This window comes from Tauraco erythrolophus, chromosome 3, assembly GCF_009769465.1.
Source record: "Tauraco erythrolophus isolate bTauEry1 chromosome 3, bTauEry1.pri, whole genome shotgun sequence".
NCBI classification, from domain to species: domain Eukaryota; kingdom Metazoa; phylum Chordata; class Aves; order Musophagiformes; family Musophagidae; genus Tauraco; species Tauraco erythrolophus.
In genome coordinates, this window is record NC_141467.1 from 75,738,117 (window position 1) to 75,810,205 (window position 72,089).

Genomic DNA, 72,089 nt, shown 5'->3' on the forward strand with positions numbered 1-72,089 from the left:
CTGTTCACTGTAAATAACAACCTTAATTTATTTTATGATTCATGACATTATTCATACCCCTGACATCATATTCTCATCCTCAGACAACAATGAAGTTTCATTATGAGAAGATGATAAATCATCTAATAAAATTTTTCTCGCTGCTGATTCACAGAAAGAGAAGACTATTTGAATGCTACTGCAATTTTTAGATTATTGTCTTTTATTTACCATTGCATTGATAACACTTTCTATCATGCAGCTATTTCTCCATACTAATTAGGTTAACTGAAGCAAGACAAATACACATCGGGCTGTTTTATATAAAACTAACATTTCACACATGAAGATGTTTTTTTCTAAAAGTATATTAAGGTCTTCTGCACCATCTGGCAGATTTTAATAGGCTTGATAAGGGTTTTAGACCTGTTCAAATTTCAAATTTCAAGTTCTATTAGACTCACTCTTTTCTGTAAGTGTGCTGTCATACTTTGCACACTTCATAAAATAGATCCTGAAAAGGAAATAATTCTTGGACTTGATTTTATGTTTTGTCACAACATGATATGAATTCAATTTCTTTCAACTTAATTATGCTCTACTAACAGCACAGTCAGAGATGGAAGAGGAAGACATGCTACAAGTGCTGGAGCAGTGGTTCCCCTACAGCCCCTGGAAGAGATTATGGGGAAGCAGATACTTCCCTGCAGCCTGTGTAGGGGACCATGCCCGTGCAGGTGGATATTAACTGAAGGACACACACTGGAGCTGGTTTATCCTGAAAAACTGCAGTCTTGAAGAAGACTCACACTGGAGCAGGGGAAAAGTGCAAGGAGGAAGAAATGGCATAGAGGAGCTGTTATGGACTGATGCAAACTCCATTCTCCATCTCATTGTGACACTAGGGTTGAGGGACAGTGGGCAGAGGAATCAGGAATGAAGGAAAGAAGTTGAGCCTGTCTTGACCATGATGGTAACTGATAAGTGATTTCCCTGTCTTTATCTCTATCCACTAACTTTTCCATCTTATTTTCTCCCCAGGTGCTCAGGTATTCAGGAGGAGGAGTGAGAGTCGGTGGGTGTCTGGCTGTTGGCCAAGTTTAACCCACCATACATCAAAAATGCTAATCAGACTTTCTTCTGTAAGAACACTTTTTTCCCCTGAAATGTGTTGGGGTTTTTTTGATGGGTGGGTAGTTAGTGTGTTATGACTGCTGATCTTACATTTCTATATTGTGTTTTCTATTTGCTACCTATAACTTTCTGTAAAGTGTAATACTTTACATGCTGTCTGGAGCTCGGTCTTTATATACTGCTTCATTTAGAATTTAGGTGTTAGGATTACATCTTGGTTTTGAACATGCCTAGACTTCATGCCTTAGATTTTATTAGAAACTTTGCATACAGCATAATCATAAAATTTTACTATAAGAAATCTTGTTTTTCACCTGATTTTTTTCAGCCACTGTTCCTTTCTCTGGTTTGAATTAAAAATCAAAATTCATAGCAAAGTACACCAGCAATCTTCTTTTGATATAACATTTGCAATGGGCTGATGATTATTACTCTCTATTTTTTCTTAGCAGGTCAGTTGGGGTTACAATTTTTCAGATACAATGTAAGCAATTGCTAATGCTCTTCGGAGTTTACGTATGCTTTTCTTTTTTCTTGTTGGCTGCAGCTTGAGAGGGGTGGAAACAATGTGATAGCAGAAATAAATAGACTCAATTTTTGTCATCTTCATTTTTTCTCTGAAAATGTATACTTTTACTAAAAGCAGAGGACAAAAAATTGCTCATGATTTTTTTGAAACAGCTTAATAAAAAGCTGTTACACAGCTGAAATGTGGCAGCTGACTACAAGAACACTCCTACTTTTATATAATGAGAGCTAAATCAAATCTACTCAAGGTAGTGAAATTCACTAATCACAAAAAAAAATCAAACTGTACATTTTTAGTTCACTTTTAGATTTAAGGGACAAAACGTTCAGCAATAAATTTTGATTTCTATGATCCCCTTTCTATCAATTTGTTTTGTGTATTCACTTTCATGTTTAATGACTTATTATAAGCATCATTTAGAAACCACCCTTTAATGAAATAGAATCATAGAATCATAGATCATCGAGTCCAACCATTCACCCTGCACTGTCAGGGTCCCTAAACCATGTTGCTCAACACCAAATCCACATGGTTTTTAAACACCTCCAGGGATGAGGACTCCACCACCTCCCTGGGCAGCCTGTTCCAATACTTCACAACCCTCTCTGTTGATATCTAACCTAAATTTCCCCTGGTGTAACTTGAGGCCATTCCTTCTCGTCCTGTCATTCATAACATGGGAGAAGAGACCGACCCGCATCTCCGTACAACTTCCTTTCAGGTAATTGTTGAGAGTGATAAAGTCCCCCCTGAGCCTCCTCTTCTCCAGACTAAACAGTCCCAGCTCCCTCAGCCGCTCCTCATAGAACAAGTTCTCTAAACTCTTCACTAGTTTCACTGCTATCTTGATGTTTTTTTTTAAGATTCATGCAAGTGCTTTGCCTTCATTTAATTCATCATATGAAATTGGTCATGATTTTTTGTTAACCCAATGAATGAGTAAATTAGTAAATACTGTTATTGGAAAGTCATAAAATCCGTAATATGAACAAGCATAACAACAATTTTCAATGGAATGTAAATAAAGAGTGTAGTGTGCTATGGTTGTAGAGACTATATTTGAATATTTAATTAGCTTTTAATTTCAGACAGCATGCTTTAGTGCCATGCTCTTTAATGCCACAAGAACATATTGTTGCACCTATGATAATAAAGCTAAATTAAAACGGTTAGAAAGCTACTATCTAAAATAACATTATGAAGAGCCAAATATGCAAGACAGTGTCACAGTCAAAAGAACAAAACTTTCCTCATGTTTGGAGAAGAAAAGATTAATCTCGGCACCTTTTAATGATGATGTACATATCCCATAGAGTTTGGAAACATACCAGAAACATGGTCCAGTTCCTGCCTCTGCACCTAACACAACACTTTAGAGGATAAGGTGTGCTGTTCTGAGTGAATAGCATTAAGCCGGACATGTTTCTCATGAATCCCTTCACTCTGCCTTTCAAAGTAGTTTGTGGGACAACTCTGCACTAACACGTCTTAGGACCGTGCCTAAATTGTACGGTATCGGTTGCAGATTTATGCCAGTATGGATGCTGGCTTTATGGTTGACAAATCCACTTGATGCACTTCTCTAGAAAATTCGTTTTTCTCAGATAATAACAAATCTAAATCTGATCAGTGTCTTATGTCAAGACACTGGTTTTCTTTGAGAGGAGCTGTAGACCATCAAAGAATTTGAAGCTGATTCTATAGGTGTTTTATTCCTGCTGTCCCTTGGGAACATGGCCAATTCTGTAAGGGATTTTGCTCAAAAGAACATAAAGATTTACTTGGTGTCTGTATTTTTTACTACCTGCAATATCTTGTAGGCCTATCCTTCCAGGAGTTCCAGTGCTCAAAACAAATCTTCATCCTTCTCATTCTCATAACTGACTAATAGTTAAGAAAATGCGGGGTTTTTTTTTCTGTGACTCCAAATTTTCCAGAGCTCAGTGTGAACGTCACCACAAAGGGGAATCTGAAAATGCAACATTGAGCTTCCTGAACTACCAGGTTGCTTTTGAATTTTGAAAAGCAGAAAATCCTCTCAAACTGATGCTCTCAATAGTTCTGAAGTCCCCAGTTCCACAGCAGTTGTCATGGAGGAGTCATCTCAGAGTCATAGATTCTAAAAATCTCTGCTGTCCTGCAATTCACTAGGCAATTTGGCAAGAATACTAGGCAAAGTTTTATTGGATACTTGTCTGTGTTTCGGCAAGCATTAGTTGAAATAGATATTTATATACAACACTTCTATTTCTGAGGCATGCTTCATCTTAAAACTAGTTTGGTTTATTGGCCATGCTACTCCTATTTGAAAGCTGTTACTGAATATTCTGGCTCTGATGATTACCACTTCTAATTTCCAACCCAAATGTATTTATGGCTCATCTAGAAATATTTTTATTAAGTCAACATTGTCGTTTATTTTAAATAGCTTTTCTTCTTCTCTTGTGTTTACCCTTAACCACTCCATCTATTTGAGTAGATCTTATCACATCTCAGTTCATTTTACTAAATTAAACAAGACAAAACCTTTTTGTCTTATTTCATATGGCTTGTAGTACTCTGGAAACCTCATCGTATACATCTTAGAATTGCATTTGTTATTTGATGGACATGTCATGTTATTGTCAACAATAACCCAGCCACTTCACACTATGTTTCTTCTCTTCCAGCTGCTTAGAACAGAACCCACTTTTGTTCCTCCTTAAGTGTATCAGCTATCTTTAGTGTTGTCCACTGCCATATTCTTCTGGCTACTTCTATATTGTTCTGTGGTCTGTTCAATTTGTGTTACTAATAAATTTTATCAGCTATCCTTTACTTTTTGTGCCTGCTTGAAACTTAACGCAATGAAAACATTAACAAGATTTGTACCATGACTAATCCTTGACTAACTCTATTAGTAATTGATCCCAGCTTGATTATTCCCTTCTCAGATATGTCACTTGGCAGCTGTTTTTCAGTCAGTACACTATCCACCACAGAATTCTTGCACTAGCTCTCATGTTCTTCCATTTGTTAATTCCCATAGGTAATCTATCAGATGTTTCACCATATGTCTGATAGAGTAACTATATTGTTATTTCCCCATTTATGTAATGATATGGGCTATAGATATAAGGCTAATCTTTTCAATGATTCTTGGATAAGTTATTTTGGATTTTATCCCATTTGTACTTACTATAGGTCCTGTGTTACTTTCCTAAATAAATGCATTATTTTTTTTAAAATAACTTGGTATTAACCTGTAAATTATGACATCATTACCTTCAGATAAAGAATGAATTTATGTAGAGTAGGGAATTCTAAGGGGCCTGTGGGAGACATATGCTGGAATTCTTTTTCTGTCAGGCTAAAGACTCGACCTATGTTTTCTTAACTCCTAAGTTATGCTATGATATGCTAACCAGTGAATCTCCCATTTCCATCCTTCTGAATCTTCTACCTTTCAGATAAAGTACTTAAATAGTCACAGGAATATGGAATGAGAAAGTGAGAATGAGTCCAGTCTGATGCTCTTTGGAAAGAGGAGGCACCTAGCCTCCTTTCCTAACCATAATGAATATTGAATTATTTATACAAGATAGAACAGACTAGATAGGAGAGATTAAGAAGTCTTCCTCTCCTGTATATGTTTTCCAATGTATTTTTAACCTGTTGGGCCTCTTGGGAAGTGAGAGCTGGGGTTTGAACACTCAGAGGAAAAGAAAAGAATCGAATTTGAGTGCTCTTACTAGTAAGCAATTGATAAAAAGTGCAAAATAACTTTTCATCCTCTCCTGGCAGCTCTGTGAATATGGTCTTGTATTTCTCTCTAAATTTCTCAGAAAAATTGAAAAGAAACATACTGTTGTAGATCTAAAAGAGTTGACAGTTTCACTTAGTTTATATTTGTTTAATGGCGAGGGGAAGTGACAGTGAAGTGAAGGTTTGTTTCTTTTGGCAAAAGATTTATAAATAAATGTGGTTCATTTTCCACAATTGAGAGTAAAGGGAGATGTTTTTATTTTGGCTTGTTTGCTTGTTGAAATGAAAAATTAGTTCATACATGGCTACAAACAACTAATTTCCGGGTTTTTTTGTCCGACTTCTTGGTTTTCGTAGTAATATCTAACGTGCTAAATTGGATTAAATACTTCTTAAACTAAATATCTAGGAAAATACATAAAGAGTAGTTCAGAATTACCATTGATGCAGTCACATCTGTCAGGAGCTGTATGCACTTATGGATTTATATACATTAGTTACACTATATGCACTTGCAAGTGTTATATTGTAGTCATCATTATGTTCTTTTTGAAGTTTAGGATCACCAACAACCTTTTAATGACAAAAGCTAGTTGTATCCATGAATATAATTTAATCGACTAAGCTTTATATATGACTTCATATTCCTGACTTAAAAAAGAAAAAGATGTTTTCAAAAATAGCTAGGGAACAATCTGTTCTTATATATACATCACAAGTTCAATTTATCTATTTATTAACAATACTACTTGTGATGTAAAAAAATCCTTACCTCATGTTAATTTACACTCTGAGAATACTTCCAAACTGTACGTTTTTTTTTCAATATTTAGTTACTACTAGTTGGGGAAAAAATTAAATACAAACAAATTAAGATAATAATAGAAGGGTATAAGGAAATCGTTACATTGTGATAGTGATACAACATTTTAAATGATGTCTTGCCTTTTCTTGATTGTGGAAAATTAAATTCAGAATTTGATATTGTCTTATAATGAACACAATTACCAACTTGTCAAAAAGAATCTGTACTTACCCTTCAGAGAGTAATGACATTGTATTTTTGTATTGGCTTTTCATGTAAGGTGGTAGAAACCACGTACGAAACTGCTGTTTCCTTTATAATAAACTAAATAGACAATTATTAAATATAAGATAATCTGGTTTTTCTCTAGGATGTAATAAACCAACTTTTTCACAACATGTAAAAAAAAAACCTATCTATTTTCAGCCTCTGTTCTTAGAAGAATAACCAGAAAGCTCTGATTGCATGCATGTGACAAAATTAAATCTTTTTTGCTTGTGTTATCACACAATATTGATCTTTAGATACCAGCCACCAAAGCATGCTGCAATTAGGCCTGAGGACTTGCAGATCACCAAAATGTTGCTTATGGCCTTGGATTCCTTACTAATAACTGGCCTTATTTTTATTACTTCATTGAAAGCCATGAATTAACATTGTTTTTTACTGTTTCTTTTCATTACCTTGGAAGAGACAAATTAGACTTTCACAAAACCTCTAATTAGTGTGCTGCATTTTAAGATGGCAGTTTAATTGTTTGAAAAGATATGCAGCATAATTTCAGATTTTTTTTTTATTCCACTACTTTCCTGTTCATTTATTTCAAAGGTTATACTGTAGAGTTAATAGCATTGGGTATGTATTTATGCAACATTTAAAATTGCACAAGGGAGACTGTACAACAGGAAAAGTTTTATGTAAGACCAATATTTCTGCACCTGCAAAAAGGTTGAGGAGTTACATTCTCTTCTGGTGGAGGAATTGCTGAGGAAAATGTGGTAGTTTGGTCAATGAGGAGCAAAGCACTGTAGCTTCCTATGGAAACAACTCCTATCTAGGAGCTGCAACAACTGGAGCCCCACCTCAGAGATGAGATGAGCGTGAAATGTTGCCACCAAGCAAAGCTACATAAAACCCAATGTGAGTTTTAGTCCTTTAAACTGAAGTGATATGTTTTATAAAGAAAACAAAGCAATCTTCCTTCACAATGTAAGTTCCAAATAGTCATCCACTGAAATCAAAAGCTGCCATAATGCCTCCATTGCATAGAGATATAGAAATTTTTTTTTTTTTTCTGTTGCCATCACAGGTGCCAGCATTATTAAGCTGAATAATGATATTGACTGCATAATGCTATTGTAACATTATATGGTTCTGTTGTTCCCTAGCTGTGCAGGTACTCTCTATCTAACTATATGAAATACAAAGATGGGGGGAAAACACACTTTTTGTAATTTCAGGCCATTTGAATGTCGTTTTCAAAAGAGGTACTTAAAAGAAGAGATTATTGTGTACATTTTCATGAAGAAGAGGCTTTCCTTTCTCAGATTCTCAGGAGCTCTCTGGGAAAACAGATTCTGATTTAATATAGCTGCCTTATCCAATGACAAATAGAGGAGCTTTAGTTGTTTTGATAGAAAATTATGTGCCTGTAGGCAGCGCCTGGAAAATGAAGAAACGTTTGCATTTTTCCTAAGGTTCCTGGATAACCTTTTGCCACAGAAAATCCCACAGGTTCCTCAGAGTTTCAAGGAGCAGACAGCCAGGAGACAATGTATTTTTGAAGAAAGTATTTTGCAATTGCCTTTAGTAGATTTTTCTTAACTTTTTGTGCTGCAAGAAGTGAGAATTTGTCCTACACTTGTACATGGAATCGAGCATGCAAATGATGCCTGATAATGTATTCTAAAATTTTATTCAGATTAAAACTGACAATTATACAAAAGGTCTTTATTTTTTATAAGAGATAGGAAATCTGTATTGTGCTTTTTTAAGTTGTCTTTCAGTTTCTAAGCCTTTGCAAGTGTCTAGAGTTTTCAACGATTATTTCAGGAAGGATTAAGTTACATTTACTACATAATTATTAGAAATTTCTATTTTCAGTACAACACTTGTTACATATAAATTATAACTTGGTATATATAAATTTCATATATATTTACAATTCAGTAAAACCATTAAGAATGTTAATACTGTAAGTCAGCAGATTTTTGTTACTCTTTGAACAAAGTAAATGATTATGTAAATTACCAGACAGAAAAGAAGCAAATGACTTTTCCTTTTCATCCTTCCAGCTGCCTATTCCAAAGATGGAGTCAAATATGAGTAATGAATGAATGGTCATTTCACAATTCGTTTTTCTTCAATGTAAAGATACTTTTCTTTTAAAGAAGTCTTCTGCTTTGCAACTTATTGTTTAGATTTCAAAGCTTCATAGCACTCAGCATTTCTCTAAAATTCCTTTGAGGATCCCATATGATAGTTGAGCTCCTCTCAAAATCTACTGTTAAATATCAGACAAGATTTATATGCACACTTGAAATGCATTATTTCAGCAGACAGATCTAAGAAATAAGTTTAGGTGAACTGATCTGGAATGAACCCCAGACAAATGAATGCCTGATGACCTTGGTTTGTTATTGCCAGTTCTTACAGTTACACTGTGGTCAGCACTAGCTCAGCTAAATTGACTGTAAAAATAGATCAAAGATGGATAAGACTATGGACATTACATTCTTTCCTTTTCTCATTCTAACTCAGCTTTTCCATAATTTGTCAAAACTACTGCATGTTTCATGTCTGCTTCTCTTAAGACACTCATAGACTGGTTGTTTTTTCTGCCTTCCCCTTCCTCTTTCTCTCTTCTTCCCCTTCTTCTCCCTCTTCCCTTTTCCTCCTTTCTTTCTTGCTGTCGTTCCTTCTTTCCTTCTTTCTTTCTTTTGCTCTCTCTCCTTTGCTCTTGTCCCAGATATCATACCTTCATCTATGAATTGCTAGCTGCCTAGGCTATTACCTGGTCTGATGTGAGTTACTCCATTCTACATGATGCTTGAAAAGAGAGAAAAAAGCCCCTGTAAAAGATTTTGCCTTGTAAATGACTGTGGTACAAATTCATAGTGAGAAACTTCACTTAGGCTCTGAGCTCCTGCTACCTTACAAAAGGTAGCTGAGTCCCCACAAACTATTGACCAGATATGTCATGCTTCAACCAAAGGTAGTGGGCTGTTAAGGGAGCAATTCCTCCCCTCCTCCCTACACAGCAATGTATGCTGCTTTTCAAAAAATATATAAGGTTTAAGTCAATAAGGTCAGGCTTTCACACAGAAGACAAAATCAGAAACATTTTGAGTTTCAACTTTCATTTTTTTCAAGAAGAATTGAAAAGAATTCAGAAGAAGAATTTTCAAGAAGAATTGAAAGGTGGAAGGGAGTGAACTGTGGCTTTTCAAATATGCAAATGTGGATCCACAAGAATTCTGACTTATATATAAAAACATCTATAAGGGAAGCTTGACCCAAAAGCCATGGACATCAGTAGAAAACATTCTTGGAAATATTCTGGATCCATCCAGTTTATTCTAGTTTCACTTCTCTCAGCCAGCATTACCCACACATTTTTCCAAGACCATTTTTAACACCTTTGGCTCATTTTCAAGACTCTTTTTTAAAACAGACAATTTTCTGTAACCACAAACAATTCATTTTAACTAAATAATTTTTTCACAGGAAAGTAATAATCTAAGCAGTCTCTTTAGGTAGCAGTACCAAGAGGAAAACACAGCTCTACTGGAGGAAATTGTAGAAGGATGTGAATTAACTAATGATGGAAAATATAGCCAGTCTTTTGGAAGGACAAGTTCTATTTGTACTTAGCATCACGTTCAGTACTTGGCAAGTTTAATACCTTTGAAAATATCATCCAGGTAGATAAAACTGGAATATGTGGTCTAATACAAAATAAAGCATTCTATAGATATATCAGGTGAAGCTGGAATAAGTTGTCTGTTCTGGAATAAATGTTTTGTAAGTTATTTAACATCTGTAATATTTTTATGTATGTAAACCCCTCAAATCTTCTCTTCTAGTCAGTAGCTCTTAATCCTAAACATAGAAGATAAGCATGAGAACAGGTTTCTTTCTTCTCAGACAATGAACTTCTGCTGTATTACAATTAACCTTTGACATGGATGGGAATTTTTTGTAGAAACAATTAAATGAAAATTACTTTATTTTACAGGCCATGGCCATTTAACACAAGTTTCCTCTGTCAGCATTTTATTTTTATATTATCTTGTTGAAATTTTTCAGCTTTCTCTGCTTTTTTTTTCTCTTTATGAGAAAATAGACTAATTACAATAGAGAAAAATGCTAACAAACATAATCAAAACATTCTTGAACATTCTTGTGAGAGAGGAACTTCATTTTCACTCAATTTCACTGTAATTTCATCGCCTTCAAACTACAACTTAAGGTGCATCATTTCCATGCATGAAAAATTATTTGGAATAAGGTAAGATGTCAGTTTAAACTGGCTTAACTTATCTTAATTAAGTCTGTCTGCAATTTCTCTGATTCCAGAAAATGTCTTATTCCAGCTATCTCCTTATTCCTGAAACTGAGGGTTTCACACATGAAGTTAATCAAGAAAAACTGCTGAAGAATGTTCCAGAGTAACCTCTCATGTAGGGAAGACTTAACACAATGCTTGAAGGTAATGGGATTGAGCTGGTGGTAATGGACTCAAATTTGTTAAGCTTTAAAATCCAACTCATTCCTTCCAAGATACGTGACTGTAGGTCTAGCTAGGGAACAAAACACTAACAGCTCTTTTTATGATATAAATTGACATGGTTCACTCTGTGTATGCAATAAAAACAGATCTACTCTTTTTATGTAAGCACTTCTTAGGACTCCAGCAGATCAACCTGTTGCCCCAGGGCAACTTATTTCACGTCTCCTGCTCTATAGTAACTGTATTTGTACATGCTCCAGACAGGAAAAAAAAAAAAGTAGCACAAACTAGGTTATTCCCCAGTGACAGCTGAGGTTATAACTTAAATTAGCAGATATCTGATCTTTTTAGACCCATTTCAGCAAGTGCACTGCAGATCAGATGGTACTTCATAACATACCCATCTAAGCCCCCAGAGCAGAACAAAACTGTAAATGATTCAATTTGATTTTTTTACATTAAAAAATATCTTTTTACTTAAAAAAAAGATTTCATTCTCATTTTCCATGTCATCCATTGTGTGTAACCACAGCACTTTAATATTATTGATTTGAGAAAAAAGAGAGAAGTCATACTCAGATAAAGTGTTTTCTAGATCAGTGATCCAAATCTCCACTTTCTCTCTCCATTTTGCTTGAGATAATTTATAATGATTCCTCAAATGGGCAGAGCAATTTATGAAGCAACACTGCAATTTAAGTTACCTCAAGTTTCCAAACTCTGAAATATTGCAGTTTGAATAGAAGTGAATATTTAAATCAAATACACTGGCATCAAAATTCCTGTTGTTGTGAAATTGTTCATTAAATTCGTTCTGTATGTTAGCATTGTAGTTGAGTCAATGTAATGTAAAAAAGCAAACTACAAAAACTCCATCATGAGTAAAGCTAGAAACTTTTCCACAGAACTGTCTACACCTGTAGGGAAAAAAAAATTGTAAAAATCCATGGATAATCTACAACTTGTTCATGTGTATTCCTATTTCCCATTAATTTACATATGGAATCTCATCATTGTTAAAGTGTCTTTTCGATACTGTTCTTGACTGAGGCCATCTTGGCAATTGGCTAATGATAATCCGACCTGTTCTACCAACATCACAGAGGACATAGTCAAAAGCCTTAATAGTGGTGTGTAAAAATAGAGTTTTTCCCTTAATGTGTTACAGCTGAAAGAGTTGGGGCTGTTCAGCCTGGAGAAGAGAAGGCTCCGGAGTGATCTTATTGCAGCCTTCCACTATTTAAAGGGGGACTACAGGAAAGCTGGGGAGGGACTTTTTACAAGGGCGTGTAGCGATAGGACAAGGGGCGATAGCTTTAAACTGAAAGAGAGCAGATTGAGATAAGACATAACGAAGATATTCTTCACTGTGAGGGTGGTGAGGCACTGGAACAGATTGCCCAGAGAAGCTGGAGATGCCCCATCCCTGGAAGTGTACATGGCCAGGTTGAATGAGGCTTTGGGCAACCTGGTGTAGTGGAGGGTTTCCCTGCCCATGGCAGGGGGGTTGGAACTAGATGATCTTTGAGGTCCCTTCCAACCCTAACCATTCTATGATTCTATGATTCTACTTAGCAATGATCATTTGTGCTTCTCCTGGTTTCAGCTGGGATAGAGTAGTTAATCTTCTTCTTAATAGCTAGAATAGTGCTGTATTTTGAATTTAGTATGAGATTTGGTGTGAGAAGAATGTTCATAACACATCAATGTTGTTAGCTGTTGCTAAGACATCAAGGACTTTTCCAACTTCCCATGTTTTTCTAGAGTAGAGGTCCAGAAAAAGCTGGGGGGGGGCGGAGCATTACTAGACCAACGGACCCACAATCACTAGTTTAGGATTTGAGTTTAGGCTTAGGATTGAGACCTAAATTGACCAATGGAATATTCCATATCACGCAACGTTATGCCCAGTAAACAGATGAGGATTGACTAGGAAATTCGCTTTTGCTCTGTCTTTTCCAGAATTGTGGTTTCAGGATTTTGCTTCTTTGGGGTCACTAGGTGGGGATGGGCCAGGCATTGGTCAGCGAGTGGTGAGCAATTGCACTGTGCATCACTCATGTATATTTATATTTATATTTATATTTATATTTATATTTATATTTATATTTATATTTATATTTATAGTATTTATTATCATTATAATTATTATCATTATTACTTTTAATTTTATTTTATTTCAATGCTTAGATTGTTTTTATCTTGACCCATGAGTTGCCTTCCCTTTTTCCCTTTAATTCTTTTCCCCATCCCTCAGTGGTGGAGGAAGGTGAGCGAGCAGCTGTGTGGTGTTTCGATACCAGCTGGGTTAGACAACAACAGTGCTATATAGTAAACTCATAGAATTAGTATATGACAGTTTGTCTACACAGAAAAGAAGAATAATTAGCATCAGATCTAACGGGGAGAAAATTTCAGTTTCACTCAGGAAAAAACGATGATTTAACACCGATCTTTCTGATAGTGAGGTCTTGGCAATGTTGGGGTTCACTTATATGGTCTGTTTATAGGCCTCCCCTGTTTTGCACTGAGGAGGTACCGGTTCTTTTTGGATCTCAAGAAGAAAGATATGGACACCCAAAGCTAATTAGTTTATTGAGCAAAGCATAGACATAGTAGAAAAGGTGATAGCAATAAAATGGTATAAAAGCGATAATAATCTTATGCCGCTTCTGGTGTTAATAGAAGCAATAGAAAAGTTAATAGCAATCCGATGTCCCTGGTGATGCTGAGAGCGCTGGCTGCTGCAGCATCAGATGAGCCCCTCCCTTCATTTTGATCATGGCACACTGCGCAGATCCTGTCCATGGTGTGATGCATCACCATTGCGGTCCTTAAAGATTTACAGGATTTTTTTAGAGGTTATAAAAACTATTCATAATTTCTGCTGTCAGGTAAACAACTGCTACATGCAGGTATGATGCTTAATCTCAGGATAAGACAAGATTTGTAGATGCTGTCATCCACGTGTACTGGTTGGGAGCCACATACAGGCTTCTTCATTACAGTTAATCAGCCAAGTTCATCCAGCAGTCACTGAGGTACACTGAGAGTGGTATGCTCCTATGCATTGCCATGGATAGCAATGAGTCAAAGACAGTCATGGTACAGGTTATATAGTAGTTCTTCATGCTAACATACAGGTCTCTACAATCAAGGTGTGGTTATAATCTGCCCAGATTCTGCTCAAAGACACTGTCTTCTTACAATGTCTTGTGCAGTGGCTCACTACACCCATCAGCACAACAAGGCACATTCTTCCAAGACATGTTCTCCTGATGAGATTATCTTTCCTCCTTTCTTGCAGTCATGCACATCATGTCCTAAAACGATGATAGATTCCCTGATTGATAGTCTTTTGCAGAATGTGTCTGAGAGTGCTTGTGTCAGCAAATTGAAAAGCGCAGCCAGACCTTTCTGGTGATCCAGCAAATATTTTTCTTCGTTCTTTTCTTTCCTTAGGCACTAGAGATGATCGGAATAATAGATCATCTGAGGGGCTGCTGAAGTACATGAAATAACACTGGGGAGAACCAAGTAGAACATGAATAGCTATTACAGTGTAAAGAAAACAGCCACATATTTGAGCAGTTACTGAACTCTAGTAAATTAATTTTATGGAAAAAAAAAAAAAGAAAAATCCAAGGTAACTACTAAGTGCACTGAATTTTCTGGTTTCATAGAAAATGCTAGAAAATATTGAATAGCTTGAGATTCAATATGTAGGCTTTTCTAGATAAGAAATGGGGCTGAGCTTTCTTGATAAAGTGAAAGAAATTTAGATCTTCATAAACCAATATTTGAATAGGAGTTTCTGAACATGAGAGATATCCTTTAAAAATAGACATAGCTAGACAAGGTCAATTTTGAATGGATGCATATCATTCCAAATAAATTATTAATGCGCAATAAACCACTGAAAAACTGAAATATTTGTTTTAGTTACCTGCTTGTCAAAACTAAACTTCATGGTCTTCTGTGAGAATGAAAAAGGCATTCTGTATGAAAATATAGCATATAGAAAGTACTCCTAGGCATATATTCTCCTATAATATAAAAATTCCTCTTCTTTGAATGATGATATACTTCTATAAACAATGAAGTTGCACTGCATTGCATACCAAAGTGCACTGGTACTTTATCAGGATACTTAAAATGCTTAACTAGATTCAGAAATATTATTTTGCAAGATTTTGATAAGTGTGTATATGGTACTGAAGCCTGTCATTTCCCACTGGTCACACTCCTGGCTATTCAGGATCCTTCATGAATGGAAGAGACTTTTCTCTTCTTGTTAACATAAAGGACCTTGTTACTGTTGGGATTTGTTGGAAAGTAGGACAGGAAAAGCAAAGAGAGGGTATTTGTTTGCAGTCTCAGTTTAAACAGTATGTTTTGATCTGGTGATAATAGGTGAATACGGAGAGCGCAGTTGATTTTGCAACTATTACCCGTGTCACCTTTAAAGCTGAAAACCACTAAATGAAGTGTTTAGTCTGGGAACTGCATTATTTTTCTGTTGAGCCCTTTACATGTTTAAGTTGGTATTGCAAAATCCGTATTTTCTTCATACAGCTAGAAAAATAACCCAGAAAAAATCCAGACTGCAGGCAGCAGATAACAGGGCATATGGTTTGATAATTGATTTGAATTTCAAACATGAAAATGTTATGTAGACAATAATGAGAAATAAAGCAGTAAGGATTGTGCTACTGAAATAATTGGAAATGAGAGTAGACTCAGTCATACTAAAGTATCTTGCATATTGACAATGCTTTCCTTGGCTATTGCACATTTTACATTGTTATCAGACATGCTATTGCAATAGTAGTAAGTAAACTACTTGAAAGGAGTCTTGTAATGTACAGATAAAAGGAATTTAATGCATTGCAAAAGATTAAAAACACAGCAGGGAAGATCAATAACAGGTATTAGCTGCAATGGACTGTGTCTGATAAATGCTTACCAAGAGTTAATAGGAAGTGGCCTAAAAGCATTTAGAGACAAGGCTATCAGCAAGTCGGCTAAAGATATTTGATAATGTGTAACTTTATATGAAAATTCTATCATTTTTCTCATTTCATTGCATATGTTGCCCTGTGATTTCACATTGTCCAGTTACTAGTCTTGCAATGTGAAAAGTAATGCAAAGATGAGTGCTGGATTAAAAAATCAAGAAATCTTACTGGTTTGTAACTTCTATGCATTTTAGAAGCCTTTTATAAGTTTGGGGTTTTTTTTTTAGCTTTGTGCAATATATTGTAATACCTAACATCTATTAAATAAAAATCGAGTAAAAAAGCATTAGGAACACTTGCATTCAGTAAGTCTTTTTCAAGTTTGCAACCTATGACAACAGACTTTCAAGAAATCTTGGATAACAAGTTGGAATCCTGCTGCAAAGGATAAACTTTCTTCGATATGTTTCTCATGGTTTAGCCCAGGCAGCAGATGATCCACCACTCAGCCACTGTCTTACTTGTCCCCCTCAGTGAAGTGGAGAGGAGAAAAATGTAACAAAAGGACTGTGGGTTGAGATAAGAAAAGGGAGGGATCACCCACCGACCATGGCTCCGGGCAAAACAGACTTGGCTTGGGGACAAATCAATTCAATTTTTTAACAGTTACTTGAGAGGATAAGAAGAAACCAAGCCAGATCTTAAAAACAACACCTCCTCCCAACCCCTCCCTTCTTCCTCACCCCAACAGCACAAGGGGATGGGGAATGGGGGGTTGCAGGTCAGTTTATCACATGTTTTCTGCTGCTACTTTCTTAAAGGAAGAGTACTCCTCACACTCTTTTCCTCTGCTCCAGTGGATCCTCTCCTCACGAGACAGTTCACAGCCTTCTCCAAGGTGAGTCCTTCCCACAGGATGCAATCCTTACCCATCAGATTGCTCAGGTGCAGGCTTTGTTCATGAAGTCATGGGTTCTTAGGGAACTGCCACCCACTTGGGCATGGGGTCTTCCATTGACTTCAGATTCATGTCTACTTTGTCATCAGCCTCCAGCATTCTACTGAGACAAGTCACCACAACCTCCTTAAGGCACAAGCACCTTTGCTCCACTATGGAGTCCTCCACGGGCTATGGGCGGATCTCTGCTCCACCATTTCTCTCATGGCTACAGGAGTCCACCTGCCATCTCACCACAGGCTGCAGGGGGATCTCAGCTCCAGCACACCTCCTCACATTCCATCTTCCCTGACCTTGGTGTCTGCATAGCCATTTCTCTCAGATCTCAGTCTGTTGCTCACCAGCCTGGGCTGCAGCACCAAGGACACTGTTGCATCTTCCACAGCCAGGAGGAAATGACCTGCCTCTTGTAGGCAGGGTCTGTACCTTGAGTTAATTAGTTAATTAGTTCATTATAGTCAACTCAGTCCAGCTGGGTAATAATGATTGGATGCCATATCAGTCCTCTCTCTGCTGCAGCTGTGCTGGGCTCGAAGAAAGTTGGCAGTCCAGACAGGATAAGCTTTGCTCAGCGGGTGCTACAGGAGCAGGGCACTTCGGAGCTCTCCAAGACATGCTGCCATGGCCATCTCCAGTCAGGTGACAGTGGTCCAGCGCAGGCAACTGCCCTCCTGCAAGCCTGGGGAGGGGGGCGCAGAGCTCCGCCTCCCCTTGTCGTCAGTGCAGGGCTGAGCCCCGATTTGGGCTCCTTTCTCCTCATCTTAAATAAAACATTTGCAGAGGTGCTGACAGGCCCAGCCCTGGCCTGAGGGGGATGGCAGGTCTGACCTGGCCAGAGACCAGTCCAGCTGATTTTGGAGCTGAAGAAGCTTTTCACAGCTACTTACAAGGGCTATGTCTGTGGCCTCTCTCATGCTACCAAAATCCCATCATGTAAACCCAGCACAGCGTTCAATTATTCATATTGCTTAAAAGAACTGGAATTATAAATAGACCATTGAAAACAAAAACCAGTAACCAATCACTAAAATGAACTTTGGTTTCCAAAACAGATAGGATTATTTTACAATCGTATTAGCAGTGATGTGTTCATCAGGCAGAGATTAGCATACAATGGAGATAGTTTCCAAAAGGGGGGAAATTCAGAAGTAAAAGTCACAGCACCCTTTAGCCCCTGTGCTTACACAAGCCTATGAAACTGATGAAGTCACTGGCCTTCTGAACCCATTGAGAGTACCGTCATTGGTTTTGGAAGACAATACTTCACCTTGTAACTTTTTATATGAGGACAACAGGTTTGTCAATGAATATAGTATATATCAGGTCAATATTTCTCAGTTTTTCTAATATTGAGATAAGAACTAAATATATATATTTTTTTTTTTACTTCTTTTGTGTGTTTTCTACTGAAAATATCTACAAGATTAAGTGTCAGACCCTAATCTTATGAAGTGTTTTTTAGGTAATCCGTCTGCAAAGAGACCCTTTTATTTGCAAAATCTCTGAAACTTAAGGCGGAAGAGTGCTAACAAATGCAAGAAACCACCTTTTCTAATAATATAATGCTCTTTCCATGGCTTTTCAGGGCTGCAGTGCAGCTACTTTTGAATTGGGTTGAGTGACTGTTTGTAACTCAGGATGACATCCTTCCATCAGTGGACATTAGTTGATGCTTTCTGAAGAAGAAATTACATACATCAGTGGAGAAAAGGAAATATCCTCATTGCCAGCTGTTTTTTTTTAAAGGTGATTAGAAGTAACCAGAGTTTGGATTATTTTAATAAATCCCTCATGAAACTTTAGCGAGCAAGAACAATCTAAGAATGCATGATGAATTCCTTTTGCTCATAGTATTTCATCAATGCATGTCCATCCTGCAGAGGCAGTGGTGATACGCAGACAGAAAGTATCAATAACAAACACTCTGAAAGGCAGCATTAAAGTCATTAAAACTGTAGTGTAAGACTACCAAGGATATTGCAGATAACATAAAAGCAGGCATTTAAGGGCATACTTTCAAAACTTCACTGTAGCAGTACTTGTATCTTTGAAACCAAATGGCATTTTTATATGCAAAAATATGTTTCATTTAAGAACTATTCAAAACAATATGGGAGGGTATAAAACCACGATGGATTTTTACATTTTTTTTCCCTTTGCTTGTCTATACTAAATTGCTCCATTATTACTACTACTTTTTATTTTCTCCCATATAAGATGCCGCAATATAAGTGATACTTATTTTGCAAATATTTTTTGATGGACTGGATTATGATCTCTTTCCTCTTGTAACTAAGTTGATTATATCCTGAGTCCTGTAAACTACTGGTGCTGTATTTTTTGTATTGAGATTATTTCTACCATAATTTCAGGTTAAATAAAAGCAGCTGACATCACCTTCAAGGAATAATCTTTAGTTCTCAAGTCATATTCTTTCCTTTTTATGGTTACGGTACTTTTGTGGTTCACTCAATTATCTGAAGCTCTTGGTCTTGCATAATTTAAACAATTGGAGTTTGTCGACTTCTAAAGATAGGAAGCAGATTCTTTCATCCTTCTGCAGTTTCATTAAAATTAGTATTGATAAGTAGGATTTGGTAGAGTGCTTTTGTCTTTTAACAGCTAAATATTTACTCAGTGAAAAAGGTCTATTCAACAACATCAGGATTTGTTTTGGTTTTGAAGTGTTCATACTAATTATAGTTAGTAATTCTTTTGCCATTTGAAAAACAGGGGTACTTCTTTAAGGACTTGTTTTTTACTTTCACGTCTGGATGAATTCCTAAAAAGCATTTAATATTTTTCAGTTGACTGACAGTGGGTATTTTATAAACATGCCAGTTACTGTTCTTCCTTGTTTAGGTTCTTTTCTAGTATTAACAATTAATCTATGAACTTAATAATTTTGTGTTGCATGCTTTAGGACCCTTTTCTGCCTTTTTGTAGAAGGGAAATGATGTTTATATGTTCTGAATTAAATTTTCTTCTTTGTTTTGTGCTATTTAATTGTTGAGAGCTTGTTAAATGGAGTTTGTTCTGACGACTGAAGAAAAGGGGTTGAAGTCTGCAATAGTTTCTGGATTTTTCTGAGGGTTTTTCTCCATGCTGCTAAATATTTGTCATTTGCACAAAATAGCTTTACTCCTGAAATTAATAAAGATTATCACAGTCGTTACTGTTACTCGAAATAAGCTTTTTGCCACAGTTTAGTAAAGCTTTTAAATATTTTTTTTAATGGTGTGTTATTTTAGTCAGTGAGGTTAAATTTTGATTCATTAAATGCTGTTCACTGTATGAGTGAAGGGAAATCAAAAGTGTAGTTCTTACTTGTCAGTAACCATTTCTTGAGGAAAACAAACCATCTTGTCAGAAGTATAATTAAAGGAAAGAGTACACTCAAGCATCATTACAAACAGATAAGAAAATGATACAGTAGGTGTGAAAAGGAAGACTGTGAGGTTAACCAGAGCTCAGCATTTAGTCTGCTTCTCCAGGTACAGAATTTGTCATAAAATTGTCAGTGCACTCAAGTGCTTCTTAATGATGGGGTTAGAGCAGCATTACAGCCTCAGAAGAGACAGTCAGCCCTTTTGATCTTAGGCTGACACATGTAAGTTGAGGCAGTGAGTTACAGAGAAAAGCTCGTACTTGCAAAAGAAAGGGTGAAAGCCCTTTGGCCTGATCTGCCTTGAGATAAACATGTTCTTGAAGTCTTTCCCTCTGAGAAATGAAGTGATTCAGGATATGCATCCTGGATGGCAGTGCACCTGCATTGGGGTCTCTGGGTCAACATCATAAAGAAAGGGATTGAGAAGATGCTGGCTTTATCTCACCATTCATATTGCATAGCCTGCTCGTCCTCTGCTCCATCCTCATACTCACCTGTCAGCAGTTCAAACTGGACAGTGCATTCCTATCCCTAGAGGAAAGCAATGATTATCCAATAACCCACATAGCTTTGCTGAAGAACATGACTATTGGTAACCTATAGTTACGCAACAGAGTCACAGAACATCCTGTACATAAACATTTGTAAATCTCTTTGCCAGGAGCAACTAATCTCTTTGTCACCAGGGAGATGACCTCTGCCAGTACGATTGAAAGCCAGAAACCGATTGCTCTGCTCAACAGTTCTTTATTCTCTATTTCACTTCCTTTGTGGCAACGTCTATTCTTAGCTATTCTCTCCTGCATTACAGGGCAAATCAGTCTATTTCAGTGGTTTTGGTTTTACTGCTCCAAGACTTTAGAAGTTATAAGATGAAAGATCCGGTCTTGCAGACGTGCACAGGAGTAAATTAATTTTCTACATGTCATTTCATTTACCACTGTGGGAAAACTAGCTCTCATAAAGCTCTATATGCCTATTCATGTTTGCAGGATCAGGCTCTGAGCAACCTGACAGCTGCTTTGCTGTTAGCTGTCTACTTTATGCACCTAGGACTATAAGTTTGATTTAGCGTGAAGCATTGTAAAGAACAGAGTGAAAAAGCTGAGAAAAGCCTCTGTTACTGTGGAGTTTCTGCCATTTTAAAGGAGTGTGACTTGGACAACATTCCATTTTCAGTCAGCTTTTCTCAGCTTTTTCACTATCTACCTTTTTACCATATAGTTGCCTGCTTATGTGCTTATGTCAGAAGTTATATTAAGAGTTTTACGGGAAAAATTTCAAAGAATTGAAAAAATAAGCGAGGTTTATGTAATCTCCAGATTTAGGGGTAGATATGTCTGCTGTACAAGGGAGAACCAAAACCCCCTTCTACTTTGGAGTAGCCAATGTAGTTGGCTCTACAGACATTCCACTACTGCTTTTCACTGGCCCCTGAAGCGGGTTGTGACAAAGAGTTAGAATTGGCAAGGTAACAGTGTAGGACTGCAATTTGTTGCTGTAATAGGCTAAGAGCAAACAACTGCTAGTTCCCAAACTAAGGAAGAGTCTTTTAGGCTTCATCTTAAGATATAGCCTTATTATGCCCTCATTACACTAAACTGTGTCTCTTGGGCACAGTTTAGCGCTTATTATACTTGAAATTATTTTAAAAGTAAATGTCTTTGTGCAAAAATAAAACAAACAAAAAACATTGTTTACAGGAAATTATTTCAATGAGACAGTAAATTTCAGTATTTGGAGTTCAGAATGGTTAAAATAGACATTAAGAAACATCAGTTTCGGAAACTACTAGACTGGGTTTGTTTTCTTCTTGGCTTTAGATGAGGTGACCTAATGGCTGCTTCTTCAACCAGTTAAGACAATAGTCAGTAATACCACCCAGGTAAGTGAATCTGGAGATTCAATATGAAAGGACATATACTGAGTTCAGTGCAATTACAAGAGTTACTCCAGTTAAGGATTTTTATCAAACTGTTCAAGAGGAAATTAGACTTGAAGAAGGTTATGATGAGAGTATTCATTTTCCTGCATGGCTCATTGCATATTACTACGTTAACAAAGAATACAAAGCAGTGTAATACTCTAAAAATGACTGAAGCAATCAATATTTTTACATTTGTCTGAGAAAAAATAATGCAAAGTGAAGCAGAAAGTGAGTGAGAGCTACTGTGTCAATTCATCCACCTACTAACGTATGCGTGTGGGGATCGCTTGCAGCTATGCTCTGTGACAGCATAAGAATTTACAATAGATTCTCAGAGCTGTCACAAACTAGTCACAACGAAAATACTTAATTTCATTTTTTATAGCATGTAAACATTATCAGAAAAGGCTTGCTTAAAAAGCCACACTAAATTCCTAAAAACATATTCCTTTGCGTCACTGGATGTGAGTATGGGCTATTTCCCTAATACTTTCTTTAAGTTTGTCTGTAGATTGAATCTAATGGACCCAATTTTAGTACATAGGTCTCAGAAATCACTCTGTCAAAGGTACTGACCAGGGAGATCAAGACAAAATTTTTCTTTATATTTTCTTTGAACTTTTCAGCACTCTATTACACTAGATGTTATAAAAAGATAGTGCTAAAATATGATCACTGACCCAAGAGGTCTACAAAATAAATACACAACAAAGAGTATAGAAATTCAGACGGGACAGAAGATGTGAAACATGGGACAGTGTTGGTCAGTGGGATTGACAGTGGCTTCTGTGAGTTTATTTTGTAGCTCTCTTAAGTTTCTCATACGCATCACAGAAAAGATCATCATCAAATTTAAGGTGACTTTAAAAAGAGAGAGCACACTATGTTCTGGGGATCACTTTCCACTACATGGATGGCTGTGGATTGTTTGCCTAGACTTTAGGAAAGCCTTTGACACCATTTCCCACAGCATTCTCCTGGAGAAACTGTCTGCTCGTGGCTTGAACAAGTGCACACTTCACTGGGTAAAAAACTGAGTGGATGGCCAGGGTCAGTGAGTTGTAGTGAATGAGGTTAAATCCAGTTGGCAGCTGGTCATAAACGATGATCCCCAGCGCTCAATATTGGGGCTGATCTGGATGAGGAAAACAAGTGCACCCTCAGTAAGTTTGCAGATGACACCAAGTCAGGTGAGAGTGTTGATCTGCTTGAGAGTAGAAAGGTTCTACAGAGGGCTCTGGACAGGGTGGATAGATAGGCCAAGGCCAATTGTATGTGATTCAACAAGGCTGAGTGTCACACAACCTCATGCAACACTACGGGCTTGGGCAAGAGTGTCTGGAAAGCAGCCTGGCAGAAAAGGACCTGGGAGAGTTGGTTGACAGCCAGCTGAATATGAGCTGGCAGTGTGCCCAGGTGGCCAAGAGTGCCAATAGCATCCTGGCTTGTGTCAGAAATAGTGTGGCCAGCAAGATCAGGGAAGTGATTGTCCCCGTGTACTCAGCACTGGTGAGGCTGTACCTCAAATATTGTGTTCAGTTTTGGGCCCCTCACTACAAGAAATACATTGAGGTGCTGGACCGTGTCCGAAGAAGGGCAACGAAGCTGGTGAAGGGTCTGGAGCACAAGTCTTATGAGGAACAGCTGAGGCAACTGAGGTTGTTTAGTCTGGAGAAAAGGAGGCTGAAGGGAGATCTTATCGCTCTCTACAACTGTCTCAAAGGAGGTTGTAGCAAGGTGGATGTTGGTCTCTTTTCCCAAGTAACAGTTGATAGCATGAGATGAAACGGCCTCAAGTTGCACTAAGGAAGGTTTAGATTAGATATTAGGAACATTTTTTTCACCAAAAGGGTTGTCAAACACTGGACTGGATGCCCAGGGAAGTGTTTGAGTGACTGTCGTGGTTTAGTCTAGTCAGTCACTAAGCTACTATGAGGCCACTCACTCACTTACTCCTCCCCCGCAGTGAGGTGGAGAGGAGAAAAAGATAATGAAAGGTCTGAGGGTTGAAACAAAAACAGGGAGGAATCACCCACTGACCATGGCCTGAGGCAAAACAGACTCAGCTTGGGGACAAAACAATTTAATTTATTAGCAGTTATTTGAGAGGATAAGAAGAAACAAAGACAGATCTTAAAATCAACACCTCCCTCCCATCCTTCCTTTCTTCCTGGCTCTACCTCCGTGCCCCAGTGGCACAGGGGAATGGGGAATTCTTAAAAATGAAGAGGTCATGAACTGCTTGTATTTTGATTGAAATGAGCCAAAGGATAAAGAATAGTTTTAGAAAGACTAAAAAGGAAGAGGATAAGGGTAAGCGCAAGGGAAATTTTGGAAAAGTGATGGCATAAATGAAACAATTACAGGTATTACAGAAGAGCAGAAAAAGAACCTTGCTTACTGATCTAGTTCATGAAACATTCCCATAAAAATTTATGCTATTATGTGGAGTCCAAAAATCTTCCAGGGAGAAAGGGACACCATGAATCAGTACTGTTGTCCCCATATCATGAAACTACAGCCTTAGCTTTAATCATGCAACTTCTTTTTCAGAGCTCAAAGGTTCTAATTCCATCAAATTATAGCTGTAATCTCACCCTATAAACCCTGTAGAAAAATCTGTGTAGATGCTTAATTTAAGAGTTAGAAGATAGCTGAAATTAGCAGGAAAGGGCGCATCTATTGGTTTCCAAAATCCACAAGAGTTGAAGACCCTAGCTGACTAAAATGTTTTTGAGCAATCTTCACCTCTCCTTAGCTACAGCTAACAGTGCATCAGACGTGTGTGGATTTTCCCTGTTCACAGTGTCATAGCCCAGTGTGCTAAAGCAATGCAAACAGTGGTTTCGGCAGCCAGGTTGCCCTACCCTCCCTGTGGAGACAATGGACACATTGCTGCACTTTTAGAGGTCAGTTCAGTCTGTTAAGATTTGAGTAGTGATTCAGTATTTCCTCTATCCAGATTGGTGCTGCATGTCATCAGTATAGAGGCAACCTACAGCAAGGAGGCCTTGCAGTTAGATATTTCAGTTAAGAACTTCAGATTAGACAAATCTGCAGGAAAAAATCATTCGAGTTGTCATTAAAAGTTAGCTATGCAAGGAAAATTTGCAGTATCTACATTTTACTAAAATGCTAGCAACAAAACCCAAAAGTTTTACTACCTAACTGGATATTCAATCTTTTCTCTAAATTCAGGCTAGCACAACTTCTGGAAACATTCTGAGAGACAAGGAGGCTTTTGCTGACTTCACTGAGATGACATACAATACAGTATCGATGTGGTACAACAGTAAGTACAAGTGTTGGACCATGGACATGTGTAAGCTGTAAGGAAGTCAGCTCTCCAAAAAAGGGAGTTTTTTTCCATTCTTTCATTCCCCAAGGCAGGGCCAAAGGTGCTAAGGAGGCCAATTAAGTAGAAATGTCACTCAGATGATACATGCAGCTGGATTGTTGAGTGCTCAGGGGACCAATATCAAGACCTCCTTGATAAAAGACAGTTACTGCAGTTCATCTGCACAATGCAGGATTTTTCCTCTCATTTAGTCTCTTTCTCTATAACTCCTGTCTGCAACACTAGAGTATTTATGTTGAACTCACACAATCAAAGTACTAAGAATCCGTATTTTGTGTGTGATTCTGTCATTTGGCTTAAACTTCACCTTTATGTTTCATATTATTATGTGTGATACTATAATTAGCGATGCAAAATCACTTTGGGAAAAGAATAAGACATCTTTGTTTTCCATTCAAGACCTTGGAATAATTGCAGCAATCTATCTGATAATACCAAAGCTGGACTATGTATCTGTTCTTAAGCCATGTAATTTAGTTCTTTCCTGGTCTGAAACGTAAAGAAATAATTTTGTCAAATTAGTTTACAAAATATGTTGAAAGTAGAAAAGTAATAAGGACATTTAGAAAGACAGCAAATATATTGTCAAGCAGATTCAATCATCAACAGTGGAGTGACAAGGCTTGTGGTTTAACTCTGGTAGACAGATAAGCCCACACAGCCGCTTGTTCACTCCGCTCCTGCTGTGTGCGCAAGCAAAGCAAAACAAGGAATTCATTCACTGCTTCCCATGGGCAGGCAGGTGTTCAGACACCTCCAGGAAAGCAGGGCTCCATCATGTGTAACGGTTACTTGGAAGACAAATGGCATATCCCTTCATTTCTCCCCATCCTCCTTCTTTCCCCTGGATTTTATTGCTGACCATGGACGACAATATGAGATATCCTTTTAGTCAGCTGAGGTCAGCTGTCCCAGCTGTGTCCACTCCCAGATTCTCATGCACCCCCAACCTACTTGCTGGTGGGACTCTGTGAGAAACAGAAAAGGTCTTGACTCTGTGTAAGCACTGCTCTGCCATAGCTAAAACATCAGTGTGCTATTTACACTGCTTTGGACACGAATCCAAAATATAGCCCCATGCAAGCTACTATAAAGAAAATGAACTCTATCCCAGCAAAAACCAGTACACAAGATCATTGTCTTTTAATAAGAGTCAGTGCTCCACTGCCTCGGTTTTCCTATCTATAAAAAGAGGGTGATAATGTTTGCTCCCCTTTATTGTGATGAACTAGTAAGTATGGTTTAAAAACACTTAGAACAAAAACATTTTTACAAAAGTGTAATTTTTAAAAGAGAGATTGGTATATGTGCCCGTTTATGTGTTAAAGAATTTTGCAGGTGGTGAACCAGTTCATGAGATTTTATGTCAGCGAATTCTCCCGTTTGATATATCTGGAAGAACTAAGAGCACAATCAACGCAACTTCTACCAAAGCACTAAATGTTGCCCAAAACTCCCCACATTTTCTAAGCTGATGAAAGAAATGTATACCAAATTTATTCTTATAATCAATTACATCAGAATACACTTACGGATAACGTATTTCCTTTTTTTTTGTTTTTTCTTTGTAGCTTTATAATATTAGCTTTCATATTTGCTAATGATAGCTATTATGAGTTACGCAGAGAAAAAGTTAATTCAAAAATATGTTTGGAAACACGTAGCTTGAATATGGTGTGCCAAAGTAAAGCATGGTCTCATTTTTTTTTAGCCAGTAGAAAAGTTTGCATCGCTGCTTTCAGTACTCGTCCTACACTAGGAACTAACTAATCAACAAAATGGATGTTGTGGTTATAGTTGTGCCACCACAATGCAGTTTGAATATCCAATCCATTTTCTGCAGAAAGCATGCTGATGAAACAAGAACTATCAGAAATACAATGGATTCAAATAAAGTAAGAGAAACTTAATTTGAATATCCAGTTAACTGGAACTTTTCACAGTGATGCCTGATCTTGATTTAAAATCATAATTCTATGTCTTGTGAATTGTTTTGGTTAGATAAGTTAACTTATGGCTGAGGTCACAGCGTACTTAACATATGCTGAATCATGACTGATCTGTAACTCCTTTAAAATATTTGAGAAATTCTTTTGCAGTGTTTTATTGAGTGTTATGAGTGACATGATTCTTGTCAATGAGAAAACTTTTCGTGAGGTAGTCTGAGGTACTCCTCAAAACAGAACCTTGAAAATCTGAAAACCTATATTTTTTTCTTGTTCCATCCAATTCAGCTTTCATTTCTTCTCTTTTCTATGCACACATTTGCTGTGGTTTATGTCCAAAGGAGGTTGTTGCATTTGAAATTGCACTAATATGCAAATAGCAAATGTCAGCAAAAAAGTTAAGTTAGCGGTAAGAAGTTAAGACTGAAATGTTTTCATAGTTTTGGTCACTTAATTGAGAAGTTTTAACAAATGTGCCCAAATTAAGCAGATTCTGCCCATCTTTTTGAAGATACTTTATTGTTTAAAAGGTATTTTTTAAAGTATTTGTCTCAATGGAGGCAAAAAGTATGGTCTAACAATGGCCCCCAAAACAGGATACTTTTTGTATCATATGCCAGTGTTCATACAGAGTGTAGTACAAAATAGGTGACTACTGCACTCCTTCAAATAACAGGTCTTATGATAAGGGTTTTTAGAACTTTTCCATTCAACAGTTAATAGAAATTTACTTCTCTGAAATACCGAACTAGTGAAAAGTACTAAAGTTAACAGGATTGGCAACTACATAAGTTTTTCAGTGGTGCATATTAATACTAGCAAAAGCTTTTAAGAGCAATAGTGTTTACTGGGGACAAACAGATATTAACTGTACTTGTTCGACATTTGAAAATCCTCTCTTAGAGTTAGAAAGCACCATTTGGCAGCAGTATTGTTTTAAGTTATAAATAATATATCTCAAGGTTTTTTGTGATGCACAATGCTACTTTTAAAATACTATACCTGTTACAAGGAAGCGTACAGCATAGAGATTTAGTTCCATTTTGAAATGGAGATTATTTAATGCTAAAAGTTGCACAGCACAGGAAAGTTATTAACAGTTATAGCTATGCTGTTGCTAAAGATTGTTGACATAGGCTTTTTGTCAGCAGAAAATTTTGTATGCATGAGAATTCAGAGCTCATGAAAGATTCTTGATTGACATCCTTAGAGACTAAAGTCTACAGTTGGGAGAATTCGCTTGACCATTACTGTTTTTGTACTTCACTTACATGATGCTGATAAAAAACCCCAACAAAAACCAGCAGAAATATGCAGACATTTATGGTGATAGTTAACCTGTATATTTAGGGGAAAAAAAAAACTTGCTTTTTCACTACACTGCCCTGGACGTAAAAATAAGTCAAGAGGCCACTGAAACTAGGTGGAAGCAAGATCTTAAAAAGTGGTCTAAGCAGGGTGGTTCTTCACCAGTGCCAATTTCTGATCTCTTCAATAATTATATATGGGAAAAGCGGACAGGAAAAGCTACGGCTGGAATATACTGCACAGAAATGCCTGACAAGACAGGCCACAGTCTGATGCAACTTCAACAGCTCAGGGATAACGATAAATTAAGTAGATATAGTTTAACTGCATAACAAAGGAAATTACATTATATTTGCTAGTCTCAGACCAGTGTAGTGGTTACAGATGTCACTATTGATCTAAATATATCAATGTAGACACTGGGTAAGTCATGGCAACACAACATCTATAAGTGAACTGGCAGGAGAACAGGAAGCTGTTGTAAGAGATAAATTCAGATGTAGAGAATTATATTTCAGTTTACCAGAGAAACACTTTTGAGAGGACTCTTTTGGGTATTTGAAAATGGAACAACTTTGTAAGGCTTTTGTTAAGAGCTTTGCATGTGTATTGCATTTTTCTGATTTGAAAAGCCTGATTTACAATTTTTTTTGTCATTCAAATCGACGTTCGTGTTTTCTTTGCACAGTTCAGAGTAGTGAGATGGGATGCCAGGATCTGGATGTTCTGTTGTTTTTTTTTTTAATTCAAAGAACCTCCAGCTCCTCTATGAACTGAAAACTCGATCAGTAGTTTCTTTCTATGTTAAATAAATTTAAAAAGAGAAGATAAGATGCTCATAACCATTCCCACTCCCACACATGTATTATAGAGGTGATGAGTGGAAATAATTTTGCCATCACGTCTAAGTCTGTGTTAACTGAAAGCTATTGTTTTTCAAATTAAACAATTACAGCTGGAAATGACAACATATGTTGGCTCATAGGGATGTGAAAACATCTTCCGTGCTCTTTATAATTCCCCTGAATATCTTATGAAATCATAGGCCTTGTATTTTTTAATCTGCTGCCTCAGTCCAAAAGTTGTTATGAAGTTAAGGAGTTTTATTTTAAATAATGAATTAATAAGATCATACCACTTTGTGTGTTACAATCATTAAACATGGATAAACTAAAATGTCCTGGCCATGGAATTTGACTACCTCATTAGATGTTTTTGTTTCCTACCAGACATTAGTAAAATGGCATATGGAAGTTTACCATGCAGATCTCTTGGAGAAGGGAATATGAAAGTCCCATACATTGCTCTGTAATTATGTAAACGCTGTTTCCTTGAGGATTTTGTTTTGTGAATCATCCAAGAGAAGACACATAAATCTAAACTCTTGGGAAGTTTTATTCATTTTTTTCCCAGAGTCTCTTTTGAAGATACATATCATGTAGTTTTTAACATGATTTTTCATATTCAAAATATAACTGGAGGACATTTTATGGGAATGATTAGGTTAGATCAACCTGGTTTTCTTTTTATTGTTGTACAATGGTTACTCTGGAACATACCAAATATAACTATTTGTTGTCTGCTGGATGATGTCTGTAGAAAGTAGGAAGCTAAGAAAATGAAACTCCACTCCCCAAAAAGCTATTTTTATTTTTCATTCATTTTCATACTAGGAAAAAAAGAAAGCCTTCTGTAAGTGCCAGTCATCAGTGTGAACGTGACAGTTTCGTCCAGGTAAACTTGCCTGAAAGTTCAAGATGCAAATATACAACTGTCATTATATCTAGAATTAGACTTAAGCAATTAAAATCACTTCTGCTACTGATTCAGAACTTCCTTTCTGTAGGTAATCAACAAATGCAGCCTGTTAAAATATACTTCCGTTGATTTATTGCCTGACATGGAAATGTGAATAGCTGTGTACATTTATTAAAGTAAAAAGAACTCTCTGTAATGGTTAAGTGTTATTTTGGTGACTTTCCTAGGTGTTGATGCCGTATTTTATAGTCTTGAAATGTTAGTCAAAAAAAAAATGTTTTTTGAAAGACTAAGTGTTAGTGCTAGAAAATTCAGCATTTCAGGTGGAAAAAACTTGGAAGTAAAATATTATACCATAGCTGGGAATCAGTAAACATTTACTGTTCCCATTTGAGAGTGATTCAAAAGGGATCTTTCCAGACTCTAGAGACAGCAATGAAGCCAAATGCTTTCAGTGTTTCCAGGGACTAAAGGCCTGAACTGTTTATCCTTATATTTGAAGAATAATGTCAAACCCTGTGCTAGGTTCAACTTAGAAGAACTAAGTTCCTGCCTGTTTCATGATACAAATGGTTATTATAATAGTATATTGAGCCAAGTTATTTTTCCCCTCATTTGCAAAGCTGTGGAAAATGGATTCATGAATGTGTTTTTCTTTGAATGATTTGGTTTCTTGTTCTCTTCCACATTAAGAGTAATTACTTTCCCACAACCTGTCCTCTTTCGATGAGGACTACTGTTTTCCAAATGCAAATGGTTATTGATTTGCCAAAAAGCATCTAATTTAGAAGTCTAAGTGTGTTGCACAGCTGGGAAGAAATTGAAAAACTGGCCAAGTCATTCATACTGCACTTGGCAGTCACAAACTCAAAGCAAAGACTGATTTTTGAACTTTTTTTCCAGTGATTTTTATTTTCTTGATTTAGAATGGTTTTAATACCAGATATCAATTAAAAATGTATTTAAAATTTAGGGAATAGATTTGTATTATAATAGTAACTATCCACAGTGCCTTTCATGTTCAAAATCTTACAGCAGAGCATGAGCACCTGTGTTTTTTCAGATTGGTGGACTTGCACATTATTTTATTTTGAGAGAGATTCCCATATTAGTAGCCTCACTGATACCATTACAATTATTTTTGAAGTAAGATTAAAGTACTGCTTTTCAGGAATAAATGAGGCACAGTTTCTTCATCTCTGTTTTTAGATTTAGATGTCTAAATGCAATCACCGTTATACTGAATAGGAATGAACTCTAGGATTAGCACAGTTAGGTCAAAGTAGCTATTTGAAATTTTAGATATTTTCAAGTGATTGATAGTGTCAGAATATGGCCACTGTGGAATTACAAAAATTCTGATCTGTGATTCTGTGATTCTGACCTATTCCAATATATGATCTATGGAATTTTCTCATGTAGTGTTATAGTGTCTATGCATTTTGAAATTGTATAATGATCAAACCATGTAAAATAGAGTATAAGAATATAGTGAATAAAATTATGAAAACATCTGAATCCCACTTTCAAAAATGATTTAGAGGAGGTAATAACTGATCTGTATATAAATGAAGACACCTCAATACGCATTTAGCAGGATATTCAAAAGCATCTTTTCATGTCCTTTCTCTTTCAGAATTTAGCAACTGATTTTGAAAAGTTACATGCCTGATAATGTTTTAAGCATATAATATGCCTGAAATGGAGTCCTTCAAAGCCTCCCTGTGAAAAATCAGTGAACCTAGGATTCCAAAGATAGATTCTTCCTTGCTCTCCATGAGAAATGAATAAAAATACACTTAGACACTGCGTGTGGCATTCATCTTGTTTCTTGGTCTTTTATCCTTCATAGAGGAATCTATAAATCTCATCTTAGGCCTTGAAACCAAGTTCAAAAAGAAACATGGTAATTGTGATGTTCAAGACTGCAAAATCCTCAAATTATGCTGAGTTGGCTTCACTATGGGAAGCTTGGTACCTTAATCTCATGTGGAGGGTATTGATGAGTGCTGGCATGCTGGGCAATGGGAAATGCAAATCAACTGATTAAACTGGGAAACAAAAAAGTTAAATTCTAGTTGTCTTCTGGACCTGTGTTTGTGTTTCTTTGTACAACATAACTGTAACTGCATAGTAGCTCAGTTCCCAGGCAAATAGTCTTAGTCATCAAACAAAAAGATGTTCTTTATTGGAGTGTTTGCTTTCTCTCTTCCTGAAAACGATTTTCATGGCATACAGAAATAAAAGGTTTAGAGGCAAGTGAGAAATCCTAAAACCATAGCTAGAATTTTAGCATGTTCAGCTGGAAAGATGACAACTCCTAGGCTACATATATACTAGTAAATGGAATGGTGCCTGATTATGGTCTCAGATAGATTTAATTATAAATATAGATGTATCTTTGAGGTCCAGATCTCCATTCCCAGAACTCCTCATGACTTTTATATTATAAAAGAACTGTGTTGAAAAAAAAAAAAGAATTAAAAATCCGAGGCAGCTTAATTAATGTGTTAAATATGACCAGCCTTACAAAAGTACTGTAAATCCAGCTTTTCATGTCATTTACAGATAATGACACACAGGTTAGGATTACTCTCCCTGTCTTTAAGTATTTCCATTGCAGATATCTGCACCTGTTCTGATAACTCCAGGCATCCTCTGTACAAGTAGAAACTTTTAGAATGAGATTAATCTGACCAATGTTAGATATCTATAGTAAGACGAGGGAGAACTATGTTGCAGAAATAGCTCTTTTCTTTTCTTTTTTTTTTTTTTTCCCACTAACACAGGGATTTGAACAACAAGTTTGGACATAGGCTTCTTTTCCTGGTGCTTTCAATACTATACTCACATTAGGAGGGAGCTTAGCTGCTATAACATCAGCTCAGATTCAACAACATTGCTGTTGGCAAGGCACAGCTATATATTCTTAAGTGCATCATCTGCAAAAAAAACACTCTCAAGAAGTAGATTGTTACCTGCTTGCTTCCCCCAGCTGCTCCACACATACAGTTGGCTATATTGGACATACAGGGCTTCCCATCTGTGTGTTTTGATATTTGAGTCTAGCTAATCGAACTTGGCTATATTCATGAAGACTAAATGTTTTAAACAATTTAGGCTATTAAACCTGATTTTGACAATAACTAGCTGTACAGAGCTCAGCCTCCTTTATTACCTGACCACAAGAACAAATCTGAAAACCCACAGACTTGTAGGAAGCGAGTAATGACAAGCAGCTGGGGATTGTAACTGTGGGTATCTGAATCTGCAAAATGACTGGCCAGATGCCAAGTCAGGTTTTGAACTTAGCCACCTATGTATTTTTTCACTATCTTCTTTACCTCTTGGATAGATTCATAGATTCATAGATTTCTAGGTTGGAAAAGACCTTAGAGATCATCGAGTCCAACCGTCCCTAAGCCCCATTAAACCATATCCTCAAGTAGATCATCCACCCTATTCTTAAACACATCCAGGGATGGGGACTCAACCACCTCCCTGGGCAGCCTATTCCAGTGGCTGACAACCCTTTCAGAGAAGAAATACTTCCTAACATCCAACCTGAATCTCCCCTGACTAAGCTTATACCCATTTCCTCTTGTTCTATCACCCAACACTAATGTAAAGAGCCCTTCCCCTACCTTCCCACCATCTTTTCTCAAGTATTTGTAGGCTGTAATCAGGTCTTCCCTCAGCCTCCTCTTCTCCAGGCTAGGTTCATTCCCCATAGCTTGTTTCTAAAAACATCTCCAATGTCGAAGTCTATGCACAAAGCTGAATATTTGCATAGGTGGGAAGACCCACACAGCTCAGATATTGCAGGAATCAGCCTCCAGTATCTGTGTATCGTAAAACTACTGACCTTGGATGTTACCTTGCTTATGCAGTGCAGTATCATTTACTGATCCTTTCAGTTTTCTGTGATAACCTGGTGAACCTGATGAATCTTGCATGGATGGTTTGCTAGGCTTAAAACTACACTTTCAACAATACCATTGATGTACAGAAAATATATTTTGTTAACGTCATTTAATGACATCATTTAGTTATATCTCCTCCTTAATAACTACCTATTCCACTGTGTTGTGGGTTGACCCAGGCTGGATGCTGGGTGCCCACCACAGCCGCTCTATCACTCCCCATCCTCAGCTGGACAGGGGAGAGAAAATTAACAAAATGGTCATGGGTTGAGATAAGAACGGAGAGATCACCCAGTAGTTACTGTCATGGGCAAAACAGGTTTGACTTGGGAAAACTAAATTAATTTAGCACAAATCAAATCAGAGTAAAGTAATGACAAATTAAACCAAATCTTAGAACACCTTCCCCTCACCCCTCCCTTCTTCCTGGGCTCAACTTCACTGCTGATTTCTTTACCTCCTCCCTGCAGCAGCACAGAGGGATGGGGAATGGGGGTTGTGGTCAGTTCATCCCACATCCTTTCTGCTGCTCTTTCCTCCTCATACTTCCCTTGCTCCAGTGTGGAGTCTCTCCCACAGGAGACAGTCCTCCATGAACTTCTCCAATGTGGGTGCCTTCCACGGGGTGCAGTCCTTCAGGAACAGACTGCTCCAGCGTAGGTCTCCCACAGGGTCACAAGTCCTGCCAGCAAACCTGGTTCAGCGTGACCTCCTCTCTCCATGGAGCCACAGGTCCTGCCAGGAGCCTGCTCCAGAGCAGACTTCCCATGGGCTCACAGCCTCCTTCAGGCATCCACCTGCTCTGGTGTGAGGTCCTCCATGGGCTGCAGGGGAAAGCCTGCCTCACCATAGTCTTCATCATGGGCTGCAGGGGAATCTGTGCTCTGGTGACTGGAGCTTCTACTGCCCCTTCTTCTTCACTGACCTTGGTGCCTGCACAGTTCTTTCTCTCACATATTCTCACTTCTCTCTCCAGCTGCCACCGTGCAGTAGTTTTTTTCCTCTTCTTAACTATATTATTCCAGAGGTGCTACCATCGGCACTGAAGGCCTTAACCTCAGTCAGCAAAGGGTCTGTCCTGGAGCCTTCTGGCATTAGCTCTATCGGACACAGCTTCTCACAGAGGCCACCCCTGTAGCCCCCCACCCTCCCCAAAACCTTGCCACACAAACCCAATACACATGGTGGTTTCAGATATTTAAAAAAAGGCTTTTGGTTAAATTACACTGCGAAATGTGCTCATACATCTGCTAACGAATATGTTGCTACATTGTGTGAGGGTAAAGTGATACACACAGTTTAATTATTCAGGCTCAGTTTGTCAAGAAAATAAGCGTGTTATGCATCCATAAATAATATCATCCCACATCAGAAGTAACCTGACAGAAAGCTGTGCTTGTTATGAACTGTTCTGAGTGCAGGTATGTGAAAGGCTAAAGTAATTGCTCTGGAGAGTACAGAACATACTCCAATGCTTAATTCATTAGTGGTGCAATTACCAGACAAGAATGTCAGCAAAGGTAGGAGTAAGTGGAATTCAGTTCTTACCTCTGTTAAAATCTATATATTTCAGAACTGATCTATGGCAAGGGGAGAGGAACTATATGTTCCAATATTTTCTCATTTAGATCTATGACTATACAGTAAACTATTTAGGAACCCACACACTATATGTCCAGTCCTGTTCTTACTGTATTCAGTAGGGCAGGTCTCGTTCAGGCAGGCCTATTATGACTAGACAGAAAAAAAATAAAGTATTCTGCAGAAATCATAAATATTGTCTTGAATGTAGATCACTGCAGTTTACCTCAACATCTTAACATAAGCTGTTTCGCCATGTGGTTCGTTATACCCATGGAGCAGAGCCCCAGTACACTACACCAAGGAAACAAATTAATTTCCCTAAGTCAGTTTTGACAAAACATACTTCCCAGTTTCTCAGTGAATAGCTAATATATTCTACACTGAAGACGAAAAACAGTTCTTGTGCTCGACTGCTTGATTACACCAAAACCAGGAGACGTTTGGTAATATGTTTGTAAGGTCTAACTCACAGAAGTTCCACCTCAGTTTTGGAGCAGTTCTTTTTTTCCTGTTCTCTTGTTAAAGTATGCAAATCATTATATTTCTTGTATACGCTCACATCAGGACAAGAGGATTTTTCTTCCATTGTGACCAGCTTCATTGAAATACCAAGTAAGGCGAGAGAGGATGTTTCTCCACATTGGAGACATGAGTGAGTTCCCTGTGAGACACTAATCAGATTGCTGTGATGAGATCCAGCTGCTCAACTCTTGTGTGCCCTTAGCTTTCTAAGCTGAAAAAAAATGGGCACTATTTCTAGCTCTGGACCTGTAGGAACACACTAGAAGTACAAACCTTGAGTCTTATACTTCTTTTATCTATGGAACTACCAACCCAATTGTCTGACCATAAAACTAATGCTGTCTGAATTAGATCCTCTTTTACCTCAGCAGCCACATATACTTCAGCTCTCCCATGTCCTCAAGGATCTCTGTCTTCTGGTTTGTCACTTAATTTTTTTCAAGGAGGACATTCAATATATTTTATAATTATTTAATACTCAGACTTTGTGGAGGTTTTCATAAAACATTTTTTATCTGATCATCTGAAAATATAGCTAGAGATAATAAAAATAAAAACAAAGTTTAGCTATATTTTCCTGCCTCAGTTTCCATACCATTCCCTAAGGAATTATTCACATTCAGGATCATTATATTTGGGAATGTGCTGTCTCTTCTTCTGAAGTCCATGGATTGCGAATGGCAGCATGGAGTTTTTTAAAACAAGAAGTGTTCCCAACATCTTCTGTTGACCCTGTTTGGTCACATAGCGAAGGTGTCTTCCATTACTGCTCTAAAATACTAAAAAGAAATCCCCAAAGAACACACATTTAAATCCTTGGTTTTTTCCCTGCTCAAAGCTTTCCTTTCTTTGGAAATGAAGAATCAAGTTACTTATGGTTTTGGTTTACAGAGAACATTAAGCAACGATTGCAGTAATCCTCCAAGTTACATAGAATCATTGAATGGTTTGGGTTGGAAGGGATATTAAAGATCATCTAGTTCTAACCCTCCTGCCATGGGCAGGAACACTTTCCACTACATGAGGTTGCTCAAAGCCTCATCCAGCCTGGCCTTGAACATTTCCAGGGATGGGGCATCCACAACTTCTCTGGGCAACCTGTTCCTGTGCCTCACCACCTTCACAGTGAAGAATATCTTCGTTATGTCTGATCTCAATCTTCTCTCTTTCAGTTTAAAGCCATTGCCCCTTGTTCTATCACTACATGCCCTTGTAAAATGTCTTTCTCCAACTTTTTTGTAGGCCTCTGTTAGGTACTCGAAGGCTGCTAGAAGGTCTTCCTGGAGGCTTCTCTTCTCCAGGCTGAAAAACTCCTACTGTCTCAGTCTGTCTTCATAGGAGACAGGTCCTCCTCTGGACCCACTCCAACAACCCTATGTCCTTTTTATGCTGGGGACTCCACAGCTGAATTCAGTATATTCCAGGTGGGGTCTCACAAGAGCAGAGGGGCAGAATCACCTCCCTCGACCTGCTGATCACATTTCTTCTAATGCAGCCCAGGATATGGTTGGCTTTCTGGGCTGCCAGCGCACATTGCTGGCTCATGTTGAGCTTCTCATCCACCAGCACTCCCAAGTCCTTTTCCTCAGGGCTGTTCTCAATCCATTCTCCACCCAGCCTGTACTTGTGCTTGGGATTGCCCTGACTCACGTCCAGGACCTTGTGCTTGGCCTTGTTGAACTTCATGAGGTTGTCACAGGTCCACCTCTCTAGTCTGTCAAGGTCCCTCTGGATGGCACCCCTTCCCTCCAGTGTGTCAACCACACCACACAGCTTGGTGTCAGCAAATTTGCTGAGGGTGCACTCAATCGCACATGATCATGGGGTCTGTAGAGCAGAGGAATCTTTAATATTCAGACATATTTTCTATATTCATGCTTCTATACTTTATTTTCATGCTTCTACATTTGTGCTTCAGAGAGTGATGCAGGAGATTGTTACAATACATTGAATAAGACCACAAGTCACAAAGAAAATTGAAGTGATGCATTTAAATACTAACTTCATGCCAATTTAGAGGGATTTTTTGGCTGTGACTACACGTTTTTTTTTTTTTCTGGACATCCATTCTAAAAAAAAAAAAATCAATTTATGTTACTTTGCTTTTGTCTTTAGATGTTTTGGAACTTTTATCTCAACACCATGTTTTATCCCGGCATAATGATCTCAATACACTTTGCAGTATCTGCCAGTCACATTGTAGCAGCTGTTACAGCAGTCAAGCAGCCCTTGACTTTGCTTCTAGCACCTACAGAAACTGGCTAGCATTGATCCTTCTGGCACCTTATTGGGGAACAGCCTTACCGTGATTCTCAGAAATGTTGCTTGTTTCTCCAGGGTTGCGCTGTGGGGGAGGTGAGTCGATTTGATGTTTAGTTTCATGTGTTAATAGCTAGGAAATCTTCTCAAGTGAACACAGTTGGATTGGTGAAAGTCTACTCCAGCTGTTGTCACATATAGGCTAATTCCCTGACTCTTTAAGCAATTTAAGCTCAGATTTGTTCAGGTTGTCCAGGAATCTGATTGTTGATTTAGCTGGGATAGATCGAGGCTTTAAGGATCTCTGCTGAATACCAAGAATTCACCCAAAGATCAAGTATTCTGAAATGCTATTTACTTTATATTGAGAAAAAGATCAGTATTTTCAGTATTGCTTTATCCCCTGCAACATATGTTCATCCAATTTGAAGATTAAATGTATAATTTAGTTTTGATTCTTAATAGCATAAAATTGTAGTGTTTCAGGAGACCAATTTAAAACAACAGTAGGATAATCTACACTGTTTTCATATTTATTAAAGACCCTATAAATGCCCCAAACCTCGTAACTTCTCAGGTTATTTTAAAGAAAATAATCACATTGTTACTCAAAACACTCAGTAGTAAAAGGAATTTGGAGTACCTGGTCACTAGCAAAGATTCTTGTTTTTTCACCTGTACTCTGAAGGATTTTCTGAAGGGAAAAAAAAAGTATTAAGTACAGATGTTCTTCCTTCTATTATCCACAGGCCCCTAGGGAAATAAAAGATTTTAATAGAATTGGAAAGACTGTTTGCAAACTGCTGACCTAGAAGAAAAACCTTGGAAATCATTTGTTAGACAGTTTCTTACAGATCCACTGAGTAAACTGTCATGTCATTTCAGTTACAGAGAGAAAATACAGGAAGAGTAGGCAGATCTAACGTTTGCATTCTCTCAAAAGGTACAAGAGAAAATACAGGACACAGTTGAGCACCAGCAGATAAAAGAAAAAAAAGTACACCATAATCTGATCTAATGCTAAGTACTCAGAATTCCAGTGGATTCCTGCTAAAAAAAAAGTTAGAAAAAAATGGCATTTGAAGACACAGATAAGAACTAACAGAAAGAAAGAAAGGAAAGAAGAATATTAGTCTTAGCTAAGTACAGAAAAGAAAGTTTCTTTGTTGTAGTAAAGTGTTCCTTGGATAATTGTTTGCTCCCAAGGTATTATGAGAAAAGAGGACCATCTTTATACACTGAAAGTTCCTTTAGGTGACATAGGCTTGTAATATCTTTATTATGTTTGCGTTACATTTACCAGGATATTAGATATTGCTCTTTTATATGATTCATTGTCTTCTTATTTTTTCACTTGTGAACGCTATAAGGGATTAATAGAGCATTATTGTTTTCTGCTAAAAGTATCAAAGTGTTTCTCAAGGGTGAACTACTAAATGTGGAGAGGTTAGTTTCACTCAGAGTGAACTAGAGAGCGTAAAATCATATTTCAGTATTGCTGCTGTTATCTTTTAGCCTTATGTGATATCAACTGAACTGGACTGATTAGGCTCAATTTGGAAAGAGGAAAAGGGTCAGCTGATGTTGCCCTCCCCTGATGACAGTAGATAATACTCTCTGAAAATGTGCAGTATGTTCTGGTAAGAGAAGAAAACAATGATAACCTTTCACATTTGTCCCCTCTGGAGTGCAGTGACTATTATACTTGCACCAGAATACCAAATTTAGCTACTAATGATACTTACCTATTTATATATTTCTTCACAAGGAATGTTTTATCAACATTGTTGAGAGCAGAAATACCCTTTCATTGATATTTCGTAAACGGAGAAGAAAAATGTCAACAATTAGCATTTGTGTAACTAAATTGCCCAGAGATCAACACAGCATTTCCAAATTTCATGAGAAGAGATAAAAATGCTGGCAACAGCCTCCCCATATTTCTCGTGTTTCTTGAAGTTCAGTCTTCCTATGAAATCCAAGGATTTATTGATTTATATTCCGCAGTTATGAGTGTGGATCTCTCTATAAAGGTGAAGGGATTCACCAGAAACAAAGAATTCTTTGTAAACTGTTCTTGTTTGAAAAAAAAACCACCAACAACCCAAAACTTGGCTCCTCTTCTGCATGCATATATTAACATTGACTTTGGAAGAAACAATGTGTGTGTTTGATATTTTTCAGATGTGGAACCAACAGGGATCTCTCTGGCTATGGATCTGTAAAATGATTTGAAATTTTTTCTGCATTTTACTCCAGAGATTTGCAAGTTGCTTATCGGGAGCACTGTGTGAGCAGACGTCATAGGATGCTTTATGACTGGGTTATGTTTATTTTGGGCTCCAAACTGACACGATTAGGCTAATGAAAATAGAACAAGTTTTGTATCAGTTCAGATATTTCCTGGAAAGACATGCGTTGAGCTGAGAATTTTTCTAGGAAACGTAGATCATCTTAATTTTAAATCCTGGGTATATTGAGAAAGAACCGGCCTGATTTTGACCTAAGAAACAAAGTTGCAGTTTTCATTTAAAGTAACAGGGACAGAAACTGGTCTTCCAACCTAAGAATTATATATTAAACATTTTGAACACCCTCCTGATGTTAATGCAGTAGCCAAGTAAAAGCACATCAGAATTACAGCCAGATTCTTTTGTGTGCTTCATAAGTACACAGAAAGACATAAATTTACTGTCTTCTATTAGCTTTTAATCTAGTTTAAGTAAAGGAATAATACAAAAAAAATGCAGTGCACAGACAAGGTATGGAGGAAACTGACAGAATTCAGACTGGTTTCATTAAAATATAAATTAAAAAAACCCAAAATAATAGAAGTGTCATTAACTCTTAATGACTACTGAAATATGAACAGTTGTTTTAGTTCAAGATTTTGAACATGTGGATAACTTTTCCTCTACAGTAAATCATTTTAGTGCCTATGAATAGATACGTTACTAGAATACACTCATATGGTTGGTTGGAGTTCCAGGCACTACTTTGCAACTACTGTTAGAATAAATTTTTAAAAGAAAGAAAGTAAAGTGATTTTCTGATACAGAGAGTTTAAAATCTAAAATTTTGGATCTTGCTGTTTCAGCCTAGTAGTAAACCCTGTGCCATGGATAGACTTGGCAAAATATCTTCCACAGTAGTCAGATAAATAACATTTAATATTTATAACATTTAGAGTATGGAAATCTTCTTTCTGCTATTTCTGTTAAATTAATGTCATTTTGTTTGTCTTTCATATATGGCATCTCAATTCAACATTAATTATTTCATTCTGCTAGTAAGTGATGCAAGAGGCGTAAGAGACAGGTAAAAAATCCATGAAAAAAACATTAGCTTTGTCTCACTTCTTTTTAAATTTTCTGCAAAATTTGTGTTATCTTCAGTGAGTTTGACTGAATCACAGCCTTAAAATTTTGGGCTGAAAGCAATCTGGACATTTCATCCTGTAAATAATTTACACAGAATTTTCTTGTTCCCGTTTCCCACAAGCATGCTTGAACTCATCTGCTCAGTGAAGTCATTAGACCGCAGCACCTCTCTAGGTAATTTATTCTATTATTCAGTGGTGTTCACTGTTAAAAACCTCTTCCTAATGTCTAATCTAAATTTTAAATTCCAAGCCATTTATCTTCGTTTTATAGCTCCGAATCTCTACAAGTAGGTCTCTTCCTTTTATTTGGCTAGACTACGTGAAAAAAAAAAAAAAAAAAAGTGTATTCTTTAAGGAAAAATAAATAGGTCTCATTGGAGATTAGAGGTACAGGTAACCTTTTCCATTTCACTTTGGCATGTCATGGTGAAACCTAGAGCCTTCTGGAAGACTTCGACACATTCCATGTCTTTTAGAGGAGAGAAAGAGATAACAGTGGCTTAATAGTAAATATTATGACAGCTCAAGAGTGTCCTCTAGCAAAGATATCTCAAAGAGAAACAATTTTGAATTTTGACAAGGAGATTTTGGAAATGACTGGGAGTTATGATATGGTGGGAACAGGCTAAGGAGATAAGGAACGAAAGGGTTTGGGCAGTGAACACAGGAATGGGATATAGCAGTTTAAAAAAGTAAATAAACAAATAAAAAAAAGGAGATACTTTGAGATCAGCGTAAGCTGAATAAAAGTCTTAATACTTTTTTTTTTAGTGTTTAACATCAACATTATGTCATAAAAGCAAGAATATATTAGATCTTTCTGTCATTGTTTTCAAAACAATGAGACCTTCTACTGAGCATTTTTGAGGGTGTTCTTAGTACCTTTATTCCATTTGCATATGGAAATATTTTTTCTTTATATTTTAACAATTATGTATCAATGCCTTTACATATTTCAGTGTTTTATCTTCGATATAATCCATCTAAATTACATTTCTCATCTGTTTCATTCTTTCCAATGATTGACATAGTAACTTGTATTCTTCCTGGTTGCTGACGCTTCACCTTTTTATTTTTTTCTCTTCGTGTAGAAATTGTTCAGAGTGACTGCTGGTAGCACTTTGATTTTATCTGGCAATTACCTTTAGAATTTCAGTGATTAACATGTCAGATATACTTAATGGATCCAAGAACTCTTCCACTTTTCTCCCTAACAGCATTTCTACCTGTAGTTAACATATTTTACTTGAAATTAGTATTCCTTTCTCTGCACTTTCCTCTCATCATTTTTTTTAATTAATGCCAGAAGAAAGGTACTAGTGATTAATCATTGGCATTTTAGTTTAGGTAGCAACATACGTGGGAATAGTAATTTTACCCACTTCTGGAGTGTACCATACTAATGCTTTTGAGAGACAAGAATAGGAATATTCTGTCTTATGCATTTTATAACAAGGAGAAAATAATGTTATAATAAGGACTGTTCTGCTATCCATCCTTGTAAAACTTAGTGGTGGATTCTGAATGGTTTTAAATTATTCTAAAGTATATTTATAGCCTGGAACAGAGCCATCCTGTGTGTTCAGTGGCTCTTATCAAACCTTCGGTGACTCAGACAGGACACAATTACCAAGCTGTGTGCCAAGGTTCTGTTGTCTTTTCTGAACTGTTCAGCTGTTCCTCTCAAGGGTAAAATCTCAGAAGAATTGCCAATAGAAATTATTTCCACACATAGACATACACTACCAGAAGCTGAAATTTAGAGCAAGAGAATGGAGATGGTAGGTTGGACCCAAATCCTGCAGCTTCCATATTCTCGATTCCTATTTTACTCTGACTTCCCCATTGCCTTTGATAAGTCCACAAAACCAAATTTCTGAACATAAACTATAATTTTCCCTGCAGTGGAGCTAAACTTAGGACACTTGGCAGACTTCACCTGTGCTGAAACCCCTCTCCTTATTCTTCTACTTCTCACCCACATGTTTTCTGAATCTCTCGGATCTTGCTACTGCCCACTGTGGTTATCAGGTTTTTTCAGCTCTGGAGAGGCCTTGCTCTCCCTCCTCCTCTGTCCCCATGAGGCCCCCTGGAAACCACCATCTATCAGATTCTACAAAATTACTGTCAGTTGATGTGAACTTTATGGAGATCAGGTTTTCACATTGCCATGCTGGTTATCCTGTCCTTCCAATGTAAGAAGCAAGGATTATTTGGACTGAAGATTTAGACGCTACAGTGGTAACAATGGAAGCGCCTTTTTTGATTTTCTTACAATGATATATGATTGATTTTTTTTTCTTTTTCTTTCATGTTCTTTTGGACATAGATTTCCTCTTTTTTTTTTTTTTTAATACTGAAAATTACCCAAAGCCTGAAACAATAACATTACCAGAATCCCAAAATAAGAACAGAGTTAGTAAGATGAATGTTTGGATTAATACTAAATTAATGAGCTCATTTAATATATGTACTGGGACTTTTAAATTTTGTCTGAACTCATTTTAGAAATACAGCTGAGGCATTTTAAAGTGGTTCTTTACTAGTACTAGCAGTTAAAAAAGACATAGAACAAACCAGGAAAATTAAGTCTCAAGCTCTTCGAAAAAAATATTTCTGGTTTTGATTGTGGCTTCTCCAGGTAATCAATTAAATTATTCTTAGAGAATAGTTATTTAACACCGTTTCATTATCTGATAAAATTTTATTGCCCACAGTTTGTGGTGAGGTATTTTGTGTAGGAGTATATAAATTCAATCACGCAGTCTTGAAGGGATTATGAAATAATGTAGTAACTGAAATTAGACCACAAAAGACCAAATAATAGAAGAAAAGATTGAGTAATCAGAATTGTGTTGTATTCATTCAGAAAGAAGTCAACCATGAATTCATAAAAAGAGAAAGACAAAGAGAATGGCAGAGTATCAAGGTACTACAAAATGTTTTATTATTAGGGCATTGTTTTATAGCATTTTACCATTGTTTTGAAATATCTTAAAAAGGAATATTATGAAGTTTTGTAAATACGTATCTTTAGTTATATCAAGTAAATTTTTATCTGAAGCTAAAGATTATCCATATTCTTTGTTTCTAAAGGAAAAAAATTCTAATAAGATATTAAATTGTTTACCAGTGATAATGTTAATTATAGCCATGAATAAACACAGCTGTCAGGACAACCCACAGTGGTCAACACTGAGAATATTAACATCCATGTAGTTAAAAACCAGTATGTGGATGTGGCATAGGCAGCTTTGATAATAGATGTAAAGAAAGCTTCATTTTGTTTATGCTGTAATTAGCTCAGTCTCTGACATTCGCATAGATACTTATCCCATAAAGTGTGGTTGCCACATTACAGTCCTACAGACAGTAGGCAACTCAAATGTCATTAGTGTTTACTTCACGAGAATGTTTTTGCCTTTCCTTGTAACTACCCTCAAACTTTTGTTTTATTTATAAAAGTTGTAACTGTATAATACACAACACAAAATTCTACTGAAAACTCACCACATATTATGTTTAATCTGATGGAAAGTGTTGTCAGTGCACGTTTTAAAAGTGACTAGATGTTCCTCTGTGAGTGTTAGATTTTACCAAATGTCCTGCTGGTATTGAAAGGACTACTATTAGATGTATTATTTATTAATGTTCTTAAAAACGAGCCAAATCAGTAACAGACACAGGAGCAAGAAAAGCACTATCTCAAAAAAACCCTCATATTAGTTCTTACCTTCACATTATCAATCAATCCTGTGAAGGCTCCTCTGTGCATCATATGAGGGTCAAAGACGCTATAGAAGAAAGATTCAATTAATAATAAAAAATGAACAAAGTGAGAAAGCATGTCCTAGAGATGAAAATAAGTGGACAGACAAATAAATAGGTTAACATACACCCAAAAAAAACCTCAACCAAACAACATAAAGGCTATGACTCAAACATCAATATTCCAGTTCTGGTAAGAATTAGCTTGCAGTGCCTAACAAAAAATATTTAACTGGCTTGGTTGTGTGCAAGTAGCTACAACAGACAATGAGTTTCAACTTGCTTTTCAGAACTTGTTATTTTTTCTGTCCAATGGTATGTTTTGTGGTGAAACAAAAACTGGTATGAATACAAAGATATTCCCAATTTTCAAGGTCAGAAACCAAAATGATGGAGAGTTTCCTGCACTCCAGAATCATTATCCGTTTAAAAGCCCCACTGTAATATATTAAAAGCTGAGGTAGCTCCTGGTCCATGCTGATACATTCAGTACAAAATGGTGAAGTCTGAAGGCTCTCTCAGCTGGGCATGCTGAGATGTAGTCAGTCCTCAGCCCAAAGCAACCCTTTCTACACAAAACTGACAATACTGAAAATGACTGAGGAGAAAGTCTTTCATTTAACCTCAGTACTAACCTAAATGATAGCAGTTTTGTCAACTTATTTAAGTCACCAAATCATATGATTAAGGTGGGCAAATGGGCCAGAATCTGTCAGAAAAGGTGAATTGGATTTCTCAGACATTCATTTCCGAAAAAAAGGAAAAAATATCCACCAGACCCTCTATCATGGATTCAATACAGTAAATAGAAGCAGCTTGTTCTAAAGTTTCCTGAAAAGAGGAATCGACCAGTGAGTACCTCAATGTAGAGGATCTGAAACATTAATAATTTCAGAATAAAAGTAACTTTACTCCAAATATTTTTTGTAAAATCAAGAGCTCCTTACAGAATACATCCTTAATGAAACCGTGAATTCTGAGGTCTAATTCTCCACTCAAGTATGCAAATTATAAACCAGTGTATCATCATCATTTGCAATAGACTCAATCCCAATATACTTGAGTGCTAGCAGTGGAAGAAAAAACAAGTATCCTTATTGCTTACTGGAGCGTATCAAATTAAAAAGGGTGTAACACAGTATAGATTTTGTTCTGTGTTTAGACAAAGCTAAACATTAAATTTTATATAATTACCTTCTCATTTTCTTTGACCCTTCTTAAAGAACAAGATAGTGTAAGAGGCTTTGTTTCATGGAGCAATTACCCCTGGTTTGGTGAAATGGAGATATGAATGTAGTCAACCAGTGAGAGAAGGCAAATATCAACAGAACAGACATCACACTGCTGCTGTTTAAGTTAAATCATTCCATAAGAAGCTTGGGACTGCAGTGAAAGCCAGCAGTCGTTTCATTGCGCTATTCTCTTCATTCTCTCAGCAGCCCTCTCAGGTTAACCATCTCGCCTACTGTTTTTTCTTTAGAGCATCATGCAGCTGTTAATTATTTCTGCTTGGCAATTTTCTTTTTCCTCCTACTCCTTCTACTTCCTGTACTATGACCTGTTTATTATATTTTTTTATCCTGTGGAAGGGGAAAAGAAAGCCAATCTGTATATTTTTTCTGAACATGTTACCCTGAGAACAATTATAATACATTATTAAAAACAGCGGGGATAATAATTTTCTGAATTCCTAAAAAAGCACTTGTATTAGCGAAGTAATTCTTTCATTACATACAATGGTAAAGAAAACAGGTTTAGTACCCTTTCAGTTGAAGCACAGTTCTGCGCACCACCAAAGACAGATTCTTTATAACCTGCAAATCACTGTCTTGTCAGCAATTTCCTAAGAATAAAATAGTTTTGATCACTCAGTTTTATCTTTTAGTTTTCAACGGCCATCTAGCTCTGACTGTTTGAGGATTTTTCCTCAGCTTATTCCCTTACTCCCTACAGCCTTCCTAACCAGACCCCATCTCTTTTCAGCCATACATTGTGACAGCCAACTCAAAAAGGGCAACATAGCATCTGGTTTCACATTACAGTTTATCTAATACAGATGTCGACTGTTAATGAAAGGGATGATATTACTTTTTCCCATGTCACATATGCAGGTCACCTAACCAATCTAAAGGAAAAGAACCCAAATATGTATTTATATACACACACTCTTACTCACACACTCACACTCTGATGGGTTTGTGCTGCCAGAATATCTGATATGAAGAAGAGATTGGGAATAGATGTCATTAGGCCTGGGAAAGTGAAATAGGGGAGCATAAGATATAGTCCTCTGGTGTAGTCAGATAGTTCAGATGATGTGAAACAACATCCTTTTCCTGAGTATGGCTGGGATGGTGTTAACTTTCTTCATAGCAGCCTGTATGACACCGTTTTGCATTTGTGGCTAAAGCCCTGTTAATAACACACTATTGTTTTGGCTATTGCTGAACCGTGCTTTCACAGTGTTAGAGTTGTTTCTTTTTCCCACCCTGTCTCCCCAGTAAGTAGCCTAGGAGCGGGCAAGACACTAGGAGGGAACACAGAAGGGACAGTTGACCCAAACTGGTCAAATGGATATTCCATGCTGTGTAAGGTCATGATTAGCAATAAAATAGGTAAAGAAAGAAGAGGGGTGGAGTGGTGGGTTGGCTTCCAAGGTGGGCACTGTTCAGAGAATGGCTGGGCATCTATCTGTCTGTGGGAAATGGTGAGTGATTTCCTTTATTTCACTTCCTTTTCCTCTTTCCTTCACCTATTAAACTGTCTTTATCTTGATCCATGAGTTTTCTTGCTTTTTTCCTTGTTTTCTTCCCTCATCCCTCCGGGTGGGAGGAGTGAGCAAGTGGCTAGGTGGGTGCTTGGCTGCTGGCCGAGGTCAATACTCCACGATCTTTAATGTACAGAATTAGTCTATGTGTATGTCTGACGGTGCAGAGAACAGATAACTTGCCTACCTCTGACTTTTCCAAAGGGAGATGATGTCTTCCTTCCAAAGTCTTCCTGAGCTGGGTAATTACAGAAAACCTCAGCGGAAAAGAAGACAAAGAAAAGACGTAATTTGATCTTCTACAACAGTATAAGAAACCTCACAAAGTTGTTCCACATTATCTTTTTGTCACTGCACAAAGAATGCAGATTTGTATAACAATCTTATGACTCTTAAGCCAAAAAAAAAAAAAAAGCTGTCACTTTTCAGGGGATCAGGAGTATGGTTGGTCTCACAGTATGAGCACAAGTTTCTCGATTGTTGCGTTATCCTTGTTATCAGTAAATGGACTTAGATTTGTCTATTTGTCTATGACCTCCTGCTATCTCTATGAGCAGTTTGAAGTTAACACTCCCACCTCAGAAAGAGATCTATATGTTGAAAGTATTGAGTTACTAACTAGCACAGTACCTACTCTGCTGGCCTCTAAATCAACCAGCTTTGAAGAAGACGCATGACAGGGTAAAGCCACGCTTCAAGAGAAGTAAAGGAGGGGATTGTCGAGAAGGGAAGTGCATTTGGACCAGCTCTAGGATTCCTCCTGGAGTCATAAATCCAACATTTTCTGTGAGGAGGCATTTCAAAAAGAAATATTATCACAATAGTATGGTGCCTTCTTAATGAAAGAGTGTGTTTTTGCATGAGTACCACCACTGCCTTTTGCAGCTGTGCCAACAGTTGGCCTAAAAGAAGCTAGGCTAACATTCGAATGGGTTTCCCACAGATTAATTGTTCAACATGAGAGTTATGACAATAAAAGTGCTTGTTCCAGCTTTAAAACAAACTTTTATTGAGAAAAAAAAAATAATAAAACAACCCACAAAACAAAACAAACAAAATCCTCCTGGATATACAGATCCTTTCTTGGTATTTTGCACAATGCTCTATTTAATTCACATTAAATTCAACATGATCTTAACATCAACTTGGAGTTATTGATTTTCAGTGCAGGGGTAGGACATTTGGTACTTACTCTTAGGAGAAGCTTTTACTTAATGTGCTTATGAAAAGACTTTCCACCTATCTTATTATTGTAAGTCCAGCTCACAAGTTGTACTTTCATTTTGTATCATGCAGATAATAGTTCAACTTTTGATTCTCCAAACTGAGTTTGTAATTAAATACAGCTGCAAAGCAATAGGTACAACTTGAAAGGCCTTAAAAATCAGCCCTTAAGTCCAAATTAATTCCTTTGCAGCTGATGGAACTTCTGCCTAAATAAAGACTTAATTTGGTACAAAATTATTCCTTTTTGGCTCAAAATAGATGCTTCTGTGCACAACCAGTCTTTCTTCAGGCCGCGTATTAGATAGATAGCATTGCCACTGTTTTTCAAGTACAAACATCAATTCATAACATCTTGTTCACATTCCTCCCCCTAGCCCCCACCCTACCAAAAGGTATGTTATAGCCAGCTGAAGTTTTAAGTCTGAAGCTCCTGGTGTGAAAATAAAAACACTTTTCTTTACTATGCCTTCAAACAGTGAACTCATAAGAAAGAATATGTATAAAACCACAACAGAGCTCTTTCATTACACCACTCAAAAAAATCAAATATTCATTAAAATAGTATGTAATGCGTTTTAACTATCTTATTCCTTCAAACACTGATGGTGTTAGACTGTCAATGCGATGAGAGCAATCACTGAATCTAAGAGCAACTTTATATTAATAAACAGTGATATGAACATAAATAACATGTCTAGAATCTATGCAGGTGGAAACTCCTTTTTTTCTATTCTGAAATAAAAATATAGGTCATATTGTAGGTATTTGGCAAAGATTCTAATCATCTGTGTGATGATTGATATTATGTAGTTTTCTTTGTAAAAAGTTGAACACATTTTTACTCTGGCTGGTCTCTGATTTTGAAGGAAATTAGCCATTCAAAACACAGCTTTCTAAACTTATAATACTTACTGTCCCTTAATTTTATAATTGAAAATCATTTATACTGAAATCACAACCCGAATCCAGTAATTTACCTGCTTTAAAGCAGTTTGCTCAGACTGACTAATTGTCTGTGCACTTCATTTTGGTGCTGCGACCTCTTTGCTGTTATCTCTGGGTAAGTGAATAAGAAATAGGATGTTTCTTTCTTTGCCAGATAATAAAAACAAGCACACAAAACAAGTGTAGGATCTTAGTATGATTCTTGGATTGCAGTGTAATTTTGAATAGTGTCATCTGACCAGAACAACAGGCTATAGAAACAGGCTTGTGCAGAAGCTTGCTTTCATCTATTCATTGTAGGTCATTACTTGTATTGCAAAATATATCTGTTTGTCCAATATATAGATAGATGAAGCATGTTGAGAATGGTTGATTAGGATCACAGAAGTTTTCAGCTTTTTGTTTAACCTCTTTGAGAATAAGATGTATTTTCTCAGGGATATGATGATCCACAGAATTGAAATACAGTTTAATTTATAATGTCAGATCAGAAAGTTTGACTTGATAACTCTACATAAAACAACTTAATACCTTTCTGATACAATACAATTATCTGGTTTGAACTTCATTATAAATAACTTAATTATAGATTCTCTGAGAAAGATTATATTTTATTTCCTTTGAATGAGCATAATGCAACATCCAAGGTATGTCCACAGTAATGAGATCCAGTAGAAATGCCATTTGTAATGACTATGTCAATACTTTGACCTAATGCCTAATTTCTACAACAGGCTCCCAAGAGATTTCTGGAAATTAAGTATGCACAGAAGTATGAAGGTACAATAAGACGTTTATATAAATACCATAAAACCAAAGTTCTCAAATACGCTGAAATCTATGTAGTGTTCTAGATGTGAAAGGAAACTGTTTTCCAAATGAGTTCAATTAATCACATATTTTCTATATGAAATACAAAGAAAACAAAATAATTTGAACAGGGAAAAAATCCTTTGATATAGGAATTATGTTCATGACAAGATTACATTCCCCTCCCAAAAAACTAAAATATGAAGGGAGATTGAATAATCCAAGAGGAAAGGGTAAAAAGAGTTTGCCGGTTACCTGGCAAGCACACATTTTAATGCTTTCTTTACGATATATAATACACCATCAGAGGAAGAAGAGAGAGAAGATGCCCTAAGCTACAACACTGATGAGAAGCACCCTACGGATAGATACAGGCTTGGAGTGATCAACTTCTACCCATGCATCCCTGAAGGTGTGAAACCAACTGACATCAGCACTTTCCTCATTGGGGAGGGAAGAGGAAGGGAGTGACTGGAGACTGAAGCCAGAGTCTGTCTATATAATTTAATGGTAGGTAACATATATTGTCTGGAACATAACCTAAAATTATATTCCCCAAAACTGGCATTCTTTTGTTAATAGGACTACTGTAATGCATGTGTTGAACCAGACTCCTTCTTCCAGTTTTTATAACTCAATTTATTATATCTTATATCTTTCATTATGCATACCATCTAAAACCCTTTCAATAAAAAGCCAGAAGTCTAGTTCTCACCTCAAAGACTGCCAGCAGCAAAAATAAATCTTATGTTGGGCATGAAGTCCAGTTTAGCTTTAGTTATAATGTAAAGTATTTACTTTCATCTCACACAGTGTAGGAAGGAAGGAACACAGTCATCTACTTATGGAGAGAAGATAGCTAGTTGAAAGCATTCTTTCTGGCATCTGAGTTCATTCCAGCATTTTAACAGTCTAAGAACAGTTGCTATTTTCTGGTATTTCTCATGCCTTGAAGGTCAATTGCGTCTTAGTACATAATGCATCAACCTGAAGAAAACATAGTGTCATCTAATTGCCTATTTTAGAACCTATTGTGAAAAAACACAGGTTAAATGTTTTGTCAGGGAGAAAGAGATTGATGAGTTGCTTGGAAAATAGGAATAGCTCCAGTCTGGATAGAACATTCTCTACAGGTGTGAGCACATGATCTATGATAGTTCAGGGTTGGTTTGTTGGCAGTTTTTATTTTTTTAACTTGTCAGCAAATGCTAAGTTGTGTCACCAGGAGACATCAGTGAGCACGAGTTGTAATTTAAGGCAACTGTCCTTTTAGGAGGAAACTCATTCCACTGAATTATCAATTTATGTCACCAAAAAAATAATACAGACTTTGTGGCTCACCATCATTTAGACTATTGGGTTTTTCAATCGAGTCAAAAGATCTGTAACACTATGGAAGGAATACATACATTGTCTATAAACACTTCTCTCCTAAGCATGCAGCTGACTATTAGTACCTTTCTAAGAGAGGAATCTGTATCAAGTCAAATGCCTTTGCCTTTTTATTGCTTTTTGTTTGTTTGTTTGTTTCCACTGAAGAAGCTCTTAAAAGTATCCCCCGAAGAATATCTATTGCCTTGTAAGGTTACTATTCCTCCATTCAAAGATGACAAGTCAGCAAGAACGTTTTATGATGTCCCGAAGCACCTCCTCTAAGACTCCTTTCTCCCTCTCCCCTTGTTGTAGAGTAAGGCCCCACTAAACTAAAGTTAACCTTTCCAAATTGTTCCTGCTGTCCTCTTGTTATACACAAGGGATGTATAAAGTAGATGTTTAATTTCAATTTCTTGAAGATGGGGTCATCATGAATTACATATGAAATTTTGGATTAAATTTGCTCACTATTTCTAGCAGTATTGGGTAAAAAATATATGTAAATTAATATAGAATAGAGATAGATGCAATGTCCTTTTCAAACCAACATCTACTAGACTGGCTGCAGGGAGTCTGCTTCCCTTTATGATTGCTAAACAAATCATTAATAGTATTCTTACTGTGAAGCTCGTGTCTCCACTAACTTGAACTGCTGAATACCAAACAAGTTACTGCAGAAGAGGATAGTGAGGAATCTAGCTTGTGGAATGGAGATTTATGGACCTTATTTCCTCTGTTTCTCTAATTAAACCTTATTTTGAAAAGCAAAAATTGCTGAAGAACTGCAAAATTATCTGTATGTATGTATATTGCTTTAGTAAAGAAGAATTTTAAGATATGCACAAGCATAACACCCACTGCTGCCATTGTCGTGTGGTGGAAGGGTGGGTCTTCTACCACAGATCTTTTCACATTGGGTGGAAAGAGAAAAGGCAAGCTGCAGCTACGTCAGAGGAGAGGAAAGAGTTGGGCAAGGGAAGACAGATGAAACTCTTACTGAAGTCCTCTGAGGCCCAAAACTGGACCATGCAAACACCTCTCTTTCCATCAGGTGGAGAAAGCTGAGCCAGTATTAATGCAACACAACAAAATCTTCCTTAACTTCAAAGAGAGAGCTTGGCAAATTTCTGTTCTGCTAATCCAAGTGCATCCAGGTATGACTGTGCTTTAATTCTGCTTTACTGTATTTTTATATTGACTGCTTTATAAGCATATCCTGTCTCAGTTGCATGGAAATGTTCTCATCTTTATTTCTGCTTAGCTGTTGCAAAAATTGAGAAAGTATTTACCATCAGTTTTTGGTTTTCCATTTGGCAATGGAAAATACATTTTCTCTGTAACACGAAGTCCACATTTATACTGAAATCACTACTGCTACTATTTGCATTAGCATTCAGCTGCCACATTTCTATTTTCTTAAAGCATATGTATGCTCAGATAGCTTCATGGAATCCTTGCAGTCATCAAGTGACAAGCTGTACTGACAAGATACATGCTGCAATGTGGATTAGTAAAACTAGAACCCTTTGCATAACCATCTGGTGCAAAGCCTGTGGGGTGGACGAACAGTGACTTGTGGGTTGCCAGCACTTTCACGGGAAAATTGAGACAGCTGGAGGTCAGGTTCACACAGTTCCCTCTGTTATAAGACAGAACAACAATTCTGAAAAATCCTCTCAGATATTTCATTTCACCCTATAATCTACTCTTCCATTCACTGATCTTAAACTTTAATGTTTTTTGTTGGACAGAAACTTGAATGTTGAGTAAATCACTTAGAGTCACCTAGGTTTGTGACACTAGACTTTTTTTTTTCCTACAGATAGTTAATTTATCAGATTAACAGGACACATATTAAACCCAGAATAATGGAAGTTCTCAGCCCAAAATTCTGTGACATATTCTAAATAGGAAAGTAATTAAACATTTTAGAGTGTGCCAAATGTAGATTTACTTACACATCAACTCAAGCAGTGTGTAGTCTTTATCAGAGGAAAAACATTTACATTGGGAATTCTTTTTCTAGCAGAATTGGATTGAAATATTTAAATATACTTTTCAAATCCAAGTGGTATGTCCTAATATGTAATGACTGTGGCCCATCTGAACAAAAAATAATATATTTATTGCAAAATTGTTCTTCTCTAGTGTACAAACACGCTTTTTTAAAAAAAATGTAAAGCTGCTTGTAATCTTTCTTTCCTAAATATTTTATTGGAAAATAGAATCCACCTGTTCATAGATCTGTTTCAGGTATCTCTTCCTCGGTACCTTAGCAATTACTTATATAAGTTTTAGCTTTTAAAAAATATTTTTCAACAAGCTTTTCTGTTACAATAAGAATTCCTTACTGCTTCAGGTATCTCAGTTCTTAGGGAAAATTTTTACTTTCTCCTGTACAAAAGATATTCTTTCCTACCTCAGAAGTAGTCAACTTTCTTGACCTTTCAAGCCCTGCATGGAAACACAAAGCGTCTATGAAATACCTTGGAGAGTTAAGAAATAGGGATCCTTAGTAGTTCTTCCATCTGCAAATGGTGATAAAAGTTTCTCAGGGGTGCTGGAATGGTGTGGGTATGTAGCTGGTCTCCAGAGAGATCTGCTCATAATATCTTCAATACCTTTTGCTATCTCATTTTCACTGTAGCTGAGGATTTGGACTGCGTAACAAAACAGCAGATCCTCTCTGACAGCCATGCAGTACAGCCTGGCACTGGCATCACAGCTGATTTGCTTGTGGCTCGTTAGCTGCAAGCCTGCTGCACTGACCTTTTTTAACAGATGAAGAACTTTCAGTCCTTGAATTTCTCATTGACCGTCCTCTTCACCCTGCATTGATCTTGATATTTGACCACAGCATTTGGATCAATGAAGGAGGTTCATATTAGGTCAGAAGTTTGTTCCTAGATTTGAATATCCTTTCTGTAAAGGAGAATACTAACTTTATAACAACAATGGCCTGAGACTTAACTGTGGCTGCCAATACTACTCGAGAAATGTTCCCAGGAAATGTTTAAAGGTTGGATGATGCGGCATTTTGCACTGGCCAGGAACAACACATCAAAACTTTTCCCCACAAAATTTAGTATTTGAACCTCCTTTAAGTAAATATTGTATATATGTAAAAATATCCAGTAAAACTCCCTAACAATGACATACTATACAGCAAGTATTCTGCTACTTGCCAACAAATAATTATTATTTAAAAATATGTCTTTGTTATATATTTACCAAGGAAAGCAACAGATTTTTGTGAGGCATCTAGACTTTGGAGAATCATGGTATCCTTGTACATTTAGATTAAAACAAATAAATCTTTTTTAATAATACAGCATATACTGTACAACAGTTTTGCCAGATCTTTTTCTACATAGGACAATGGTCTTCATGCATTGTAGAATATTTTCACTGCAACAGTAATAATCTTTTTTTTACAATAGTAATATTGATTTTGTTTATTTAGAAAAGAAAGCTATGAGATTATGTTGGTCAAGATTTTTTAAGTCACCTATTGTATACAAATTTGAAGACTTGAGCTATTCTTGTGAAGAGCTAGGCAATGGTCATATGCATATCCTTTTTCTTCAAAAAATCCTAAGAGATGTCATGAAACAATGTACTAATGCAAATGGAAAAAAACCCCAAAGCAATCAGATGAACCCCCATCTCAATAAATGCTCCTTTAACTGCTTCCTAGAGGCAAGCGCAAGAACCAAGAACCTGCAGTCACCAACACTTTCCGTAGTTAATGTTTGCTTCAGTGAAAATCAGAACCTTCAGGTGACTTTCCACAGCTTTTTCCTTAATATGAGAGGTTTTGCAGTCAGCCATTCTAGGCTTCACTGCCAAAAAATCGCTCCCGAATAAGGAAAAGTGTAGGACTTCTGACCATTAGACTTAAAACAAATCTCCTGTGAGCATTTTTGCAAAATAGGCTTCCTTTAGCCTGGCAGTCAAATCCAGCACTCTTCTGTAAACCAGGTAATCTGTTCAATCTGTTGGCTGCTGACCCCTGCAGATTTTTTGCTTTATCTCCCAAATCCTAATTCAGAATTATGTTTCATCTGTACATGCACATTTGCAGCCAGGAAGTTCCCCTGATGCAGCCAGGAAGTTCCCCTGATACCTAGAGAGCAGCAACCAGCATAGTCAGGCTTACAAAGAGAACATAAAATATCTGTGTAACAACTTGCAAGCAGAAAAGTAAAGCAAACGTGTGACAGATAGGCTACCTTCGATCCAAACTGTTTTTAATGTGAGGGTCTTCAGAAGCTTCTCAGCTAACAGTATCAATATACTTTTCTTCTTTCACAAAATAGGTCCAGGAAACTGTCCTGCTTCTATCATGTTTCAATTAAACATTTATACTACCAGAGAAGGTAGCTATGCTATCCACTTGCCTGACCAAAAGCAATTCTTCAAAGCAATACTCTCTTTCAAATATAAGAAAATAGGTATTTACCATAGAATTATATTTCTCTGCTTTAGGGTCCTGATTCACTCTTCTAGTTCTAAAAGCTGCAAGGAATGAAGTTGTATTCACTATTAAGGGCTCCTACTGAAAGAAAGCTACTGGTAGCACGTGCCTCTCTGGCTTATCCGTGGCTCAGTCAAGTATATAAAGTATATACTTCTATACTAGATGACTAAACTCGCGGCTGTTGAGCATTTCTGTTACCATTGTCACAGAAAGCATATGAAACTGCGCAATGTGTTCTTAAACCAATCTGCTGAATTGCATTACAAAATCATCTACAGGATTTTTTTTTTTTTTTGGTTGTGGAGACAGTAACAGAAAGATGATTCTACTGTGATGAGAAAGCTTAAATCCATTATGAGTAGCAAGTCCTGTTTAGAGGTATATGGTTAAGAAAGACCGAAATCAAGAGGGCCTTAACACAGAAACAGGAATAGAAAGAAATCAACCCAAAGTCATACTAGTTAACCAGAAAGCTATGGACAGACATTTTCTCTGCCTTTCCATAGTACAAGTTATAGGACATAAGGACAGTGCAACAGGGAAGAAAAAGATCCATAACAGCTGAATCACATGTATGTATCCAATGTTAGTCCAATACTGACAGCGGCCTACTGTCTCTCTTGTATGTTTCCCTGATTCTATCTTTGTCCCTGTCATTAATATAGAAGATTCAATAAGGGCTACCTTACCAGATAAAGAGTCGTGCCTTTGCATAACATGGCTATGTTGTCTCTTTTCAGTGGAGTTAAAACGCCAGTCAAAGACACATTGTGGAAGTATTATGTAGGTTTCAAATCATTATCTGATATTTCAGCTGCTTAGCTTTGAAAAAGCTATACTAAATCACTTGAAACACTTTTGTGAGAGGCTGCTAATCATTTGTTTTGAATGGAGAAAATTTTGTAATGAGACAGAAATCATCAGCCTAAAAAGAACTGTCACATGTATGAGATTGTGACACCAACATAAGACTGAGGGAGCTGATGAGTTCAGGGATGAAAATTTGAATATTGCACAATTATCTCTTAAGCTGCAAGAGGCAAAAGTGGACAAAATAATTGCTTTCTGTACTATAAGCTTGTTTTCATAGTACCCATTTATCCAAATGTTCTTAATTACCTTTGCAGCCTTAATTGTGTGGTGTCCAGAGCTCTTCTAAGCAGGGCTAGTGAAACTGAGGAAGCAGATTCTAATTTAAACATTTTTACACTTCAGTGACTGAAAAACTTGTGTAAACTGAATAGGTAATCATTCGACACAGTGCTAGTGTTTTAGAAAATGTGTTCAGTAAGGACTTTGCCATGATATTTTGGCTATGTAGTAGCAGCATTCTGGCATCTACTTTGAAGAACGTTCATTTCATTCCTTACGCACGTGGGAACTGTCATCAGAGGGAGGACACACGGTGCGGGCTCCTGTTCAGTGCCTGATTTCATCGTAGACTCAAGTGTGTGAGGCACCAAACACTCTGGTCTACTCTGGGAAGGCAGAAGAACATATACTTAACTTTATAAATGCTTCCTTGAACTCTGTCGGAGCATTCTGTGCATGACCACAACTAAAATCTGAATTAAAATAGTTGTGGTCTGTAGGCAGCAATCCCACCACATGAGCCATTGTGTTCTTTGGATGAGCATTTGGTAACTGTACTAAACTGCTCTGGGCTGAAATCCGCTCTGTTGCTCCTATTGTTCCTCTGTATCTGTGCCTACTGCTTACACTTTTCCAACACTGTGCTATTTTCCATGTAAGTAGCAGGAGCTGAAATGACTGACTTAATTTTCTGCTTCCATTAGATATGTGTGCTTGTGCGGAGCATGTAAATACACGGAGATGTTTGGTGCCTGTCTGCTTTTCTTGATTTTGGAAATAAATCACCACCCTTTTAAGTATCTTCCTGCCTAGCAGTGGGAAGTGGTCTTGCTGTGAGGTTACTGAGGATGGAGGCAATTACAGAGAGAGGAAGTTCAATGAATTACAGGTTTTCAGCTTTAGTTGTTTGTGTTTTCTCCACTTTTACTCTAAAAGATGTCACATATAAAACACATATTGTCTTTCTGTGTCTGAAGAAATACAACCATTCATAATTTCTTGGAACAATATGTGGCACCTATTTAGATAAGGAGCCCATTTATCTTTGCAATATTTCTCTTTTATAAAAGACCCTCATTTCCACTGGGAGATGGATGTATTGAACTAGTACTAGAATAGCAAAGACTATTTTACCTTGACACAGTACCTAGTTTCCTAGATGAAAGATCAAAAAGAATGAAAATACCTTCATTTTATAAAGGATTGTGTGGAATTATGTATAAATCTGTTGGAGGTCTTTTCAAGGATTTTTTTAATTTTTATTTTTGATTTAGGTATGCCCACCTCAATCTCTCAGGGCCTTTTGTCTCTTTGCTTCTGTATTCCATTGCCAGTTCTTTGATTCTGTGCAATTTCTTTACTGAACCAATATTTATATGACTTGATCATGACATCTTTTTTGACATTTCTTTTGCAATGTTTAGAGAATGTTAGAGTAATTGTAAAGTCAAAATTGCTCTCTAAAAAATCATTGTGATGTTTTGTAAAGTATTATAATACAAAACAATAGGAAAAAAAAGAGGGAAGAATAATTCTCTTTATGTAAAACCGTAATTCTGATTTAACTCACACATGGCTATTACATCTGGTTTTATTTTGGGAAATGTGCTACACCATTGTTTCCTATAATGTCTGCCACATGCTGCCTGTTGCTTTTGCATTTAAGAATAGTATTTTGTATTCCAGACAAAATAAAACTAAGTTATTTTCACATTTCTAGAGAAACCAGTGCTGTAATGGTCAAAACACTGGCACTACTCATATAATTTCTAGTTGAAAGGGTCAGTGAAGAGCCAAAAGTGCCTTCTCTCTGGGATTCTGTGACACCTAATGTATGTTATGTACTCTGGGTTTTCTAAGTTAATGCTATCTGTTTCTGCCAAAGTTCTTGTATGTAAATTTGAAAAGTTATAGATGGAATTATCAGTTTGGTTTAAGATCAGCAGGGCTAAAGCTAAATTCCTGATCTTTCTTTCCCCTTATCTCTGTCACCTTGGATTGCACCACCAGACGTGTGGAGTCTGGATACCTTTGACTTCATCTTTGCTTTCCCTCTCGACCTATTTGTCCAGATTATGTCTACATTTACCATTTCTAGTTACATAAACTTCAGCTTCTTCCAAAATCTAAAGATCTTCAGGTCCTCTCTCATTTCATACCTGATATGCTGTAGCTTACTTTTTCTGCTCTTAACATCGTACAAATTGTTCCACTTCTCTATTAGAACAATCTTGCTTTTTTCTTCACCCCCTTCTTCCTAGCTGTTAACTTCCTTTCTTCTGCTGCATATAAAATATTTTCTTTGCCTATGTAATGGCACAGCAGGATCTGAGTATTTTGCCTTTAGGAATTGCAGTAACACAATAAATGAATGTCAATCAATCCAAACTCTGGTACACAGAACAGAGAGGAGGAAGGATAGCCTAAGCCGTATAGCAGTGATCCGAAATTTATTTTTTCAGTGATCTACTGTTAGATAGATTCTTATCCATTCATGCATGCAATATCTGTATTTTCTAACACTTTGCCCTCCAAGAGCTGATAACACTGGACATTCCACCTTAGTAGGGTCTTGATGATAAATACTCTTTGTACAAAAGAAGAATTTGTTTTACAGCATCGTACTTAGAAAATATCAACAAGCTGCTTGTATTGAAAAATAAACCAAACAAACAACAGAAATCAAAACCCAGAAAAAGTAATTTTCCCCAAATCTAAGCATTTATATATTGCAAAAGACAATAGATTGACTTAACTGACTTGCTTTAACACTATGAAAACAGAATCATAGAATTAATCGTAGAATAGTTTGGATTGGAAGGGACCTTTAAAGATCATTTAGTCCAACCCCCCTGCAACGAGCAGTGACATCTTCTACTAGATCAAGTCACTCAAAGCTCCATCTAACCTGACCTTGAACACTTCCAACAATGGGTCATCCAGAATTTCTCTGGGCAATCTGGTCCAGTGTTTTGCCACCTTAATTGTAAAAAATTTCTTCCTTATGTGCAATCTAAATCTACCCTCTTTCAGTATAAAACTGTTGTCCCTTGTCCTATCACTACAGGCACTGGTAAAAAGTCTCTCTCCATCTTTCTTACAAGCACCTTTTGTGTTCTAAGAGGCCACAATAAGCTGTCCCCAGAGTCTTTTCTTCTCTAGGTCGAACAACCTCAACTCTCTCAGTCTTTCCTCATAGGAGAAGTGTTCTATCCCCCTGACCATTTTTGTGGCCCTTTTTGGGGCTTGCTCCAACAAGTCCATGACTTTCTTGTACTGGAGACCCCAGAGCTGAATGCAGGACTCCAGATGGGGTCTCTTGAGAGCAGAGTAAGGGAGAGATTCACCTTCCTTGATCTGCTGGCCGTGTTTCTTTTTGTGCAGCCCAGGTTATGATTTGCTATCTGGGCTACAAGTGCCCATTGTCTATTTGGACTTCTGCAAGGCCTTTGACACAGTCTCTCACACCCTTCTCTCTAAATTTGAAACATGGATTTGATAGGTGGACTGCTCAATGTGTGAGAAATTGGTTGGATGGTCAAATCCAGAGGGTAGTGGTCAATGGCTCAAAGTCCTGCTGGAGATTGGTGAAGAGTGGTGTCCCTCAGGGCTCTGTACTGGGACCAGTACTGTTTGATACCTTCATCAATGACATAGTGTGATTGAGTGTATACTCAGCAAGTCTGTGGATGACATAAAGCTGAGTGATGTGGTTGACATGCCCGAGGGACTGTATGCCATCCAGAGGGACCTGGACAAGCTTGAGAAGTGGGCCCAGCTGAACCTCATGAGGTTCAACAAGGACAAGCGCAAGACCCTGCACATGGGTCAGGGCAATCGCCAGTATCAATGCAGGCTGAGGGATGAAGAGATTGAGAGCAGCCCTGCTGAGAAGGACTTAGGGGTACTGGTGAATGAAAAGCTGGACATGACCCAGCAATGTGCCCTTGCAGCCCAGAAAACCAACCATATCTAGGCTGCATCAAAAGAAGTGTGACCAGCAGGTTGAGGGAGGTGTTTCTGCCCCTCTGCTCCCCTCTGGTGAGACTCCATCTGCAGTAATGCGTTCAGCTCTAGGGTCTTCAGGACAGGGAAGACATGGACCTCTTGGAGTGTGTCCAGAGCAGAGCCATAAAAATGATCAGACGTTTGGAATACTTTTGCTATGAAGACAGGCTGAGAGTGTTGGGGTTGCTCAGCCTGGAGAAGAGAAAGCTTTGGGATACCTTATTGATGTTTTTCAATATTTGAAGATGGTCTTATGAGAAAGATGGGGACAAACTTTTTAGCAGGGTCTGTTGCTATAGGACAAGGAGTAATGGTTTTAAACTCAAGGAGGATAGATTTAGACTAGATATAACAAAGAAATTTTTTACAGTGAGGACGGCGAAACACTGGTATACATTGCCTAGAGAGGTGGTAGATGTCTCATCCTTAGAAACATTCAAGGTCAGGTTGGATGGGGCTCTGAGTAACCTGATCTAGTTGAAGATTTCCCTGCTTCCTGCAGGGAGATTGAACTAGATGATCTTTAAAAGCTCCCTTCCAACCTAAACTCTTCTATGATTCTATGACTGCTGGCTCATATCCAATTTTTCACCCACCAGTATCCCCAAGGACTTCTCTGTAGGATTGAGTTCAATTCATTCATCCTCCAGTTTGTACCGATATTGGGGATTGCCCCAACCCCTGTGCACGACCTTGCACTTGGCCTTCTTGAACTTCATGAGGTTCATATGAGCCAATTCCTCAAGCATTTCAAGGTCCATTTGGATGGTATCTCTTCCCTTTAGCATACCAGTACTCTGGTTCAAGGAAAGTAATAATAATGTGTAATCGCAGGAAAAAAAGTAAATTCTCTCCACACTATATTTTTCATGGATTGTCATAATAATTTAAAGAATAGTCCTGAAATGTTACTCATAAAAATTGAGCTTTCTTTTTTTCCATCTAATCATGTTGTTGAAACACATGTAGCACAGATGCTGCTACCATCTCAGTATGCTTTATGTGATTATGTTCTTTTTGACATTAAATTGTCAGAGAAAGGTAATTCCATAGTAGTATCCTAGCAAAGTGTATCAAATGGTATGCTTTCACTTGATTCTCATTTCCTTTTCAGTAAGTTCTTTCACATGTAGGCTCACTGAAGATGAATCACTGCCTGTGAGTATTTGTCTTCTGATTTGTAAATGGATATTTGTTTCCTCTGGTCTTTCTGGAAGAGACCTTTAGAACTTGATTAAGAGGAATGAAATGAGAAATTATTCTAAACAGCTGTAAAATGTACCACAGCATTTGATACTGTATTTTGGACTGTGTTGGAGGAGAGTAATTCTCTCATATTCTCACAATTGCTAAAAAATTGTTTTGTAACATGTTTTTTTATTACATGAAGTCAAATAGGTATATGAGACCAGAAATCAGGTGACTTACGAAATTAAAACTTCTTGGGTACAAAACAGCTTATGATTTTGCATATAGTTTGGAGGATAATGCAAAAATGATGTAAAATTTTGGCACTGATTTCATCCTGAGACTTAAACATAAAATAGTGGTTCTCTAGTTCACAGCGCTGAGGTCAGAGTACCATAATTGCAGGAAAGGCTAATATAACGAGGATGCTCTGATCATGCCAACTGCATAAAACTAGAAATGTCCGTTTGTCTCTAAACTGCTTTATAACTTTCTCAAAATGCCAGCTGAGCAGCCAGAATTATTTGATGACATAGTAGTAGGCATAATGCACCATACTGATTAGAAATCTTTCACTGTTCAAAACTTTGACTAGTCTCTCTGATGAACTAGTATGTTACACTGAATACAGGTAAATAGCAAAAAGTTAATGAAAAAAGACATTTTCAGTGCCAGAAGGAGCTTAATATTTTTGAGGTGGATTTTTGTCTCTTGGGTCTGCATAAAAGAATTGTGCAGAAAAGTCTTTAACCCACTAATTTCTTATCACAAAGCAATTTTGTTTTTTTGTTGTTGTTGTTGGCTCCATCTGGAATCTTCTTTACAATAAAACCTGTGAAATGTTTCATTCAAGAGATGGCAGGAAGCAGAAAATATAAATTACTGTTTAACTATATATTATAGTCTTCTTTCATAGTTTCATATAGAGCTCATATTCTCATAATGTCATGAACTCAAAGTTATTTCTTATTTTTTTTTAATAAAACAAAACTTACAGATTTATTATCAGCACTGGAAAAAATAATTTTTATGACAGCAGAGGACATTTCTGATCATCTAGCTGGTCTTTTTAATACAAGTTATGGTATTTTATTTTAAAGTTTGTGAATTGAATTTGGAACTTTGTTATTGAGAGAGAATATCTCTCTTAAAAAAATATTTAATCTTAAAGACTTAAGGTTTTAGATTATCAACTGTCCCATTAGTGGGCTGTTTCAGTGATTAGTTTTCTAACCACCTGCCATATCCTAGACAGGTTTCTTTTTAAGATTATCGTTTGCTGACTGGTTCGAATTTGCCTGGTTCTTGCTTCATTTGCTGTTGTAGTTCTTTATCTTTTCGTTTTCCAGATCAAAAAGCCTACCATCAGAAATCTTCTCCCTCTGTGTACTTACAAAATGTGATCAACTCTCTACCTTGTAATTTCTCTTTGAGAAGCTAAATAAATTGAGCCTATCTAATGTAAGGCTGGCTCTCTAGACTGTGAAGCACTCTGTTGCTGGGTTTTGAACGATGTCGATGCTTATAACATAATACTAATTGGACTGTGTTTTTCAAAACTGCTCAGTGCTGTATCCTGTAGAAGATATAACACCTCATTCATTACTTTGCTGTAGTCTTTTAAAGGTCTAAAACACCAATACTGTCTTTTTCTGAATATCATATCATAAAATTGATACGTTAGTATGTCGTCTCAGGCCTGAGACTCATATTTGCTTTATCTATATTATTAATGCTTGAAATTTGCTGAGAGAAAGGCAGATAACTTCAGGAAATTATCCCTGAGTGTATCCAGCCCTTTCACAGCTGCGATTGGTAAGATGTCCGGCAGTACAGAGAAGATTTTTAAAAAGAGACAAACTATGGCCTTGTATTTATATAGGGAGTATGTGTATGTGGTACTTTACCATTTCAGTATGAAGTAAAAACGGATTAGTTTGAGAAACCACTGATTAAACCCTGGTTCTGACTCTGGGTCTGTTGACGAGATGAGTATGATGCCTCTCCTTGGACATCAGCCAAGATTTTCATGTAGACCTGATACACTATGATCATCTAACATTTCAAAGGAGTAAAAGTATCCATAACTATTCTGGAGTTGCATTTTGCTGTATATTATACATTCAGAAACTAATAGGTTTAGAAAATATCCAACTCTCAATGGAATTGCCTCGGCTGTTACTGGGAAATGACCGTGTAAGCTGAGACTTTTTCCCTTTGATCTGGACATAGATACTCATGGGCTCACAGTAATTGCTTTTGGTCTGGAGCCCAAAAGCTGGTATAATTTAAAAAAAAAAAAAATCTTCATTATAAACACTGTTAATGCTGAATAATGATAAGAAATGTGCGAAGGTTGAATAGGTAGGGCTATATATCTGGGAGAGGTATAGTGACCCACAGCCCACAGCTGAGATGAAAGAGAGAAGACCATTTCATAAAGCTTTTAATCAGTTGTGTTTCATAGTATGTTTCACATGATTCAATCTAATTAGCCACATTCTCAAATGATCCTTTAAAAGATCCTGGAATTTTAGGAAGGGTTTTCTGTTTATGCCTATACCTACTGTAATATACCTACTATAATAAAAGAGTGACTTCAGTTTAAAAAAAAATATAAAATTTGTTCATATGCTCTGCAGTGCCATCTACAGTATTTTGGTCAAGACTGAATCACTTCATGGGAAATAGTGCATATTTTTCTGCAAAGGAAGAGTAAAGTGCAAAGTGTGAATATATCAATATTAAACAAACCTTAGAGGACCAAACTATAAAATTAGCAAGAGACTTACTAGATTATAATTTTATTTCCAGAAGTTTTTCACCTACCATTTAAATATATTTTATCAGAAATGATTTGAATTGTTTAATAACATCTGAAAATAATCAGCAAAGTTAAACACCCATGATACAAAAAAAAGCGAAATGATGCCATTTTGTAGGAACATGGAATCATCATGGCAATTACAAATGTCTGTGAGAACCAGAAATGCAAAATAATACATAGAAATAAGTTTTTTAACATGAGCTTAAAAAGAAAATGTCTTTTAAAACACTAACATTTAAATTTTGAGAATTGGCAGCACAATTCCAAATGTTAAGACAAGATAAGTAGTTAAGTTATAAATTAAAATTTCATTCTATTTTGATGGAAATAGTGTGGTACCCAACCTCATACGATCTCCTTTTTTTCATACAGTCTGGAGGTAATTTTTCATTTAGAAGCAAGCATATTTTTATGATTTGATAACTGTAGATTTTGTAGTCAGATTCTTTTTTTTTTAAGAAGTCTTGATCTCTAAATATTTTGCAAGCGGTGCTCCATAGAGTGTATATATAGATGAAAAATTTTTGTTTATTAAAGTAAGTTTAATTCAGTCTCTAAATATTTATTACTCAATGAAGTAAACAGTGGTGAACATTATTAGTTAGAAGCTATTTTTTATCGTCGTAACTAACGTAATGTTTTCTTGACCACTGAGCTTAGAAGTTACTTTGAAAATGTTTTTTTTAAATTCTTTAAACAGTAATATATAGAACAAAGCAATTATATCTTTATTTACCCGCTTACAGCTGTGGAAAAGTTTCACAAGAACACGTATGTAAGAACTTGTTTTCCAAGTAATTACTCAAAACGTAAAATAGTTGCCTGTCAAACATGAGGCTATACTTTTTCTGGGTTTTGTTTACTGCCCTCTAAATGTCGTAAACCACCAAATTTTTGTAAGGTTTGAGTGGGAAGAATTTTTTCTGTCTCTTGCTTAAATACTACCAAAAATAATGAGAACAGTGGGTCCCAGTGCAAGGTCAGAGCAATTATTATGTTCTTTAATGGTGATAAATGAGAACTCAAAGTTGGAGCTTATCACCATTGTGCAACTTCAGTATAACAGATAAAATGAAAGTTTCTTTTGTTACATACCTCAGCAACTAACTCTAGCAATTGACCTTAATCATAAAATTCCTGGAGATCTTTTTGTCTCAGCAAGTTATCTGGTTACCAAAATCAGTGTTGAAATTAATTCACTTCATAAAATGTATGATCTGCCTGTAAATCATGAAAGGGACCTGTCAGCTTCTGGTATTCCCCGTGGGCAGACATGATATACTGATGGATATAAGTCCACTCTCATGATGTGTGAGGGCCTGGATGTAGGACTGTCTGCGGACCAGACTTCGAATAGATATTGTTTGATCATGGTTACAGGACATCACCCATTAGGAGAGATGCCAGGGCACAGATCTGCAAGGAGCTGAGATGACGGGTTAACACTAGATTGACTGGGCAAGTCTTGCTGTTTTTCATGGTAAGCCAGAAATAATAGCAATATATTAAAATAATACATGCAATATATGTGTTTATGTATATAAAAATAAATGTCCTGCTCAATTGGAATAAAGGTTTTGGACACAAATATTGGTAATTATTTCAAACTATGTATTAGTAATTCCCCGTTACCTTTCTTTAATTATATGTATTGGCAATCCTCTGTCACCTTGTTTTAATTGTCCTGTCTGTAGTTTACGATTTAATGATTTAAAACTGATTCTAATAAAGTTAAAGTACGGTTCAACCTTTTAAACTTTTGCTTGAGCCTTGGAAAAGAAACAGTTACACTTTTTTGGTTTCTTCGTGTATTTTAGCTGTCTCTTGCACTGGACTTAAAATTGTGAGAGAGGCACTTCTTTTTGCATGGTCTCTCCGAGCCAGCCAAAACCACATAATGATGGAAACCTCACAAGAAAGCCTATTCTTGTAAAAAAAGAAAAAAAAATGCCTGGTTGTCTGCAATGTTTTTCCTTAGCCTGTTATTTCAGGGAAAGGGTGGGAACAAGGATGTTGTTCTTTGGGTAATGTGTGGGTAGTGATTAGTATTGCAAAAGCTTACAGCTGGACTGCTTAGCTGACAGAAACAGGGAGCAGACAACTGCAAGAAGACAAAAAGGCTGGAGACCAACCCAAAACCTCTCATTTTCTTTTTTAAAAAGTCAGGAACAATAGCCAGCTAGGCTGTCAGTGAGTTTACAGCCTGGGAAAAATGCTACATATCCACATTTTAAATGCCAGGGTGGACACAGCCTCTAGCTACAAGGGGATGAGGAGCAGTCAGAACAGCTATGACTCTACCACATGACGCAAATAATATTCAGGAGACCTGAACTGTCCTGTTCTCAATGTTTGAGTTACATTTAAAAGCAGAATGGCCTTTGTTTAGAAATCAAAACAAAAGGTCCATTAAAGTGATCAAACTCTTTGTTGGAATATCTTTTCTCAAGTTTGCATGCGCATGAAAGTTGCTGTTCTTTTTCATGAATTTCTGTTCATCATCTTCTTAGTTTCTTTGTGTACCTAGCTATCCAGTTGCAGCTGGCTCAGCAAATACTTTTTTTAGAAAAAAAATGTACTGAAATGACTGTTTTATTCAGACCTGTAAAGAAACTTAGAACTTTATTCAGGAACACACTTTTAACCAGATGAGAGCTCCCCTAAGCATGTCTGGGCTTATGTACAATTCTGCTGTGCCTTTAGAAATGGAGACTGAAAGTGCTGTTTGGACAGCATTTGGAAGGTAGATCATGAAAATAAATGTAAAAAAAAAAAAAACTAGGCATGCAATTGTAATTCTATTAAAACACTTCAACAAAGACTAGACAGTCCCTCTGTAATTAGGGAATATTTAGGGAATTTGGAATAACAAAACAGGATCGTGTGGTTAAGAAGATTTTACTGTTTGGTTTAGTGTTGTCTGCATTGTCTCCTGACTAGAGGGAGTGAGTTGTGGCCCCCATTGCTGTAGTAGCTAGGACACAGACAGGCCTTGAACCCTTCAAAGGCTCAATCTTGTCAAGTGAGAAGTATGTCAGATTCTTATCAAGGAACTCTGGCTTTTATGTTATATTTCAGCGCTACCTGTTTTGACCTTTTCAATAGCCTATGTCAATTTGTTGGCTTTCAGTTTCTGGTGCGGTACAATTGACTAGTTTGTGCCATGCTCAAAATGCTTCATTCCCTTGCTTTCCATATTACTTTTCTTTTAATTTACCCCTGTTCTCTCTTCAGAAAAAAAAACAACAAACAAACAATAAACCACCCCACACACAAAAAAAATCTAAAAAACCCACCAAATCCAAAACACCTCTTGGATTGTGATTCCTTATTGTTCAAGTCATGCTATATCTTAAAGAATCGACTAAGAATCTAGAACTAGCAGCACTGAGCACAGAGGAACCAAACGCGCAAGCTAGTCTCAACAGCAGAGAAATAAGTTTTACTCATACAAAAGACAAGTGTTATCCCTGGAGGTGGTTAGCTATGTGTTTTCTAGAACTGAGAAGAAGGGAAAAAAGAAATAAGAGACAGGTGAAAGGATATTCTTAGTTCCCCAAGATTTGTGTATCCCCTGTAAGAAATCTGTTTCTTCTGAGGCTGTTGGCAGGGAAATAAATAAAAATTCAAATTATTGAACCAGTCTTGAGCTAATTGGACTGGATTGGAGGAGAAAATTTCATCCTCTTGTTTCAGATCTGAATAACTTTAAACTAGCAAACCTGGAATAAAGGAATCTCAAACAATACATTACCAGTCACAAGCATAATAACATAAAATCACAGAAAAAAAAATATGGCTGGAAGGGACTTCAGGAAATTACCTGGTCCAATGTCCTGCCTTAAGGCAGGATCAAAAATGCATTTGTCATTCTTGACAGAAGTTTGGATAACATCCTGAAAAAGATCTCCAGTGAAGCTCAGTGTCTCCCTAGGAAATCTGCCCCAAAGCCCCACAATCCTTACTGTTATAAGGTTTTAGTCCTATCTATAACATATTGCTTTCTTTAGCACTTTAGTTTAAGACTTTGAGCTATTTAAATTGTATGACCATAGCAATACACTTGAGGCAATGTTAATACAGGTGATTTGGGAAAGAATATGATGCAGGACCATTGAACAATGGGATCTAATTTTGCAGAAATTAAATTATAATTCTTCGTTTAAAAGTTTTATAGTAATTCATCATTAATTGCCATAAGTTGTAAATCATTAGGGTGGCTTGTGTTGGTTGGTAAATGTAAATACAGAGTGTGGGAGAGATTCTGCATACCATCTGTGAGGTCAAGTCCGAGTTGGTGCAGGAAGTGAATCCTGACTGTAGGATTCAACAGTTACTAATAGTAACAGAAAAACTAATATACAAGAATCTTACTTCAAAATATGAAAAAATGGTTGACTTCACAGAGAGTATTAGTTTTGAATTAATGATTCAGGAATTTATACAAAGCTACCAATCTGCTTAGAAGAATAACCTTGCAGTTCACCTTAAAATACATTGTTCGTTTTTTCATTATATTCACTATAATGTTAGATAAAAATGTAATTGTACCAATATTTTTTTTCTAAAAGTCAGAGAGATTTTTTAGCTCTTTCAGTAAATACACACCTGTATAATATTTCTAAAGTACTAATCAGAAATGTAAAGCCATTTTGACAGTCAACACAGGAATTACATTTTGCGAAAGTTTGCCCCTAGTACACCACAGTAGGAAATGCTAGCTTACTCTCTTGCTCTGTTACACTGGAAGTTTAAGTAAAGAACTGATAAAGATATAATTAAAATCTGGCAATTTAAGTATATCTCATGAATTATTAAAATCATGCTCCTTCATATCTTGCTGTAATTATTCTGCCGTACTCCTCCAGCTCTTGCAATTACTCTTTGCAGGGCCAGACTGACACCTAAAGGGGCCATCTGTAAACCTCAGATAAGGACCATGGCTCAGTTGAGCATCTGTAGAGTGGGCGGGAGGGAGGAAGGCTGAAGCCTTGGGGCTCAGGGAACGTCTTGACACTTCAGGGTGCCTCCTGGTGATATATATGGGAGCAGATGGATTTCCTTATTTGGATTTAATATATGGACTTATATGTCGATCTAAATGAGCAGAGTGAAACCTTCCAATGAAACAGTTGATGCCAATGTTGAAACGTGATCCTCTGCAATAAATTCCTCCGTCCTGGACTGTTTAAAAGTCCTGGACTGTCTAAAAGTCTGGACTTTCACCCATTTGTAAAAGTGTCTTGCTTGCCTTTAGGGATGAGTCAATGGCTGTCTTCTGTAGAAATTTCTTCATTCTAGCACCGAGACCTATGGAAATAAGAGATAGCTCCACAACTAGCAGGAGAGAGGTGCAGTTTTGTCTGTGTAACTGCCATTTTAGTCAGTCCATGAAGTGGCTCCTTTGTA